The 72,089-nt window shown below is 31.9% G+C and overlaps 4 protein-coding genes across 9 annotated transcripts; all 4 read left to right on the top strand.

Moving 5' to 3' along the window:
- The first annotated feature begins 637 nt into the window (after positions 1-637).
- Positions 638-10,764, top strand: LOC134265556 (uncharacterized). 2 transcript variants are annotated; one of them, XM_062747777.1, is made up of 6 exons: positions 638-708; positions 835-1,346; positions 2,458-2,598; positions 4,045-4,156; positions 5,941-6,147; positions 9,845-10,764. In XM_062747777.1, the coding sequence occupies exons 2-6, from the start codon at positions 907-909 to the stop codon at positions 10,100-10,102; spliced, it is 1,158 nt and encodes a 385-aa protein (XP_062603761.1). In that variant the 5' UTR covers positions 638-708; positions 835-906; the 3' UTR covers positions 10,103-10,764. The 2 variants fall into 2 exon arrangements, with proteins under 2 accessions (XP_062603761.1, XP_062603760.1); XM_062747776.1 differs by having other exon boundaries at positions 5,932-6,147.
- An 11,215-nt stretch (positions 10,765-21,979) lies between these two features.
- LOC134265544 (uncharacterized) lies at positions 21,980-27,552 on the top strand. Its single transcript, XM_062747764.1, has 5 exons — positions 21,980-22,117; positions 25,446-25,598; positions 25,732-25,847; positions 26,141-26,291; positions 27,392-27,552. Exons 1-5 carry the CDS (start codon positions 22,057-22,059, stop codon positions 27,550-27,552), a joined length of 642 nt encoding a protein of 213 aa, XP_062603748.1. The 5' UTR covers positions 21,980-22,056.
- Positions 27,553-28,026: 474 nt separating this feature from the next.
- LOC134265547 (uncharacterized) lies at positions 28,027-38,081 on the top strand. Its single transcript, XM_062747766.1, has 7 exons — positions 28,027-28,116; positions 28,214-28,364; positions 34,409-34,594; positions 35,781-35,896; positions 36,483-36,552; positions 37,174-37,273; positions 37,401-38,081. Exons 1-7 carry the CDS (start codon positions 28,054-28,056, stop codon positions 37,885-37,887), a joined length of 1,173 nt encoding a protein of 390 aa, XP_062603750.1. The 5' UTR covers positions 28,027-28,053; the 3' UTR covers positions 37,888-38,081.
- Positions 38,082-39,698: 1,617 nt separating this feature from the next.
- On the top strand, positions 39,699-60,605 carry LOC134265555 (uncharacterized). Of its 5 annotated transcripts, none has more exons than XM_062747771.1 (11): positions 39,699-39,893; positions 42,554-42,624; positions 42,993-43,151; positions 43,939-44,060; positions 49,018-49,165; positions 50,410-50,535; positions 51,220-51,414; positions 57,150-57,271; positions 58,076-58,205; positions 58,637-58,727; positions 59,859-60,603. In XM_062747771.1, exons 3-11 carry the CDS (start codon positions 43,001-43,003, stop codon positions 60,382-60,384), a joined length of 1,611 nt encoding a protein of 536 aa, XP_062603755.1. In that variant the 5' UTR covers positions 39,699-39,893; positions 42,554-42,624; positions 42,993-43,000; the 3' UTR covers positions 60,385-60,603. The 5 variants fall into 5 exon arrangements, with proteins under 5 accessions (XP_062603755.1, XP_062603759.1, XP_062603757.1 ...); XM_062747773.1 differs by lacking the exon at positions 39,699-39,893 and adding an exon at positions 40,713-41,078 and having other exon boundaries at positions 50,410-50,532; positions 59,859-60,604; XM_062747774.1 differs by lacking the exon at positions 39,699-39,893 and adding an exon at positions 40,714-41,078 and having other exon boundaries at positions 58,640-58,727; positions 59,859-60,604.
- The last annotated feature ends 11,484 nt before the right edge of the window (positions 60,606-72,089 follow it).

Below are 72,089 nucleotides of genomic sequence, written 5' to 3'. Positions count from 1 at the left end.
ATCTCGTGGCATGAACATGTCAAAATTCTATGTACAAAACCAATCGACAACCATGTATTTACCTTGATTATCAAAAGTATTCTAACAGGAAAATATTTTTTCTAAAAATTAAAATCCAATTAACCCTTCAAATGCATTTTTCAAATAAAAGAATTTAATTGTATTATTTTAAATCCTAATACATTTTTTTCATTCTGCATACTGCAAATTGTTTTGTTGTAATTGTTTTAAAAATAATTTAAACATATTTCTGTGGTTGTTTTACTTTTTTCCCGAGCTGCATGAATTGTTTTATGTTTCAACATCATAAAAATCGTGTTCCGAAACGTTCCATGAAAATTACACGACCGTGAAGTCACATGACCCGGAAATGGAGAAAATGATTCGTAACTAGGGAAGTTTAAGGCCTTGCTGAAATACCCCTGTAAATATTGTTCCCGTGTAGCTACTTTGAAAACGAAAAGGTGTTTGGATGACTGTCTATTTGTTCTTTCAATACATATATTGCATAAAATATAAATTGAACAGATTTACAAAATATCAACGAAACACCCTGACGTGACCCGGAATTGGCGACTTCACTGTATCTCACTGGTAAAAATGTAATAAACAGTGATACAATGGAACCCGCGATATAATGAGAATCGAGTATTTAATGAAAAAAAATTAGCAGTGATTTTAGAGAAACTCAATCTTAAAAAAAGAAAAGTAAGTGATTAGAAATAAGGCCTACCATGATTAGACATTATGCCTTAGCATTAGTTAAAAGTTTAATTTTTTAAGATTTACATGGCCCTGCATTGAAAAAAAATGTTTATTATAGACTTTGTTTAGTTTTTACATAGATTGACTGGGTAAGAATTAGTCAGGAACCAAATTCACCGGTTGCCTCATCCTCTTTGCAAGATGGAAGGCAGGAAAAGGACACACTCCGATGCGGGTGAAAGTGTGAATAGTCCAACGCCACACGACAGTGACACTGAAAAGTCAACAACTACATTAGAGAGTTCAACAACTACATCATCATCTGAACCTTCGAGCAAAAATGATTCATTTTTTCCAAATAGCACTTCCAAATGGAGGCGATCTGATGTAGACAAATTGGGAATAAAACTCTTGTACAGGGCTTGTGCGATGGACGTTGTATATGAATGGGGGCTATATAAAATGTTTAGAAAGGATGTAGTTTCAGAAGAATTGAATACTGTGGAGGAAATTTTATATGTGTGTAATTCAATTGAAGCGGATTTCACATCGTTTGAAGAATTACAGAGAAAGTTTATTGAAAATCCCGCGATATGTAATGAATTCCTTCCAACAGAAAAGATGCCCAATGGTATTGGATTGTGAGTATTGCCCTTATACAAGATTGTCATTCATATACAAAATATGATGAGAAATGAAAATTTTGTGTGAACTGGGCATATCTATGCTGATTTTTTACTAGGTTTGGGTCACTCACCCAAGTTGGATAAACAGGTTATGACCAATCTCCCAAACAGGATATACTGTAAATGTTTTACTTTTGGCGATGTATTCTATTTAGCGCCTTTGGTGGAACGCAGAGTCCGCTAAATTAAGTACATCGCTAAATGCCATCCATAATTCTAGAAAAAGATGTAAAAAAAAAATAATGTAGCGATTACTAGTATTTGTGAAATGAATACCCAAGTATGAATATGTTTAACTCTTTATTAATAAAATATTGCATAAAAATTAACAAAAAATAAATTACGTAAAAGATATGAAAATAAACATTTTTTTTTCACTTCGATCATGCTGACAGGTATACGAATCGTGCAACAGTTATGACACAATGTCCAATATTCCAGCTTTTCTGCAGCCTGTTTTAATCATGTCTGTTGTTATTTTCTGATAAGCAGACACAAGCCATCCTGCATGTAAAGGTATTAATTTTGATAAGCTCAGGTCTACGTCAAGTTCCTCAATTGTTTTACCCTCTGTCAAGTTCTTGTCAATTTCGTCAGCATACCAGCTAGGTCTGAAATGCGGTTTTAACAGATTTTTGAACGTGTCATTACGCATGAGATCTAAAGGCTGTAATTCCCCAGTGCATGAGGCTGGTACGAATCTAACTTTTATGTCATTCTGGGACAGTTTATTCAAAAACGATTCACATTGATGTGCTTTGAACACATCGAATATGCATGGAGCATGAGCATTACATCTATTTAACGGCAGGTCTTCACAAATTCACTCTATATAAGGAACTAAGATTTTGTCAACATATTCTAGAATGGTAGTTTCATTAGACCAGTGGTTTTCTGTGTGTGTTATGTGCCACTTCTCTGGATACTTATTTAATAAAATTAGGGTACCTTTTTTTTTGGATAAATAACATTGACACCAAAAATTTCATTAACGAATTCTTAAGCTTGCCCATATTAGTTCAAATGTTAAGTGCAAATGTTTAATATTTTTGTTTGATAATAACAGATGTTCATCCCGCTTTGAGGAGTTTCAACAAAAATTGGAACTTGTTTTAAGAGAGGAAATTGAAGTGAACGATTCTGTCTCAGAATCCAACTTTCAAACTTTATTTGAGGACTTTCTCAAAATATGTGGCATAATCACCAGGTAAATATGCATTTTTTTACTATATTTAGTTCACTTAAGTCAAGGTTTTGAAATATGAAGTTGAAAAATTTTTATTGAATTTGTTCAAATTCCCAGGTAGTGCACATGTATATAAGTTTGCTCAAATCATGACGGTAGTGTAGGACCAATTACTAAAAGATTTTAAAATGTTAAGGAGGATGTAGGTGAAAAAATAAACATTCTCCAAAAAAAATGAATTACATGAAATGCTTGTTTTGTGTTAACATGGAAACAGATGGCAGAATGATGAAATTCCAGAAATTCCCGATTTTTTTCCTTCAAAATAAAAAAAAAAATGTAGAGTCAAGTGCAAAAATAGGATTGGTTGGGTAGCAGGAAACATGACTATTATTTTTTTTTTGCCAAGTATATGATGCTTTGTGGCAACGCTTTTTGAAAAAATTTTTCAAAGTGCATAAATTTTTTTTTTTAAGTGCGTTAAATTGTTCATTTTGGACACACTCAACGCACTTTGAAAAATTTTTTCAAAGTGCGTTAAGAATGCACATAAACATTTTTTACCATGGAGGCATTTAACGCACTTTGAATAAAAAGATATGTATGAAAATAAAAATTCTAGACTTAGATTTTAGTAATAGAGGAAATCAAATTGTAATAATTATATCTTAAAAAACTTTTTAAAATTTACATGAACTCATTTAATTTCATTGAGAACAAGGAGAAGACGATTACATGAAATGGTCTCTCATCCCAACTCTTTTTTTTCTTAAACATTGTACATAGCTGTCGGTAGCAAATTGAAAGTTGACCCCACAGGAAACACCAATTTTTAATGCATACATGTACATATTACACATATCTTTGCAAAATATTTATATGCCTACATGTAACCACCCTTTCCGGTACTGATGCCTATGCTACACCCAAATATATGTGTTTACATAACTGGTATGACGTCAAAAACTTTCAATAGATTTAAGTTTACATAAAATGCATGCAAACTTGAAAAAAATAAGTACAGTAAAGCATTTAAGCGAGAAAGAATTTTCAAAGTATGGAAAAATCAAAATCTCTCACTTTCACATCCTGAAGTGACTTCTGTGTTTTTATCAAACAGGTTCAATTATTTATCATACCTAAGATTTGCAGGAATATTGACAAATCCATACACAGTTTTTCAAAGTGCGTTAATATGGTCCATAAAACTTTGAAAAAAATTTTATTTTTTCAAAGTGTGTTGACTTGGTCCAAAATTTAACGCACTTTGAAAAATTTTTTTGCGTAATTTTTCAAAGTGTGTTGTAACAATGCTTCATGAATGACACATTTTGTTTTTCTGAGACATCTGGTATAGACTTTAATTTTTTTGTGTAGAATTTCATTTATAGATACAAAGAGATCAGCCCTAATGAAGAAGTGTATTTTATTTATTCATGTTTACATGGCTCTTCCACTTATTTTTAGGCACCAACCTGATATTGCTATAAAAAAGATGAAGGTCAAGGGTGAAATTGTTTCTTCAGCACCAGATATATTATGCTATGGTTTGGAGGGGAGAGTTTTATGTGTTGTAGAGGTAAAAACATTTTATCTTGTGACTATTTCTGTCTTAAAGATTCAAGTGATCTGTATATTGCTTTCCTTTTCCAGTCCTGTTACTTGTTTAACAAAGTGTTTCTCTCAACAGCAAAATTGGCCAAACTATTCATCTATAGGTGTATTATAGGTGTATCATGGTTGGGCAAAAATGCACTCTCAGAGTCTCCAATATTACAGTTAAGTTTAGCCAATTGAGACATTGCAGTTGGAGAAAGAGTATCATGCATCCAAGATTTTATTCACTTTTCCATTCAGAAAAAGTTCTTTAAGTTTGTATCATTGCTTTCTTGTTGTATGACAGAACAACCATAATTTGTTTGCACATGTTTATTTATGGTCAACTAAATGTTTGTAAAGGTCTCGTATATTAATAAGCACTTATTTGACTAAGATGCATTCTAAAATTTAAAACCCACCAGTTCAGCTGAGAAAAATCTGGAGTAATATGTTGGAAGAAAGACATTTTTATTTTCAGGATTTGTAAAATTTAGGGTCGGTTGAATTCTATCCAAAAGAAAAACACTTTGGTCTTAGATTTATTTACATTTTGAATGAAGCTAGAAAGCAGGTGACACATGGATTCCTTGGAACATTCTAGTTAGAATGCAAAATTCTGACCAAGACAGATCAGTATTAGGTAATGGCACATCATTCTTGTTATGTGCCCTATTGTTAAGACAAGTTGTATCATATGATGTATTATCTGTTTAAGTGTTATAAATTAAAATATACACTGTATAGTTACACGACAGGAGGTGTATGTACATGAAACATTATAAGAAATGGAAAACTTATTGAAGTCTTTGTATGAAGATTGACAGGATTTTCTTGCACTCTTAACTGTTTTTGTTAATTGAACAATATTTGACGGACATATCAAGCTGTGGCAGGACACTTTGTTTACACTAGTTCTACAGTAGGGCCATGGTTACCCAGATGAGCCTTATAAACATGATAAAGGCAGACATAATTTTTAGATTTTCAAAAATATATTAGATAAGTTATCCACATGATCCAGATAAGAAAACATATAATTTAATCAAACATTTGTTTTTGTCTTGGTACACCTTTGGCGCACAGGGTGTGAAGTTAGGGAGAAATGACAAAAAAATAACTTAAACAAGTTATCGTTATGTTGAAACTCTTTTAGAGATATAACGTGTTTGAGTTATTAATGCTAGGAAAAGTAGGTCAGAAGCAAAGAGAGGTAACTCATTGTGACAAAAAATAACTTACTTGAGTTATTTTTGACAATAACTTGTTTGCATTATGTCCCTGACTGATAGTCTAAGAGCAGTTTAACTGTACATCATGTACATTGTAAATTTTCATACTTTAGAATTTAATATCATTAAATATGAAGGAATAAACTTGATACAATGAGTTGTTGGATGATGGATGGGATAACTCAACACATAATTTACTACATGTATAAAGAAACAATAACTGAACTAAAGAGATGAGTTCAGTGTACAAAAGATATTAGAAATTTCCGTCTTTCATCATAATTTAAAAATTTAATATATTTCAGACAAAAAAAAAAGAGATGGTGCATTTGTTGTAATCTGAATGTGCCAATGGGCCTGGCAATCATAACCTATGGATATATTTCTTGCTAGGATTTGTAAAGAGGCATGATGTAACAAAACCTTGACATAGTGAAGTTGGGGATGAAAATGTGCTCAGTCAGCTTGTATTATTCTCTCTGCTTTGTTGTTTTTATTTTCCACTGTATTTTTTTTATATTTTCAGGTTAAAAAGAACATAAAAGGTGAAGATACATATGGTAGTCCTGTAATCAAGAAAACATGCCATGCATCTTCTGAAGTAGATCCCGGCCTACCAGATGCCCTTCTTGCTCAACATATAGGAGAACTGTTGGCCTATCTTGACAAATCAGTGACACATATGGATCTTTGTGGAAGTGTTGGTAGAGATATTCTTGGATTTACGGTTGAAAAAACACAAGTATGTTAATTTGAATAATACTCTATATTAAGATAATATTTTTTACAACCTAATTTTCTCTATAACTTTAAAAATAGTTGAAACCAGGAAAAATAAAAGAAGGTGATAAATTTTCAGATCCACAAAGATGACCTTAGTGGATTTTTTGAAGGAAGAATTCCCACTTTTAGAAGTTTTACCTTTCAGCATATGTAATATTTGCAGTAAAATACATTAAAACTCAATGAGTACAAACACAGATGTATAGCAAATTTACAGATATAGCAAATTTGAATATGGCCAGGGCATATAGTGTTTATTATGTCTAGCTTCCATCCATCTTCCCTAACATCCTTCTTTTGTCCTATCACTCTTTTTGTTTGGCGAAATTTCAATGAAACTATTCAAGGTATTTTCATCAAGCTTCGTATGCTGATATATATTGATGAGGGCTTTTCAATTGCTTCAACATTTTTGATCTTGACCTCACTTTTCTTAAATAAGTAAATATCTCAATTTAAAATAAATCAAAGAATATATTTTTTATCAAACCTTTAATATGAAGTCATTTGACTTATTATTATATGATTAGATAAGCTTGAGTTAATGGTACATACAAATATGCACCATGCTTGGCTGCAAGTTAAATTTTGAAAAATAGGGCATCATAAATCCAGAGTGGCGAGTTGTTTTCTGCTGATTTTGTGTAAAATTGTACATTAACACATTAAAAGCTATCATAGTAAGCTTGAAAATTTTATCGAGTTATGCATCATAAAAATTGTATTGAAAACATGTAATATTTTATGAGGTCACCTGAGTCACTCAGGTGACCTATTGCTATCTGTTTTTGTCCTTGGTCATGTGGGTGTTTGTAAACATTTCATACTTTCTACTTCTTCTCAAGAACTACTAGGCCAATTTCCACCAAACTTTCCACAAAGTATCTTTGGACGAAGATGATTTAAACTTATTCAAATGAAGGGCTAATGTCTTCTTCCAAGGGGAGATGATACAGAATTAGTGAAAAATCACTGAGAATTATATGGGCAAGTAGGGCTGTCACGGTTCCAAAATTTTTCGGGTCGGGTCGGTTCTGATTTTTTTAGGTTCGGTTTCGGGTATTTCGGTTCGGGTAATTAATGGAATAAAAGCTATTGATTTGTATTATTTTCAAAAAGAAAAAGAATATTTTCATTTAATCTTCGAAATAGCAACATTTTAACTAGTTTTAAGTAGCTTCCTGACTAGACAACAATTGTACCATATTATTTAAATCACCTTATAATTGCAATGTATTAAGAAATCTCTCGTTTTTGATGCCATTTTTATAGTAAAACCTACACTACTATACAAATCCGAACCGAACCGAATTCCGGAAAAACAGAACCGTACCCGAACCGAATGAATTGTTCCGCGGTTCCGGGTCATTTCGGGTACCCGTGACAGCCCTATGGGCAAGATATTTAAAAATCTTCTTCTCAAGAATAGTAAAGCCATGATGAGTCATATTTGTATTGAAGCATCTTCAGGTAGTGTAGGTACAGGTTTGTTCAAATCATGACCCCTGGGGTAGGGCCACAATGGATGATCAAAGTTTTATAATACATAAAACTTTAGAAAAATCTTCTCCAGAACCACTGGGCTAAGAAGGATGAAATGTTTAAACATCTTCAGGTAGTGTAGATTCAAGTTAAGTAAAATCATCATCCCCAGGGGTTGGATGGTTCACGATGGATAATGAAAGATTTACATAAGCTTATTTTATCACTTTATTTTACTCGCATTTTCTATGGATCTTCTATGGATTGTTATTTTATTCTCAGGTGACCATTAAGGCCCTTGGGCCTCTTGTTAAGAGCCATTCTCTGTAATGATTTGAAATTTTGTATAGGAGCTGTGGCACTCATAGTCTCAGAATTTCTCCAAACTCTCTATGGTAAAAGTCATTGATACCTTAAACTGAAATCAGGCAAAAATTGGTTGCTATGTTTGATAGTTACCATGGCAACATGTCTTAAAGTTCGAAAAATGGCATTTTTTAACATGTTATGAGCCCCATAGTTAACATTTGCGGCAAAGCAACAATTGGCAATGACTGTTTCCAAAAGTTGAAGGTCAGATGTCTCAAATGCATGATAAAAAGTTGAAGGTCAGATGTCTCAAATGCATGATAAACATGTTTGGTAAATCAACTATTACATACTTACTATGGTAACAAAGTATTCAAAAGTAAAAAAAAAAAATGTTCATTGAATTTTATAAAGTCATACACGTAAAAATAAAAAGCAATTATAGGATGAAATGTGACCAAATAATAGAAAAAAGAGCCTTGAAACATTTACCAAGAACAAAATATGATATTTCATTTTGGTTGGCAATGGTTGCAAAGGTTTTTATACCACAGAGAGCCTTCAAAGTAACACTCTGTATGTTTAAATCTTATCCTATCTTTTAAAAAAGCACATTTCCTCATAACTAATGATCAATTTTTAAAGATGTTGGTATGCTCCTAGTTTTTCCATTTGAAAAAATTCAGATTAGATTAAAAAATTCAGATTAGATTCTTTAAATAGAGCGTTGCTATGGAAATAAGCAGAAAATATATGCTTAAAAACCTGAAAAATATTTTCGTTTCTTGGATATGTACCCTTAAATGTAGATTCCCAAAACTTTTATGATTGATATTTATTAACAGTTATCCGGACTTTTAATTTTGACAATCATCCAATCTCTAAGTGGATGGAAGAAGTTGGCACACAGGGTTTAATTTTGATATAAAGTTCACAAAATAGAACATTTTACTTTCTTGGTAACCATAGCAACAGTGTTGTTTTCTTTATCAAATTTTATCAATATATGATATTCAACTTCAGTTCTAACAGATAAGTACTACAGTGTATTCAAGCTGAGTCCTTTAATTTGTTTCTTGATTATATGGCAATTTAATTCTTAATGCAGCAAAAAATAATTCACTTTTAAGCACTGGTACTTTTTTCCTATGGTAACACTGTAAAGTAGCAATTATACCCAATTTTCTTATGATTTTGGTGTTGCAAGGACCTAAGGATGCATATTTGCCAGTCTTGAATTTTCATGTTTTTCCTCAAGACAGTAGCATTATCCCAATCTTAGTTACTAGTTTTACATGGTTACACTGTGTTACCATGGCAACCATAAAAGTTATTTATAGAATAATATTGCTTATACTTATATACTAAAGGTCACATTTTCATTGTTTTTCTTAAGTCGTTGATTGAGTTTAAGCATGTAACACCTACCATTAGTGAATACGGAGTGTTTTTCAGCATATTTCAGTATTTTAAATGTATTCCAAATGCACCCTTGGTTACCGCTTACTTAGAGATATATTCTAAACAGTTTCTTTACAGGATAAGCGACATCAAGGTGTCATGTTTTTGTGACAGTGGTTTGTTTGCTTTTTCTAGTTTTATTAAGCCACAGTCAGGATTTAAAGTGGCTGAAAATCTCGATTTTTCAAACTTTTCCGGCTGTTGCCATAGCAACCGAGACACTTAGTAATGAAATTTTGTTTGATATTTGTTTCTGGTGTCAAGTACTAAGAATGGGTGAAGTTTCATCAAAATCGGTGACCATGCGTGGCACCGAAGTTTAAGTGGTTACAGAGAATTGCTATCAATTACACCTCTTATAATTATCACTCTCGTTGAAAAAAAAAATTCAATTTTCTTTGTAGGTGACTGTTACACATCTAGAGTTAACTGAACTCAGCTGGGAAAAAATTCAAAATACCACCAGAAAGGGATCACTTAAGCATGTGGAGAAACCGGTTCTTCACTACAGTCGACAATATGACTTTTTGAAAAAATCGGATAGACAAGAATTGTTTAAGGTTATTCTCCATATAAAATTAATGCATTTTGTTCATGAAAAAGTAGCAGGGCAGAGAAAAACTAAGGGGACAACTAACATCCTGTCTAAAAAAAGATTTTGACAAATCACCATCATTAATGCTGTATTGAAATAGACAAGAGGTATTTTTTGGAGTATTTCAACCAAAGAGTAGGTCTGGGTGACCTATGTTTGAAATTTTTTGGTTGTATTTAGATATTTCAGATACCACCTGTATCTGAAGTAATTTGTATTAATTTCCTGACCCGAATTGTTAGAACTTTTATATGATATGTTTCTTATATAATATAAGATTGTAAATTGTTCAAATCATAGTCCTCGGGTGTAGGCTTGGATCACAAAATAGGGCTGATTTTAAGGGGGGAAATGTCTCTGACTAAAAATTCCACAGAAAGGGATAATAAAAAAATGAAATCTGATGAAAAACTACAACAGAACCATTGATTTGCAACAACCCATTTTCATCTCAAGAACCACCGAGCCAATTTCAACCAAAGTTGCACAAAGTATCCCTGGGTAAAGGGTATTCAATTTTATACAAATGAAGGGCCATGCCCTTCTTCCAAGGAAAGATAATTATGAATAAGTGAAAAATTAATGGCATCATTTAAGAACCTTCTTCTCAAAAACAACTGTGCTAGAAAATATGAAACTTACGTGGAATCATCCTCAGGCAGTGTGGATTCAAGTTTGTTCAATTCATGACCCCCTGGGGTTGGATGGGGCCACAATGGGTGATCAAAGTTTTACATAGGAATACATAAGGAAAATTCTTTAAAAATCTTCAAGAACAGCAAAGCCATGATTTGTCATATTTATTTGGAAGCATCCTCAGGTAACGTAGATTCAATTTTGTACAAATCATGACCCCTGGCGGTTTGGGGGGGGGGGGGGGGGCACAGTGGGCAAGCAATGTTTAATACAGGAATACAAAGGGAAAATCTTTAAAAATCTTCTCAAGAAAAGCAAAGCTATGATTGGTCATATTGATATGGAAGCATTCTCAAGTAGTGTAAATTCAAGTTTCTTCAAATCATGACACCCAGGGGTAGGGTAGGGCCACAATGGGCAGTCAAAGCTTTACATACATAGAATACATAGAAAAATCTTTAAAAATCTTCTTCTCAAGAACAGCAAAGACATTTATTTTTATATTTAAACTTTTCAATACTGAATTGATATCTGCTTTTTCGTAGCCAAAGTGCTGAAGAGAACAATGTGGCCCATGTGCCTCTTATTTGACTTTTTGTAGAAATATAAATATTTAATAAAGTTGTGTTGTTTTGACCAGAAAATCAAATTTTTAAAGCATTGAAAAATTACATGTTTGTTAGGATAACTTAAGTGATACATCCATAAAAGTTATATGCATTGTATAAAGAAATTATGAAATTAAGAATATACTTTCTGAATGTTTTGAGTATTACATAAATATTGATAATTTATTGTCTACCTTTTATATTTTTGTCACATTAATTGCATTGTACAGATAATGTTGTATATTATCAGGTTCACCATTCTTTAAATTTATATAATTATGTAAATGTTTATGACATGAATAATTTCAATTGTTAACACAATGTGAATAATAACAAGGCAGCTTCCATAGCCAATGAATTAATATATGTTTAATTGGTGTAATACATGTCATCTTAAAAGTAAAATGTGTTTTTTTTATAACCATTTGTCATCTCTAATAAATCCAAAGGAGATGGATGAACTTAGCGTGCAGAAAGCCCAATAGCTTCAGATATATGAATCATATTCAAATTGTGAATTAGTATTTAGAGTAAAGTTCTCATCGTTGATTTTTATGAAATCATGAAAGTTTTGAGGGAAAATTTTCGGTAAAATTTATTCTTTTAAAAAAATATATAATTTGGTATCCATTAGGTTCGAACAATGGCAATAAAAATCCTGAGTTGCATTCTCTAAATTAGGACTAAGTTATATCTTAGGAAAGAACTTTTTCCTAAGTTCATTACTTATCCGTTTCACTCACCTCGTCTTATCTTAGGATATTCCTAAGTTATGTCGTAACTTTAGTACAGGTAAATCGATGACTTAGGAAGAAACTAAACATTGCGGCTGCATATCCAAGATTTCTTATGGAGAAAGAGAATGTGTTTGGGTAGAGAAATCCAATGGACTACTCGTATATGGATGATTGTGTTCTCTCCAGTTTAAAACTGCTTTACTTTGCATGGAATTACTAGGATTTAATTAATAATTTTTAATGTGTCAAAATTAGTCCAAGATATATAAAAATGTCCGTTCATTTTGGGGCACTAGAGCTGGCGAATTAAATGGCACACATGCTGGAGTAATTCCCCATCATTTGAAGAGCACGCCTTTGTAAACAAAAAAAGAACATGCATGATTTGATCCATTATTATACATGCATGCATACATTACGTTTATATCTACAGGTACATGTATATTTATTAAAGTATATAGTAATCGGTATGTACGTTCGTCCGTCCGTCCGTCAGTTACGCTTTGGGGTACCCATCTCTTAACCGCAACTCCTCTCATACAACTGAATGAAATTTTTTAATCGATATTAAACAAGAATTTGAAAAAACGAAATTTTACATTAATGAAAACAGTTGTTCACTTTCGAGAAGTACGTGATTCTTGATGAACCCCAACCAAGCTCCGGATATATATCAGTACATGTACATGTTTCTCCCAACAATTGTTGGATCTAATCTCCTTTAGGACGTTATTATAATATATATATATATATTTTTATATTAATAAACGTTCACGTATAAATGTGTAAATGTGTTCAAATAAAGACTGCTATACTTAGCAAAATGTGATTATTGACAGCCAGATAGTTCAGAATTAATATTATTTAAACCATATCGCAAATTAAATTTGCAACTTTATATCAATTTTAAAGTTAGGTACGACTGATAATTATCAACTTGACTTCAATGGCATTAAAACTACAGCCATTTTTAATTCCTATATTGCTAATAAATTTAGAAATAAAGGGGAAACTTATCATTTCGTTATAACGAGATAACTAACTCGTTATAACGAGATAATTAACTCGTTATAACGAATTAACTAACTCGTTATAACGAATTATTTATCTCGTTATAACGAGTTAATTAACTCGTTATTAATTAACTCGTTATTACGAGAAAACTAACATAACCTATCAATACAGTGTCAACTAGATCTATTTGATAAAATTGTGCAACCTATTTTGTTATATGGATGTGAAGTTTGGGGATTTTCAAGTAATGCAATAATAGAAAGGGTTCACCTAAAATTTTGTAAACTTCTACTCCATTTAAAATATTCAACCCCCGATTTCATGATATATGGCGTACTTGGCCGACACCCCATGGAAATCCAAATAAAAACGCGCATGATAACTTATTGGTCAAAATTAATCACTGGAAAGGAAATTAAAATTGCAAATTTATGTTATAAATTAGGCTTCATTATAAATCAAGAAATAGGAGGGAAAATTGTTTGGCTTGAAAATATTAAAAATATCTTAAATAACTGTGGACTCTCAAATGTATGGCTTGAACAAAACCCAATTAATATTAAATGGTTAAAGGCGAAAGTTAAACTCGCATTAATAGATCAATTCAAACAAAGTTGGCAATCAATCCTTCAAACCTCACCAAAGCTTTAAATTATAGAATATACAAAGACGAACTAAAATTTGAAAACTATTTTAATATTTTATCAAAAAAGGACTTAATAACATTCTGTAGATTCCGAACGTGTAACCATCATTTACCAATTGAAAGTGGACGTTGGTTTAATATACCAAAACAAGATAGAATTTGTCCCCATTGTAATTTAAAAGAACTCGGAGACGAGTTTCATTACATATTAAAGTGCAACTCGCTACAAACAGAAAGAAAACTATGCTTAACAGAAAAACACATAAAATTCCAGAATATAATTAGTTTCAAAAACATTATGAATAACAATAAACACTGCTTTCTAAGAAAATTGTGCTCCTTTGTAAAGAAAATAAATAAAATATGCTCCCCGGCCTAAATTCCCATACTTCACATTTATAGTAAGCTACATTTTTTTTTCTTTGTTTTTGTTTAGTTTCTTATTCACGCATGCCTTTCACGACCTATTGTTGTATATAACATCATCTATGTGTTTTTTGTAGTCTCTGTACGCTATTGTAAAATGGTGAAGAAATTCAAAATAAATGATTGATTGATCGTTATAACGAGATACTAACTCGTTATATAACGAGATATTAACTCGTTATAACGAGATAAGTAATTCGTAATAACGAGATAAAACTAAGCCATTAATTATACTAACGAGATAATTAACTCGTTATAACGAGATACTAACTCGTTATAACGAAATACTAACTCGTTATTATGAGATAATTAACTCGTTATGTCGAGCTAATTTTTTTTTTCAGAAATGAGCCTATCCGGCTTTCGTATGTACACTATGCGAATCAATCATTTTTGAATTAATTTCATTTACTTATTGACAAGTAGAAAAGCATAGTAAAAAACAATACCTGAGATCGATACCTTATAAAGATCAAATTTTAAAAAGTAAACGTATAACACGTAGAACAATTTTTGAAAAAAATAAAAATATGTGCCCGGAAGGGAAGAGGGCTTGAAAGGGTTAGTATGTGAATGCTTAGTTCTAGGATCAAACTTTGCTAAGTTAAAACTTCTGTCCAAGTCCTTTGAAAGTACGCAATTCCCAATCCTCCCGCCCCTCCCTTTTTGAAGCAAAAAATATAAAACACTGAGAGTTGAAGATAGGGCGGCGAAATTATTTCATTAGTCAATATAGAGGCACAACTTAGGAAATGACTTAGGAAAATTTTAAGATAAGATTGTTTTGTGAAACAGCTGTGACAAATCATAAGAACTTCCTAAGTTTTAACTTAGGCATATCTTAAGTTATGTCTTACGACATATCTTAGGAAACGTTTGTGAAACAGGCCCCAGCACGCTAATCAATACGCTACACAAGTCCTGATGAAGTGTAGCATTTTAATGATGTTTGTGATATGACCATTGACTTGAGGGTCATAAAATTATATTTTTAAGGTATAGTGGGTCTTTGCTCCATAATTTTTTTAAGCGAAAATATGTATGTTTGTATGCAAACTTTGAGGATTACCTTTCAAAAAAATGGAGAGAAGACCCACTCATAACGATTAATAGTGTTATACTGTGAAAAAATGACTCGTTTTGTCCTTTTTTGTGTGTGTATAATACTTCATAGGCAAATAACTTCAATCTTTATGAGATTGGTGCAAGTTGTAGAGATTTTACATAAAGTATACTTTAATGTTAGATGGAATATTGAGGAAAATTTTGATATAATTGAGATTTAATTTTTCACATTCATGTTTCTCGCGTTATGGGCTTATCTCTCGTCATATTCACCCATCTCCTTTTAACCATACCATTATATTTGCATACTTTCTGTTTTTTCCAACCATGAACCTGCACTCAAAAGTTCCATTCATAATACAGAAATAAATTAATTTTAGTTTTTGAAAGTTCATCAGGACATGAACTATGACGCTTCATGCTGCCATATTTTATGAAGAGCGTATGCTCTTTGTTAAAACGCACTTAAAAAAAATTACACACTGTGAAAAGATTTTTCAAAGTGTTTTGATTTGGTCCCAAATTTAACGCACTTTGCAAAATTTCTTTTCAAAGTGCGTTAATTAATGTCAATCATATGAACGCACTTTGAAAAAATGTGTGTGGCTTGTTCAATATTGTTATAAATCTTGGGATGTCAAATAATTGAACCTGTTTGATACATGTAACTCTTCGGTGATGAGGTCACTTCAGGATGTCAAAGTTAGTGATTTTGATTTTTCCATATTTTGATTTTTTTCCCTCTTAAATGTTTCACTGTCCTTCTTTTTTTCAGTTTGCATGCATTCTATGTAAACTAAAATTTATTGAAAGTTTTTAACGTCATACCAGTTATGCAAATACATATATTTGGATGTAGCATAGGCATCTGTACCTGGGGATGGGGGTAGTCACACAAATGTTTTGCAAAGATATACATAATATAGGCATTGAAAATTGGGGGGATCAGCTTTCAATTTGCTACCGACGGCTATGTACAATGTATATAAGAAAAAAAAGAGTTGAAGTGAGAGACCTTCTGCTCGTCTTCTCCTTGTTTTCAGTGAGGTTAGATGAGTACATGTAAATTAAAAAGGTTTTTGAAAGATATAATCATTACAAGTTGATTCTCTCAATAACTAAAATCTATAAGTCTAGAATTTTTTTGTTTTATGCATATTTTTTTTTCAAAGTGCGTTAAATGTCCCCATGGTAAAAAATGTTATGTGCACTCTGAACGCACTTTGCATTTTTTGTTCAAAGTGCGTTTTTTTTTTCAAAGTGCGTTGCCACACGCTTCATGATAAATATGCTGGCGAGAAGAGTAGTAGTTCACGTATATCAGGAATTTTCAAAAACTAAATTCATATCTGTCAGTGATATTAATATGATTTTCTGGTGAGTTGCAACAAATTATGCCATTTAACTGTCATTTTTAAAGCAAAATCCTTTGCACTATAGTTTTGACGTGAAGCATGTTTATTATGACGTAACAATGGAGACCAGCTTATTTATGGTAGCTCATGAGAAAATGAATGGTTCGGTGTTCATAAAGAATCATAGTTAATTATCAATTTAATCTGAAGCACAGAGATAACATTTCTTTATCCAAAAAGTACGAAACTGATTTTATAAAAGCTCCTACCAAAATATAGATAGCATTTTGTTCAATAAAAGAGGTCAAATATAACTAAAAGCACTTTATTACAGATACAGACCCGTTCAGTACAATGGGAAGAAAATGGATAAAGATATGCATGTTGCATACACGTTCCAATATTTGTGGATATAGCGTATATCGCAGTTCGGTTATTAAGAACATTTTTAAAAGATCCTCTTGAAGATTAGGAAAAAATTAAAATAACTCATTATTGATTCTTTAGCCAGACTTTAAGCATTAAATTGAGACAAAAACGTACGTAATCTTTCATGCAAAGGTTGAACTTTTTTTTTTAAATTCCGTTAATGAGTTTTTGAGACAATGTATTTCAAATATTGTGCCACAAAACTTTAACGTTTTAAATATCCTTACCTGAAAGACCGTTACTACGGTTGTATTATTGCGGGGTAAATTTGAACTCATAAAAAGCAACACAATTTTACATCCATAGATGTTTAATTATTCTAAAATTAAATCATAAGGAATTATTCTAATTCTTTGCTTTGCGGATTATTACGTGTGAACTGACCCAAACCAGATTATACTTGATAATGTGGCCATGGATAAGTGTCATTCCTTAAATAGATAACTATAAAATATTCAAATTTTATGTTTGACTTCAAAGTTGCAAGTATCATTATTTAAAAGTTAACAATACGTGACTCATCTAAATATGAAATAAAAGTTTAAAGTGGAAGCCTCTATTGATTTTATTAATCACAGATAAAAGCAATTATGATCAATATTTTACGCATGTTTTTGTTCTACGGGCTGTTTCTCGGAGATGGCTTGGACAATCTTCATGAAACTTTCCTCAAAGACGATCACTGGCTGTAATTGTATTGTGTGGTCATTCAGTTTCAAAATGGCTACCATTGCCATGGAAACCTGCAAAAAAGCGACGAATTTTGTCCAAGAGTGTTGATCTCTCTGGTCCCTTGGACATTCGTCATGAAAGTTTATTGATTTAATAATTAGTATCTGTAATTGTGCGTGTTGCATTAAAAAATTGCAAATTGTCAATAGTTGCCATGGAAACAGGGGAAAAGAGAAAATTCTTTAACTTTAATTTTTAAATCAAAGCATCATAGGGACTGATACGAGTTGATGGTTGTCCAAGCTTAGCTAATGGGTATTGTTTTAGTGATGAAAAAATGAAAGTCTTATCCAGTTCGGGCGACATACAACCGTTCACGGTAGCTCAGTCGGTAGCGCGCTCGCTTCGTGAACGGGAGGTCGTGAGTTCGCATCTCGACCGCGACTGACCTAAGTCGATAAAAAATGGGTAGAAACTGTTCCTTCGCCATGCGCTCGGCACTTTGAAGTGAAAGTTGCGGGTCCTTCGGATGAGACCTTAAAAACCGAGGCCCCGTGTCAGCAGCAGGTGTTGGCACGATAAAGATCCCTCACTGCTCAATGGCCCCGAGTGCCGAGTAAAGGTCAAAATTTGAAGCCCTTCACCGGCATACGGTGACGTCTCCATATGAGTGAAAAATTCTCAAGAGGAACGTTAAACAATATACAATCAATCAATCAATCGGGCGACATACATGTACGCTATTGCTTGCAATAGCAGACGTTCTAGTTTTTTTTAATTACAGTTGTAATATTACCACATACATGTATATAACAGGAAGTTTAAAATACAACGCAAATGTTAACTACGATTTCTTCCGGGATAAAGAATTTAATTTTTTTTCAGATGAGGATTATCAGCATTGCATTTTTTATCAAAATTTATCAACGGGTAAGACTAAAATATGAATGTATTTAACATAATGAATGCTTGATGTAATTTGTGGTTGTGGTCGTCTTAAAATATGTAACATTTATTTGAAGAATAGATTATAAAATATGTATTTAAAAAAAAAATTAAAATTGTAGTTTCAACAATTAAATGTCAAAATTAAAAAAAAGAAAACAATCCATTTAAAACTGCTTTAACACAACCTAAATTCTTAAACAGCACTGTGATTGGGCGAATTTAAAACGGGGCAATATTGTTAGCAAGTGTAAAAGGGCGAAAAAAACATTGAGCTAAAATAACCTTGCATACAGTATTTTCATAAAAACTAGGGATGGCACTTTGTAACCGGTTAAATCGGTTGGAAAACGGTAATTGGTTAGGTAATCTGTAATCGATTAGTCATGAAAATATAATATTTAGTGGTATTTATGGCTCCCGATATTGAGATTGGGGGTAATTGTTCAGTTTGTGTAGTGTTACGTTTATTTAGACTAGACAAAGCTCAATCAGCTCAAACAAAAAAGCCTATGCCCTTGCACTTTTGGTGTAAATCACGAATACGCTTATCGTGCTAGCGATATTTTCCACATTCCTTGTCCCTGTGCAGCTTCAATGCTACTAGATAAATTCATATTCTATACAAATTGTATTTAATAAATTATTTTGTTTTAGTTTTAATGATTATTAAAAAATTAGCGACGATATTATATTTATTTAAGCACTTTTGTTATTTTAAACCAGTGAATCTCGTCCTCTTGATCACCTGTACTGCGTTATTTCAAGGCTGATGACGTCATATTTGACGAGTGGCTTTCTTCTATTACTCAAATGTATTGCTATCAAATATTGCAATTTTACAAGATTTTTATAAATAATTGATAAAATGAACAAATCTAAGATGTTATTTACGCATCACAATATCATTAAAGTCATATACGCTGTATGAACCCCGAATTTTGTGTGAAACAAAATGATTAATGATTTAAAACACATGAAGTGTAATGAAAAATAATTCTTTCCACAAACTTGTACTATAGATGTCGTTGTAATAACAAAACAATTAAACATATCTAGGAATTAAGAATTCAGTCTTTTCATGAATATTGATGAAGGAAGTGCGTAAACAGTAGGCCTATATATAGAAACACATGTCCACGGGATATCACAGACAACGAGGTATGTTGCATTTTGACAACAATTATTAATATAAGGTCAATATGCGTCATAACAGAGAAGATGGTTGATACTGAATACATTAAAAGATAAGTACCATTAAGAGAAAGACGCTTGCCATCCACGTCAAAAGTGAGTAGTATCTCAAACGGCCTACCTTGTTTTCTTTGTACGCCACGTGTATTTATCAATCTAAAAGTAGCGACGGCGTCACGTGATGGATTTATTTAAAAATAGCTATTTTTTTTCCTTGCAGGATAATAAATAATTATAATTTGATAACTTCGTAACGCGTTTAATTTTAATGGTGTAATTTACAGTATTTTCGTAACTTTTATTGATAAACAAATGATATCAATTTCCAATCGTATTTTAACTGGCGCAAGTTATAGCGTGTATACTTTTAATTAAATCTGTGGCTTGTTAAATTATCCGTGACGTCACAATTAACTTTCTATACAGTATACGAATTTGAACTCTGACCTTCCTTAACATAGCTGAGTTACTTTTATGTTCATCGGTCTTGGTTATTTCTTTAAAAGTGGATCAGGTGCATTCATTACGAAAATAAATGACTAAGGGCTGTTTATGACAAAGAAATCAGAAGTATACTGTTTCAAAGACTGGAAGATTGTCAACTTTCAGTATACAGAGTGCTTTAGTATAAGAGCTACATTATTCATATGCGGGAATGTCATTTTCAGTTTGTGAGTATATTATGTCGTAATTCGTTTTTTGATAAAACTTTTATAATATTGCTGTGTTTATATAGCGAGGAAAAACTTTTTTCTCAAATTCAAAAATTTAAGATTAACAGTACTCACTCTAGACGGATCTATTCTCTTTTCTGAAATGTGAAATAAGAAAACTTTAACGTTTATGTAGAAATGAAGTACTATAATTTTACATTGCCATTCAGTGGTCATGGATAAAAACAGTAAATTATCATTAACAATAATTTTTGAATTTAATCAAAGATGCTGCCATGGTAACTGAAATTGAAATTTCTGTACAATTATTTAAGATGCTATTCCGACAGTTGTTGTCTTGTTGCAGTTTACCCACAAAAAGAGACAATCAAGGATCCTTATTATATTTATATTTTCTTGCAAGTTTCAAGTTCAACTGCTACTTTTCATTGCCTTCGTTACAAGTTCAAACCAGTAGAGCTACACTCTCGACAGAGACTTCTGGTTTCTTGTTCATTGAAATTGAAATCTTAAAAGTTTTATATGTACGTGTAGTTTTCTGATCAAGACTGAAGGCAAATAAAATGTTGTTGTTTTTCTTTTTTATTTCTGTTGTTTTTAAAAACATTTTATCTATACGGAAAAAAACTTCTTGAAATTTAGAATTATAAGATTAGTCTGGACGCATTGCTGATAACCGATAAGCAATTATATATTTTATTGCCATGTGCTTTAGAAATACTTATCACTGTGCATTTGTTTTTACTTTTACTAAGTACCTAGTTTGTAAGGATAAAGTGACAGTGCATATGTCAATCAAACGCATACCAAAATAAGTAGTTTTAATAATGCACATTAAAAATTCTAAACACTCTTCTATTATATTTAGAAGTGAAATGCTCTAACAGTCGCATCAGTCAATATATTAAAGTGAAATCATTGGAAAATATTAACTTCAAATCTCGGTTCCAGACCCACCAATAAATATTGACAATTTACCTCGTTATGAATATTTGTTTGCATACCTTGTTTTGCTTACGTTGTTGCACTTTTAAGACTATATCTGTAAAAACAAAACAAGAAAACTTTAATGAAGCTTACGAAACAAGAATAATACGGGATGACATCAAATAAATCCTTTAAATCAACAAATCACAAATAAATTTATTGTATTTCCAACTAAGTTTTTATTCAAATTAAAGTTCCTTTTATATGTAACAATCTTGAGACTTACAATATGTAACCACTATAGTTTACATAAATTTTATAGGATTATATTTTAAATGAGTTTAGAATGAAGATATTCAAGATGCTTTTAAATATAATACTTGCGGTACATAACATTTTACTTGTTATTCACTGTTTTTCAACATTAGGGTTTGTATATTTAAGAGGCAATTTGAAATATACAGTCAATCCGGATGTGTTGTGGATGAAGAGTTGTTAAGTTTCTGAATATAAACAAGAAGAAGGTACTGATTGTTTGCATAAAACAAGGATGAAATTATATATGCTTAGTGGTTACATTTCGACGACTTTCTCATAATTGCCGAGTACAAACAATTTGTTCCTTAACACAATGACTTACTCTTTATTATTTTTACATTTTTTTTAAATTTAGATTAGGAAGGATGTGTCAAAATGAAAAAGTGTAAATCATCGCTGCATTGCCTGTTCTGTTTATCACTTCTGGTATTGAATGGTAAGTATACTTTTAACAATGTGAAGTAAAGTAGCATTTTGTACATTTGAGGATATTTATATAAAAGAAAAGATGCGTTATCCGAAAAAGCTCTACTTTTCATAAGAGGATTATCTAATACGAAAGGCATTTTAACGAGATAATTTTGTATCCCTTTGTAACAAACGAATTATCTTATCATGAGATATATAGCCGCCTCATGCTATATGCTATGGCATATCAACATTGATTTAACGTTGAATCAACGTTGCCCTTAAACCTTGAATTTACGTTAAAATTTGATTACATATAAAAATTGAAGCAATTAATGTTGAAACTTTAGCGTTGTTTCAACGTCAAATATTTGGCATAATACTGATGTCATGATAATGTCAAAAATATGGATATCGAAGTTTTATTACATTTTCATGGATACACGCTTGTTTTATTTATTATGACACACTGTCAAGTGTGTGCAAAATATTTATGTTTAGACCATAATGGATTTAATTTTAAAACTCAAACATTTACAATAGTAAACGAGCGTTATCTCGTAAAGTTCATCTTCAACGTTGTTTCCACAAATATCAATGTTGAACAAACGTTGAGCATTGATTAACCATCAATTGTTTCTGGGAAATATAAAGTAAACAATGGAAATGAGTTTTTCATCAAACCGCTTCGCTATGTGTAAAAAAAACATTTCTTTTTAAAAGATGGAGAATTGAAATATTTTGAAAACTTATAAATGAAAATCGAAATGTCAATTGCATACCAATAGTTCTTTATGATTTTAAGAGTTTTTGTAGGCTATATAACAAATAAAATTAAAATTTTGACACATGTTGACACATATAAAAAAAAATGTGATTTTACTTTAAGAATATAAAACACATAAGTTCTGTGCAGTAAATATTTTTTTTGTGAAATATCACCCGTCGTCAAAATTTGACTGAATTGCTACGCTGGAGGTTCTGTTTTTTTTTTCTAGTAAAAGTTATAAAGTTTTATATATCAAAAATTTTCTTCCGACCTATTTGATTCAATGAATTTACAAGAAAGTAAAATATATTATGAAATAATGACTGAGCATGCAGGCTAAAAATCTAATTAAGAGAAAATATCAACAAAATGAGAACAAATTGTGACAGTAACCTTCTCCCATGGAAAGTGATAAATAAAAATAAAATTGAAAATCTAAAATACTGAGGACGAGGGAATTTATTCGGAAACGTATAGGTACATGTATTTACACTTGTGTGAATTAAACCTGTACCTTGTCTTAGTTGATGTTCTTACTAGGGATGTCAACAAATATTCAAATTTTAGGTGCATATCGACTAAAATTTCTATTGTCGCTTATTCGTTAAAAATATATTTCATTAAAGTGACTTTATGAATTTAAGGCAAACTGGGGTCAGTTATTTTAAGAGCATTTATGACAGTAATTAAATAACGTGTTTTCATTTTGTGATAATAATTTCATACAATCATTGATTGTGATTACAAATTTTCATATTTTAACATTTATCCCAAGCTCTCGCTCTCTCTTTGTGAAATACACTCTTTAAATGTTTACTGTATTGTCAAAAATCACTGAGGGCATGGTTTTATTACATTGGCTTCAATTATGGGGTACATGTCCAATGTTATGTAAAGAAAGGGCAAATACGAGCGTTTGATATTAATTTGCATGAAAGTAATATATAATTTTGAAATTAAATACACTCGACATGATGTACAGTTTTATTGTAGACGACTGAAATTCTATGTATAATGTGAACAAATTGTGAGAGTTAAATATAATTTTAAACTAGTTTGCAAAAGTCAAACAGAAAATCTAAAATATTATTAAAATTTAACGTATATGTACATGTATTTACACTTGTGTGAACTATACGACTTAGCTTTCCAAGTAAAATTGACATCCCTACATGTAATAATATGTTATTTCATTATATATTTTTACACATATTTTGAATTGTATCATTTAATGTTTTTTGCAAAATTCACAGTACCGTCTTTAATTTGATTGATTTTTTTGCTTTAAACTATTTACAATTAAAAAGATATAGATAAAAGATATTCATTTAATTTATTATTACACAGCAAGAGATTTAATCATTTCAGCCTCATGAGGTCAAATTTACATGTACGGTTTCTCTGTCCCGAAAAGTGACATTCAAAATTGTGAGGTAAAGGGTTTAAACTTATGATAGTTTGGGCCTGATTAAATAATTATTACCGTTTATTTTTTGTATTTTTTTGTTTTGGTTCAGTTGTAATCTCGGCTTACGGGTACCCTGCATTACAGTGGCTGGAATGGAAAAATTTTATAAAACTCTAAGTGAAATAAAAATGTATTGAACTGATACCAAAGTATAGAACTTGGTATTTTGTCCATAGGGATATGGGTTATAAGCTAATTGTTTATACACGTAATAAGCAAATAACTACAATCATGACATTGCATGGCTATGCTGTTCCAGGGTGCAACTTTCTAAAATTGGAATATTTGGGCCACGGGTGACAAGTACTGGTTGGGGTACGGGCTGTGTTTGATTAAACAGTCAAATTGCAATAATTCTTTAAAAACCAAAAAAAAAAAAAAAAACTGTGCACATGTATGTGTGAATAAAGATAAAGTATAGTTATGTTGAGCAAGGTGGTCAAATTTATGATTGTATATGGCTTCTGGAACTGATGTTCAAGGGTATGGGGCGGATATCTTTGAACATATCGTAAATATGCATTTAATTATTTGAAAATGTCTTCTTTTGTACTAAATATTCTAGCAGATACAGATGAAATAAGAAATTTTGATAGCTACATGAAGTATAAAATGTATTTTTTACAGCTTTAATGGTCGAGTGGATTTGTAATTTAATGCGAGGGGAATAAATATTCAATAAAATATTAAATGTCATTTTTAGACCGACAAAAGGTCAATAAGTGAAAAGGATTGTACTGAATGTACCTTGGAAACACTGTATTTTATGCATAAGCATTATTGTAATATTTGATGATAGTGATGGAGTGTAGTTAGCACTAAACATACCTGTCAGGTCAGTCTCTGAGTTGTTGATGTTTACTCATCTTGATATTGTGTTGAACCCTGATCATCCGGATTCCCTTTCCTTTTGTATATTTTATATATTAACCATTCCATGGTTTAAAGGTCCATATTAGAAACTGGTCAATATATGTACCAATTATCAACAGGAGAGAGAGAATGAATACACTGTCTTAATAGTTTCTAAAGAACCCTCAGAGTATGACATTTTATTAAATTAAAAAAGATGACATAATTTTTCATTTCAAGATAAAAAATGTTTATTTTTATTTTTAGTTGATATCATAAGTATGTATTGGAATTGGTTTGAGGCCCAGCAATATTGCAGTAAAAACAATGACACATTAGAATATAACGTTTCTTCAAATTCAACAGTGGATTTTTGGTCTGGTGTATACAAACGGCATTCATTGTGGATAAAAATGCTGGGTAAGCTGTATTTGAGAGATAAAGAAAGAGAGGAGGTTTTATTAATATCTGCAAATGTCAAAATCAAAATGCTAAATGCATTTACCAATTCTTTTTATATGGAAAGATTTCAGGTAAGGTTCATTTTATTTAGGCTGTTATGATTCAAACGCAATACAAGACTACGAAGAATTTCATATGCACTATTTGTCAGCTGGATTTTGTCAAGAAATGTGTACAACTGTAAATTCAACCATTTTTGGAATTAAGGTATAAGTAGGATTTACAGAGAATATAATCCCAATTTTTCTATGAGGTCATTTTGAAATATGTTTGCTTGCTCTTTCCCGACAACTCAGGTTGGTATGTAAGTGGCAAAATATTTTTTTATCAAAAAAATTACCATATATGTTGACCAAATGGGAAAATTTCAAAGAAGCATATAAACTCCCAGTTTTGAATTCTGGAGATATTATCCCATTAATTTAGGTAAATGAAGAAGTGGTTAAAGATACGTCTGAGAACTGAGATACAAACTGAGAAAATTTTATGTTTTATTGCAGAAAAATAAATGTGTGTGCTTTAAAAGTCCAGTTTTGGCTGGATCGATTCCATCCAACTTCTGTAATGAATCATGCAATCAAGATCAAGACGCAAGTGTCGTTCAATTCTCAGAATGCGGTGGATCTAACGCCTACACTTTGTACATTGCAGGTAAATAACAATACTGAAGAATGGTGATTAACTTGATCTATGTAGCAAACTTTGCACAATATGTTTGTTTTGCACTTATGCCGTAGCGAATTTTGTGCAACAATCAGGAATATCATAAATCTCCGTAACATGTTCAACACAGTCATGTGACATTACAAAAATGATTTAAAATAAAACCTGATTAAACTATTATTTCAAGTTGACTGCATTTTCAAACAAGGATTACATATTAAAATAAAAATCTAGCTTAAAATATAATGTATATTTTGAAGACATTTTAAGCTTTCGCACAGCCTTATAATAACTGCAAAATATCGCATGCACGTATTGTAATATTTTTGTAATGTATAAAAATTAACCTTTTACTATATATTTATTTCTTCAGCCAGTTGATAGCAACTTGATTGTGTGGCTTACCGCATTTTTCTTTGTACATAATTAACACTGAATAATTACCTTTTTTAAACAAAACATTTTTTTAGTTAGAGCTTAATGCTTAAAACTTGTTTATACTGATGAATGGGTCTTTTTTAATATTCATATATTTTTGGATAATACTTATCTTTGTCTTACACCATGCTTATTCAATATAGATAAATTGCTTTTATTACCAGTATAAAAGACCCTTTGTCGATATATTTGCAAATAATATTAAGTGTAATTTGTGTAATAATTACTTCATTAGGGTAGAGTGTGTTCTTTTTAATCAAGATTGTGGTTCCTTCGAGAATGTTGTCGCAAAATTATTGAATAATATAAGCACTTCGTAAAGTATTGCCCCACAGTTACATGTAAATTTAAAATGATGGAGAACCCTGGGTCAATTAACAGAAAAGCATATGTTGTTCTATAAAGTTTATATTTATTGCCTTGTTAAAGTAATATGTTTGTATAATAATTTCAGATTTGATTAAAATATTTTAAATACTTAAATTTGTAAGTTCCTTTTTTCTTTCTTTCAAGTCATTATTTTCCTTAAAATCTTTGCACTCAATGTGGAGAGATCTGTCTGAAAGTATATATTCATACAGATTAGATTTAGTTGTTGGGGTAAATCGAGGAGGTTGTAAATAGTCAATGGTCATTTCTTGTTCATATAGATACACCAGAGTCAACAAATTTTACATCAGCTGAATCTGATAGAAAATCAGCCTGTCTTGCAATCAACTGTGGTACTAACAAGACGTTTTCCATATCTTCTGGTTGTTCTGAGTCATATTCCGGAGTCTGTGAAGATAAAGGTAACCTTTTTTTCACATGAAGAAATTCTATGCACTTTTTTGTTTCCGATGTTTTTTGAAAATTGAAAATTTGAGAGAGCTGAAAAATTTGACATATACTCAGCACTCAGAGACATTCAGTAGTGAGGGATACTTTTCGTTTCAGCATCTACAGCGACACAGTACCTTGTTGTATAAAGTCCGGTCTCTACGTCTCACAGTAGGATTCGAACCCGCAATGTTAGGATTACCTACTTACTTCGCGAATCTGGAACAGAAGCTCTTTCACTGAGACACACAGGCGATTAAGCTCTTTAAATTCGTGAAAGCTGTTTCGTAGAAGCCCACTAAAAATATTAATCGTCTTTTTTATCCATTAACTATTTTTAGTCGTAATAGCTTTTAAATTATATTTTCAATCTAAAACAGTCTTCATATTTCATTTCCAATATTTTGTTTCTGTCTCTTTTGAAGGATATCTCGGCTGTTTTGAAGACCAGCCGTCAAGAATTTTGACGGATGCGCTTACACGTTCGAATGAAATGAATGTAACAGAGTGTAAAAGAATATGCTCAGAAAAGAAAACAAGATACTATGGTGTTGAGGTTACTAAATCTAATACATACATAATCTAATACATTCAAAGTTAAGGTAGGCAAAAGACATCAGAAGAAATACATGCAATTTTATTCTACTTTATAGAATTCAGATGAATGCTTTTGTGGAAACGCACTTAGAACAAGAGAAGAAAAGCCTGACGGCGAATGCAACAAGAAATGCAGTGGAGATAATAGTCAAATTTGTGGTGGACGGTGGAGAATCAATATCTACAGAAATCCATACTACAAAATAGGTTGCTGTACAAATATTTTACTGCATATAGGCCCATAGACCGCAAGGAAATGGGGGTTATCTTTCAGTAGATGGTGGTTCCCCTCATTTTTTGATTGTTTAGGACTTAGGGATGGGGCAGGGGCTTTCATATTTTTATTTAGATAAAACTGTTGAAACAGGCCTGTCGACGGCATACTGAAACTTCTTTAATTATGCATCTTTAGTTTGAATTAAACGGTAGCAGCTAGGTTGTGGGTGCCCATAGGAAATATGTCTTAAAATATTCCGAGAAAATCAATATAATTTTGATATCTTTTTTATTAGCATGAGTTTATATTTAATGGGAATTGCACTAATGCATATGTATGTATAGGTTCTCAACCGAGTTCGACCAAAGTGACTTTACGTACAGCAGCTGTATGTCACGTGACATGGTTAAAATTAGAAAAAAAGATATGTACGGATACAAAGATCGTAAAAGTTCAACAATATACAGATAATTTTTCACCAAGAAATTGATTGTGTTTTCTTTAAGACAAATTTCTTAACCTGAAAAGTGCTGGGAGCAACTTTCCCTTGCACGATAATTATATAAAATGAAGCCGTCTCTTTAAAAACCTCGTGCATTTACTCTATACGCATTAAAATAATGTAAAAAAAATTATAGACCAAATCAACAGCGCACAACTTGCTCCAAGCCCTTTTCAAAATATTAGAGACAATAGGTACATGTGTACAAATTATTATAATTTATAGGTAAGCGGATATCGTTGAACTTTTGAGATTTTCGAGGGGTGTGTGCATGTAATTGTAAAACGTTTGTGTATAAAAGTGAATGACTGCGGCTCTATAAGAGACCTATTCGTTATCAATTCAATAAGACTTTAAAATATTAATTAATGCATTCAAAAATATGACTCAATTTTAGTTAGATTACGCTTATTTAGTTTTAAATTTCACATTTACAAGTTGCAATTATAGCTTGATATGACGCATCAAGTGCAGAGAAACTGCGTGCCAAACTAGTCTGTCAGTATCTATCTGTACAGCGAGATCAAGTTGGCTTTAATTCTACATTGTAATGTCAAGATAATTTGCACATGAATTTATGTTTACAATAATTAGGAGAAATCACTGTAGGTAAAAGTGTATGAAAGGGAAAATAATTATTTATTCGCCGATATTGATTTGTGCAGTTTCATCAAGACGTCAAAATCGATCTCCCGAAGCTTTGCATAGACTGATCTACCTTTTGCGGTCCTTAAAAGCTGCAGTTTTAAGATAATCTCTATAGTAAATCATTTTTCTCATATATTTCAAGTATATTCTCTGTTAAAACAATTAAATACATGTTTGCAGCGATATACTTTCAGGTTGCTCTTGATAACATTTTTTTTTATGATTCGGCTAAAGGTATTTAATTGAATCTTTCAGGATCAAATTTTTCATTCCCATTCTTCTCATACATATAGAAATTTTTTTGCTGAAAATTCATATTGATGTTGTTTTTTTTTTCAATTTTCAATGATTTTCTTCCCTGCGTATTTTTTAAATTAAACTCATGACAACATTGTATTTTCAAATCAAAATTTAGTTTCCCTTTGCATTATATGACCTGGTAAATTCTAACGTCCGTTTTACACCGTCCCAATTGAAGATGTCTGCATGTATTGCAATCAGTGAGTATTTAAATCAACCTCCTCTGTATGTTTATCTTGTTAATACATCTTTCAATTAAAAAAAAAAGATTTTTCAAAAAAAATAAATGACCATTGCCAAATAAATGAAAGAGTCTTGAGTACAAATGTAATGCAAATAAATCGTTTAGTGAACCAAGCTTTATTCAAGTTTCGAATTCCCTGATCTCTTTTTCTGCATAATATTAAAATAGTACCGTAATTCTGTATTTATAACGATATAAGACTACAAACTATTACCTGCGTTACGGAATATGACGTCATCTTTATAACGTTTCATTTCTTTAAATACTTATAACGGTTTTTGTACTAATAGTAATGTAGTTTTTAAAAGAAGAAATATTACCTTTAAATTATAAGTTTTATTGCAATTACAACTAAACTGATTATAATTTTTCCGACGTTATTATTGTACACCAAATGAAATTTATTGCAGCGAATAAGTCGTAACAGATTTTTTTCTAGATTTACTTTTCAGTGGCCAGAAAAGCTTATGCTGTAGTAAGGTTACGTCATCCGGCAATCTGCACAGGATGAAATTAAACCATTCAGTCGACGGAATGGTAACTGAATGTCCACTGAATGATCACTGAAAGGTCACTGAAAAGTACCTTACCCGTGCCTTTTCTGTGATCATTCACATGATTCAGCTACGATTCAGTCGACTGAATGGCACATACAGTGACCTTTCAGTTATCAATCAGTCGCATCCTTTTATTGGATATTCAGCTTCGCAGCACTGTTATGGCCTACTATGAGAAATCAACGGAAAAAAGCATGCAAAAAATGGGGACCTTTTTAAAACTGAATTTATTTTAATTAAGCTGTTTTATTATCACAGAACACAGATACTACTTGAAATAGCATAGTATAACCCACTTTGTGCTGTATGAGGTTTGGTCCCATCGATGGACAGTCACGTGATGAAATTTCTATATTGCAAGGGCATACTTTAGTTGAAATAAAAAATTCAAGTAATTATTTATTTCTGCATACTTTGTAGTTTCTGAAAAGTGCTGCTGCTTTGAATAGAATTTGCGTTTTAATAGTTAAATTTTCAGGTAAATAAGCCAGTGTCGAAAAATGTTTAACTTTCACCAAATATTTTGTGTACTTATAAAATCACGCTAAGAAAGCAGCAGCACTTTTCAAGTTAAGAAAAATATCCTTAATCTATATTCAAAAAATGGTTAAGATTTATTAAGTGTATGCTCTTGCAAAGTGCGATTTTATGAGGCATCTTGATGTAAAATATGGTTACGTAACCTGTACATAAAAACACGACATAATTAATAAAATACATTCTCCTGATAGTTAATTAATAATCGCACTAAACAAAGGATATGCATTGGTATTAATCGGCTATTTAAAACCCGTAAATGATATGCCGTTTAATAATAAAACGCATTTTTCATTGTTAAAAAAATCCTCAATCTGCCTCTCACAGCACATGAAATACGTCATTTTTACCAAAATGACGTCATGTTTACAAGTTCATCGCGATCAGTGCTTTGTCTATATCCAGCTCCATGGGATTTAACTAACAAGTTTTTTTAAATGCATTGATAAGATTTTTTTGTTGTTAATTATGCTAATTCAGTTAAAAAATGCAAACTATTTCATTTTCAGGTATAACGAGAAATACATAAAAGTCATATTTTTGTGTGACGTCACAGCAAACTTTTCCCGTATAAATTAGGCCCCGCCCCCTTATTCAAGCCTTATCAATGCTGCGTATTTTTTTTTTTTACATAAACATCCTGGTATGACACAATAATTATTACATTTATCTAATTTCGAATAAAAAATAGGATAAAAAATTAATCCAAGAAAAAAAATTGCCAACGCCCAGATTCGAATCCTGGTCTCTAGCATGAGAGTCTGTGACCTTATTAATTATGCTACGACTTCTCTTTGATTATTAGAGACTTAAAATCGATCAATGTGTAAAAAATTTTACAACACCGGTTCACCTGAAAAATCGAGGATTGCAATGTGTATATATCTTGTATATAGTTTGAATATTCTATGTTAATTGCGCACATCACTTATCTGGATGATGACACTTATCAGCTGTGACGGGCAACTGTTCCTGTGTCTAAGATTTGAGATCGTTGTAAATTATCTAATCTAGAAAATTAGTAAAATGATTTTAAAACAATTTCATTCAAAAGGTTTAAATCTATATACATGTAATTAAGTTTCTTCCACGAGGGGCTTTTATAAATCAAGTTAATTTATTTAAAAACAATGTCTTTCAAACGCTAAAATATGCTGAGGTTTTGACAAAAGAACTATATGCGGTATATTGCATATATTTGCCCCCACAAAAGTCAAATTTTGAAAACTTACTGAAATGTGCTGAATTCAATAAAATGTATGAGAAATATAAGATAAAAGAAAATAATATTATAGTTTCAAAGCAGTGTATTTACAATTTTTGTTCTTATGACGTCACAAACTAGTCCGATTTTATATCCTTTTTCAGAAAGAAGACAAAAATGGACAAAATTTCAACAGTATTAGCTTTAAAATTTATAGAGCGCATGTGTGTTCAGGAACAATATTGACATATTTCATTGATATTATCATTCTACACATTATATCAATATATCAATCCTGAACACACATGCGCTCGGTGACTTTTAGTTAAATTATCGACGAAAAATGTACATTTTTCTGTAAAATTCATAAAAAACTGAAATTTACGTCAAGTTTGTGACGTCATTACGTACATATGACGTCATTACTTATGAAAATATTCAGTGCTTTGAAGTCAGCATATACTCTCCTGTTTAAGAACTTAATTAAATATATCTCCATCAAAGTTTGATTTGGGGGGCAAATATTGGTTATTACCGAATAAAGTTCTTTATAATATTAAGGTTATTCCAGAAAAGGTGTAAATAATATTATTGTCTCTTTGTTAAATAATTGAAATTCCTTAAAAAAAGTATCAGTAGTATAGGGTGTGTTGGTGTGTTAGATTGACATAAGAATAATGAAATCTATATTTGAGCTACATGTATAAAGATAAAATGACATTTTTTCTTATTTATATGAAAGAGTTTTTTTTTTACTAAAAACTTCGATTTTTTCTCAGATTAACTGATTGCTTAATATGCATTTAATAGCTTGTTAAATTGAATATATATCAGCGAATTAGATATTTACAGAAAGAAAAAAAAATTAACTTATACAACATTTAATTAATTTTTGATTCGACTATCGGATCAATATCTTTTAATCACTTGAAGAATTATTTTTTTCTAAAACAAATAAGAAAATAAAAAAAATCATTTTGAATTAGTCTCTTTAAAAAAAAATGGTATTAATTATTTAAACATATTTTGTATCTATAATCACAGTTTAAGAATTTAGTAAACACTTTTTAAAGACAAGTAAACCTCAAACCGTGCTTACCAGTTTAAGGTACCTGGATTTTATCACGACAAGAAAAAAAAACCAAATTAATGAATCAATTCAAAATATTGTGACGGAAAAATATCTTATCATTAACTAGTAAGCCAGTGAATAAAAATCGCATAATTGACTAAAATATATCACTGAAAGGTGACAGAAAGGTAACTGAAAGACGACGGAAAGGTCAATGAAAGTTGACAGTAAGCTCACTAAAAGTTGACGGAAATATGTGCACTGGATGGTGACTGAAAGGTACCTGTAATGTAACTGGAAGGTTACTGAAATGTATGTGCCATTCAGTGGCTGAATGGCCACTGAAAAGTTACTGAAAGCCGCCTTTCAGTTTTAACTGAAAGGTCTTATTTCTTCCTGTGTTGTTTGTCAGTCCGTGTATGCCCGTAAACCATTTTTCCAAACGTTATTCCTCATACCATTTTGACTTCATATCCAAACCCATTGTTTAATAAAAAGGTGTTGGTACAGACGTACACTTCATGGATAAGAAAATACATATTTCGGTGTATAGGTTTTCGATTTTGACCAGCGGCGTTGCAAGTTCACTAATGTAGAATTTTCAGTAAATTTCTTTCAAAAGGCCATTCTTACAATGCACTAGAGCTTCAGTATCGTCAAGGACCTTTTTCATTAATAAAGAGGAAATATTTTGTGCACAATCAAAACATTAGATATAAAGTAATGTAGAACTGAGCCAGTTAGTTTTGCAAGCTCAACTGAATTCAATAAAAATCCACCTGACGTAGAATGGAACATTATTTCTATTCAAGATAAAAGGCTGAATTTTCCCCCCTAAATTTTACATTATTTTTTTTAAAACAAAGAGTCCAATGAACAAAGTCTTCAAAGTCCAGTTACAGCGATATTAGAAAAGGTCTAATGTTATTTAATGAAAATTGATGGTTACATGTACATTTTGTTTTTACAGATAAAGATGCAAAACAAAACTGGAAAAAATCGATGGATTGGTGCAAAACATGGTCCCTGCCTACTTACTTATACGGAAATATATCATTGATCAACGCCTCCCTTGCATGCCGAGCATTGTTTAGAACAAGGAACGGCTCATCATGGCTTGGCATTGCAAAGGAAGTTTATATTGGATATGATAGAGGTAAACGGTTTATTTTTTTAAAACTACAACGCGGGGTAAATTATCAATTTAACGTGAAGCAGAGAGATAGCATTTCTTTATCCAAAAAGGACGAAGCTGACTTTATAAAAGCTCCTTCCAATATATAGGTAGTGTTTTGTCCATAAAAGAGGTCAAATATAACCGATAGCACTTTAAATCTTTCTTGTCAAAATGCTGAACGGGTCTGTATCTGTATATATATTACAGATACAGACCCGTTCAGCATTTTGGCAAGAAAGAAGTTAAAGATAAATGCATGTCGCATATATACGTTCCAATATTTGTGGATACAGTGTATATGGCAGTCTTTGATTAATAAAAGCATTTTTAAAACATAGACTTGAAGATCAGAAAAAATAAACATAAGTCATTATTGATTTTTCAGTCAGTTTTTAAGAATTGAATTGAGACAAAAACGTGGGAAATATTTTATGTATAGGTTGAACTTTATTTTTAATTCCGTCAATGAATTAGAGATAATGTATTTCAAATATTGTGCCTGAAAACGTTTTATGGTAAATTATCTTTTCCTGAAAGATTTCTTTCTAAGGTCATACTTTTCCACAATGTATATTAAGGAAATAACTGTCTAGTTGAATAACTTTGTTTTTTTTCATGATGTGATCAATCGAGTGGCTTGCGTGATAATTTGAATAAACGCCTTCATTAAATTATCACACAAGCCAATAGACTGATCATGGTCATGACATAAAAAAAAACTGACGGTTATTCTGTATACATACATGCTCTTGATTCTGCCAAACCACGTGCTACAAGCCCCGCTTATGTCTCTATTTGTACTGCCCCGCACATGATTTTTTTAATTGCGACTGTCTATAAACCAATACATAGTATATGTAGAAATATAGTATATTAACTTTTTGTTGTTTTATCACGGACAAAGACATGCATATGGGAAATATAAATATATTTGAAATAGAGAACTCAATTACACTTAACATCATAGAAAGTAGTTTTCACAGACCCCACTTTAATACGCTTTCTGACCTAATGTTTTTAAAACTAATGAGCAGTTTATTTTATTTTATTTGATATAATAAATTTGGAAATTCAGTTACCACTTCACTGTTCTTCAGGCTAAAGATATACAGTTAATAGATGAACTCCTAATTAATAGTTAATTTTTCTAAGAATAATTGTACAGGTGTTGCTCTTGACGCCGAACACAGACGAACCTTCCTGTATTGTCAGAAATGTAACCACACTGGTTGTGAATTTGTCGATTGTTTCAACAAACTGAGTTATGTTCTCTGCCAAAAGGTAAGTGTTTATTGTTCATATGTTTGGCACTGTAAAATCATATATTTTCATAGCTAGGGTCAATTTTCATCCTTCGGGGAAAAGTATTTGTTCATAAAAATACCATTTAAGATTATCCTTTTAATGTGTACATTGAGTTTGTCCGATTGCTAGATATCATTGCACACTGTTCGTTATCTCCATATCCATTATCTAAAAAAAGGGGAAGCATAAATCTAATAAGCGCCAAAAAATAATTTTAATCTTTCTTTCACACTAAAAAGGCACAATTCAGTTGCAATTTATATACACCGTTTTGTTGGTAATTGTGTGGTTTTGTAAAGAGACACGTATCCCAATGTAAATGTACCAGAATAGTACATGATTTTAAGTGCCTCTAGCCGAAATTTTGATTTTACATGACAATAGCAATAAAGGACACCCTGGCTTACTTAAGGGTGGGTCTTAATGAATGCCATATGCTGCAAGTCTGAATATACAATGTCTTTAAACGTATATTTTTGGATCAGATTTCCTGACATGTATATTCTGGAGTAGACTTCTTGACACTTATATGAGTACATTCTGATCTTTCTGCTTCTTACAGACCTTGTTAGTTGAAACCATTACTGTTGTTTATGCTACAAATGGAATTTCTGATCTCACCATTCCTGAAGGTAAACATATTTGCACTTCATACCATCAGTATGATATAAAATCAAGATATACAAAACATGTCTATGTCAAACGTTCATCTAATCTTAATTCTTAAAAAATCACTCTGTAATAAAACAAACTTTTACTAAAGAAAGTTCCCACAGTTTTTTTTTTCAAAAAAATGTTTAAGAAAATATCTGATCAAGAAGCTTTTGGAATAAGGCAAAATAACTGAGGGTTCTTTCTCTGATATTATTCTGATCAATGGCGTAATTAACGGAAGCCCTTTTTAGCCTCTCAGAGAGTAACGTGCATGTATCTGTCTATGTAGAAATATCATACCGACCTACAAGGCATTTTATCCGCGTGACATCATTTAATACAAATATATTCTTTGCATAGTTTAAAAGATAAAAATATTTCTTGTACTCATTTTTAAAGAATTATCTATCCTATGAATATAAATTTTCGTCAGGACATGGACTAAAGCAATGTCAAATGGATTTGAAGAGTGAATTTATATCTAGTAAATAACTTTACTTTTGTTTACTTTGAAATAAAGAAACATCATAAAAATGTTGTTATAAACAAAAACGCTCAGTTTGGGATGTTTTTTTTATGAATGCTTTTTTTTATTTCAGATCCAGGAAACCTGATTACTATAATTGCTATAATTGTGTCCTTATTGGTATTCTTTATTTTTGCGGGCTGTTTGGTAATGGTCATCACCATTTTTATCCGGTAGGTACCCGGTATATCACGTTATTTGCTTTAAAATTCGTTTTATCCTCTGCTTTAAGAAGCTTTTTTTTTTTTTAAATAAAATAATTCTTACTTCAATTATTTTTCTGTTTTATTTATTTTACAGCAAGAAGAAAACAGGAAATGAAGATAGAAATGAAGATAGAGAGAAAAATATTCAAAAGCTAAACATCAATGAAAATTGTTATGTTAATGTGAATGGCGCTCAAGGAATGATGGAAAATTATTCTGAACAGAGACTTTCATCAAACGATTTTGGCAAACAGGAAAACACTGTGCAAAATTTAGATGAACCATATCGGGAAACATTTGATGGCGTCTATGATCATCTTGGGGATAAGGAAACTAAACAAAACAAGAACGATAATGTTTATGATCACGCCCATTTTGCTGCCGAATCAGAGGACGGGGTGTATAATATTAGTACTAATGGTATATCACAAAAAAAATCTCAAGATGAGGCACTTATGATCATGCTGGGTCTTACTCAGATTATGGACAGTATGGTGGACAAGTCGAGAAGGTGGAGGATACTTACTCCAGACTCCAGAGCGGACACTAAGAGGATACGAATAAGTGTTTTTTTCAGTTAAGAAGGGACCTGCGTCATTTGACCTCAGGACATTTTCTTTTGACTAGGCATCACATATACTTTTCTTAGATATTTGCATTTGACTTTACACTTTTGTGCAATACATGCAATTTTGATATAAGCTAATTAAAATTTACATATGAGCATTTGGACACATGTCATGTATCACAAATTGGAAATTTTTATACAATTTAAAAAAGAATAATCCTCCTCCATATTTGCTTTATAAATAGTAATAATTTTCTCTCGTTGATTGATAACCTAAAAGATCAATAGCAATCTCATAATATTATATGGGAATTTTTTCTCAAAAAAATAAAGCAGGCATCTTTTAAGGGGTCTTAAAGTTAGGCATTATTTGAATGTCAATTATAAATTACAATTCCGGATCTACGTTTATCAGGGTGCTTTCAGACTATTATACGTTTGGTTTTACTAATTCAGAGTAATTAAAATTTATTTAGTAATTAAAGCTTGTTTCATTCTTTATAGAAAGAATGTGCATTGCCATAGATCCTGTCCATAGAGATGTATGATTTTGGTGATTACCTATCGTCGACCTTGTGGTTGCAACTGAAGCAGATTTCCAGTTAATATAAACATTAATAAAGAGCTATTGACTATTTTACATCACCTAGCGGCCAGCTATAGATATTCTGTGTCCATAGAAAATCTATCGAACGTCTGGCTTTCCAAATTTTAAGTAATAATCTTGAAATTGTCGTGTGGTGCTTGTCATCGATATCTGCATTCGTTTTTTATTGCAGAATTCTGAAGCTGTTGAAACCCCAGAATGGAAGTTATAAAATTCTAAATATTTCGTATTAATCAATTTCTGCCAAAAATAAAGATCATTTTCTCAATTGCAAATGCAAAATCTGAAACTGAGAGATGAATTCAAAGATGAAATATTTATATCTATATCAGTTTTATATCTATCGAGGTGAGTTTGAAATAAAAAAAAATACCACAGGGTCTTAAACAAATTTTTCATATTTATATATTTTACTTAAATAAAGACGTTCATAGTAATCTAACAACCAAGCTTTATGACAAACAGTAACTTTCAATTATCAACCTCCCTAATGTACGTACGCAGCGATATACCTTCGTCACCTGCATACGGGTTTTATATCTCTCTGATGATTCGACACACAAGAGCAGGTTCTACGTATGAACAATTTTTAAATCGAGGTCAGTAACTAATTGACAAACAAGTTGCTGGAAGAAGAATATCGACAGTCTCGTTTATAGTCATCATTATCAGCTCTAGCTCGATCCAAAGACCTTGTCAGCAAATACAAATTTCTATTAAGGTCAAGATCGACTAACTGAAAGCTGCTAACAGATATATCAAATTTAAGAAATCAATTCCTTTATTGAGGCTTTGTAATTTTAGCTTGTTCAAATAAGATGTTTCGGGACATAATTTGAAGGTGAAGAAGATGAATAAGAATCATATTTCAGTCTATCATTTCCAATAAAAACTTAAGAAAAGTAGTCATAAATATAGAACTTATTTCCATATCAGGTAAAGAAAATGTTTACAAATTGCCTTACATCTTTCAGAAAACGGTAGCTTGTATGTTCTTGGCCTCTTCTTTTAAATTATGTCAGATTTAATATGATTTCGTGACTACTTTTTATGATTTATAATTGAATTCTATCAAAATACCTTAATTTCTGAATAATTCTAGACCCAAAAAGTTTGGGAAAGAAAGAAAATTGAAATGGCTTATGAGGTCATAATGGATCTAGCACCAAAAAGTTAGTTTAACGTCATTTAATAGATATTGGCCTTACTTCAAATGCTGACTGACGTTTTACATACACATTGTAAGGCAATTATTTACGTACTAAAATGTCTACTAATAATTCCATTTCTTCCAATCACGACAAGGAGCACATGGTGGGTGTGCCCTTTAGCAGGGGATGCTCAATCCTCCATGGCACCTAATCACACATCTAATGTTTTGAAGGTCTGTGTTTGCTCTGCTCCTGTATTAGGTATTGTTAGATACTTAAGCTTGAATACTGTTCGTTATCTCTATATATTGTAATGATCATCAATGCATTTGGAACTATTTATTTAAATGGTTTTGTAATAATACATGCGTTTTATTCCTATTTATGCTTAATAACATATGAGCACATAAGAGAATGCATATTTAATCATTCTTTGTATATAAGAGAATGGTAGTAGCTTACCTTACTAAAATATAAATAATTGATAATATTTTTCAGGTAATTTTCACCTTTCTAGACATTGAATCAGAATTATGAAAACGCGAGGGAGTAAAAAGAACCAGGGTTTGATTTTATTTCAAAATATAACAAAAGAAAACCATATTTCATTACACAAGGTACGAATCATTCCAATTTCCTAGGTTGATTTATTCTTACAAACAATCTTTCAAATATGGACAAAACAATATTGTTCAAATATTATATTTTTCGTATTACTGAAAGTGTAATAGGAATAAGTATTGAAAACAGCCACCATAAAAGAAGAAAAATGCCTCATAAAATAAATTATGTGGATTCTGGTGATAAAAATTGACAGACCATTACATACCTCCCACATTAAATGTCATTAAGAAGAAAACACACATTTTCTTATACAATTCTGCTCTGAATTTCTTTTCAAAAATCAAAAACGCGTTACCAATCGTTATACAGTTTTGGGTTTGACTTGAGGAAATTTGCAATTTTTTTTTTATTCCCTGAGAGAGGAAACTATTTCCAGAGGCAGTGAAGATTATGTCCTTTTAAAAATGACTGTGAAAATTATTCAACTATGATGGTACCGATACGACAAATTCATGGCCTAGCTCATAGACTGTGAGGGGATGATTGTATTACTGCATTAACAAAGCTGGAATTTGATTTATTCAACTTAATCTAGTTACTTTTGAGTACGCACTCCTAACAAACAAAACGAAACTAATAAATAATCGTGTAAAAGCACAGTAATGTGTTAAATAATGATATCTTTAAACATGCAGTAAGTTATTCGTTCTTGAGTATCTCTATAATTTACGTAAAGCACTTCCGGCTCACAAATTCATTCCTCCGTGAAACCCATGCCTCAACATGGACAACAACAAGGAAGTTATTTTCTTCTTCTTTTAAAGGAAAGATATGATTATACACAAATAAAAACTCGTATCTTTGTAAGAGAAAGGGAAAACTGTAAGTAAATTTACCTCCTTATAACAAGAGAATTAAAAGGATAGCAATTGATGGATTGATTCAGCTTTCTTTTGTCATATTTCTTCGACTAAATACAGATCTATTGCATAATATGAATGGTTTTTTCTTAAATGAGCATGTTTGTACGTACATTGCCCAATGTTGATTTGTAAGACTATCCCAAAATTACCGTTCATATAATCATACAATGTAGTGCATCACTTTCAAACGTTGCATACATTGAAATTGAAATCAATCTATCTATACAGATTTCTGTGTTAATAGTTTCAAGAAACTCAAAGCTTGAATGATACACTTAAGCAAATCTATTTTAGGGATGTAATAATAATTTCATGAATAAACAAATTATATGGACAAAGAGTCAAAAAGGTTAGCCATGAGTTCAAAAGTTTAGCCTTGTTCTAAATTCAGTCATAGTTTGTTATAGTTCTTGGTGGTTACTGTAATTGGGATTGTAACCGTAAGGAAATTTTTTAAAATATTTTTTGAAGATGTGAAAGTTTAAACTGAGCATGTATTATCTCCTTTGTTATAAACTTCGTTATTCCACTGTCAATCATGTTATGGCATCTGCGTTCTCCCTACTGTCTAATCTTTTTCAATCGACATGCATACTTGATGTTCTTTTAAATACCTACAATTATACCTGTAAGACAAGTGACAAAAGCATTAACAGAAAATTTTATAAATGTGTTTATATGTTTGCATTAGAGACATGGATAGAATTTTTATATATAATATGGGTTATAAAGGAAGCAATTTCTTCTAGGCTTGCTCACTAACTAAGACATCGAACCATATTTTTATGCAGTTATTCATAAATTTTAAAAAAAACAAACCATTGTAATGCCCAATGCGTGATTTATGTTTTGATTTATTAACCAAGGGTCACAGGATTGAAGTCTGTTCATGTTTTAAATCGAGATATTAACATTTGCAAATGTTTTCATTTATATAACACCACTGAAATCAATGCGTATCTATAACTGTATAAATACAGCTACGGGGTCAAGGGGTCATAAATGTGCGTATGGATAAACGTTTGACGTAATTTCTCTGTGACTTCATAAAAGGTCGACGCGCGATTTGTGGATTATTTACATGCCGTTGGGTTTAAAAAATAACACATTTCACACGTTAAAAGTCACAATCAGGCAAATATAAAGTATGAATAAGTCACAAATGTAAATATAAGTAATAAGTTATCCTTTTAAAACATCTATCGGGCTATAAATACGGGTTTGTACGAGATTAAATTTATCATAAAGCCCTTCGGGCTTTATACAATTTAATCTTGTGACCAAGCCGTATTTATTCATGTATCCCGATAGATGTTTAAAAATGATACCTTAATTCTAAATTAAATACATGAAATAGTTAAAACATTTTCTTACAAATCAGGCTTCAGTCAAATGGTAAATTTTTAATTATGTTGTTTGAATTATCTGTTTCAGGTTACCGATTTGCAGATACCATGCGTGATTTATTCGTTTTTTCGCATGGATTGCTTTTCTGTACAAAAGAGGTGACATTTAATATATTAATTTATTCATATTTTTCACATCTGATCGCTTTTTTTTCGAACATAAACGGAGTCAAATTACATGCATGTACTTAAACGTTTTGATTATCAAATTTTAGTTACATTACACTTTTCTACAAAATATATTTATTCAATTGTTTAGAGATTTGGATGAGTTGTCATTTGAAGTTAAAAAATAATTTCAATCAACAAGGAATCTATGTTGATAGTGTTTCATCATTAAACATACAAGATTTGTGATGATTTCAGCAAAAAAAAAAAAAATTAAAAAAATTAAAAAATAAAGTAACAAAGCTGTTTACAATATTTAGTATGCTTTTTATTCATTAATCGAAATATTGTTCATGCAGAAAATGTGATGTGTGAAGCCAAAGGGTACACATGGTTTGATGCGCAGGAAATATGTAGCAGGAACAACAGTGTACTTACTAGAAAAGCTGTGCATAATTCATCAGATTATTTCTGGATTGGAAATTATCGACGGAAGTCGACCTGGATAAAAATATCAGGTATGCTTTAAAAAAGATATGTTTTTTGTATGTACTGTACCTGTATATACACACACACACACACACACACAGAGAGAGAGAGAGAGAGAGAGAGAGAGAGAGAGAGACTTTTGCCTTTCCAACAAAACTTTTATTCTAGCAAGCTATCATAAGTGCTTATTTTACCAGTGAAGAATAAGCCGTCGAGTTCCCGATACCTTAGTGGTTTCAATGCAATTTGAACCCAAATTAAAAATATCTATTCAAGACGTTAGCCAGGGAGTAGTTGAAATAATTGCTTTTCAGTAAGTTAGTGGTATTTCCAAAGGATAAAAAGAAATTAGAGATGATTATAATAGCAAAATCCATTTTTGCTCTTTGAGACAGGAAATAAGTGTCAGATCAAACAGTAAAATAAGAGGGTTTACAATGGCATTATGTAATAGAGAATCTGTGAAAGTATCATTAATTTTTATTCACTGGTACATGAATTGGAGGAGCTGCAGACAAGAAATGAGCTCCCCTCAGTATTATGTTTACACTTTTGAATTTATTACTTATCAGCCCAAATATTGATATTTATTCGGAACTAATCGAAATTCGGAACTTGCCAAACGACAGTATGATAGGATATGGTTAAAATCAATGATTAACTATTGACGCAGGATTTACGATAGGATAGGTTTTGACGCAGGATTTACGATAGGATAGGTTTTTACTTCATTTAGGAATGCAACACTGTACTAAATGCAATAAAAGTTGTCAGGTTGTATAGATTTGAGGAAATATTTTTTTTATTTAATTTAAGGATGTTATCCAGGAAGGGTACTTCAGACATTTTCAATGAGTTATGATATGAAACAACTACCCTTCGCAGGATTTTGTCAAGAAATATGCTTGTCTTTCAAAAAGACCGTTTTTGCAATAAAGGTAACTTTGTTTCGAAGCATTACAAATGTTTGATAATGCTTTGTTTTTCATTATCATACATTTGGTTAGTACATGTATGTATCATTTGGTTAACAATTTTCTTGTTGATATATATTTGAAAATAATGACCCGTGTTGTTCAATTTTTTAAAACAGCTATAATTTCTTCTTCCCTTTTACTTTTTTCTTTATCTTAACCATGCTGCAGGGCTATAAATTTCAGTTCTTAGCTATTTATATCTACCTAGAAAGCAGTACTCGATTAATATTTTATATGACTATTTATATCGAAGGATATGACTCCGGGGCCATAAAACTGAGACGAGCTCTATTTTGATCTAAGTCTCACTTTTTCAAAAGAGTTTTATAATTGATCAAAAGTTTTATAGCCCCAGAGCCTGGATTAAACTTTCTTCCAATGATGTAAAGATCCAAATTTTCAAATACAAGGGTTACGTTATTTATAGATGTAGATCACTACTAAGTCAGAAACGTACTGACATTCCCATTTTTTACTGACAAACTTAGAAAATTACTGACAATGTGCTGTCGTTACTGTAAAACTTAGACAATTACTGACCTTTTTACTGCCGGTACTGATAAACTTGGAAAAGTGCTGACAAATTTAGTCGGTGCTGAAAAACTTAGACAATTACTGACCCGTTTACTGTCCTTGCTGAAAAACTTAGACAAGTGCTGACATTTACTGATAATTACTGTCCCTATTGTTCTCGCTCTCGGGGAGGCTGCAGTGGTGTGAAAATGACCGTGTCTTATACATTGCATTTAAAAACAGTCTAATTTTAATTTTTGATGAAAAAAAAATTCCAGTAATGTATTATTTTTTTTAATCTAAATATTATTGATATCTGTAAAATAATTCAGAATATGATTTGAAATTAACTATGTGTAAATCAAGTTTAAATTTATGTGTTGAATATATCTATTCCTGTTCAATTAAAGAATTAAAATTAATTAATCATCAAATTAGTTTTCATCTATTTATTTCTTTGCAGACAGAATGATATCTGACTTTAATGTAGAGTCCCCCCCCCCCCTGTTTTCACGATCGGAAAGTTGTATTAATTTTCTTTTCACAAACAGGACAGATGTCTCTTGTTAAAAAAGGAATTCTTCTAAATATTGAATAATTACTGATAGGTAATTCAGTTTCTTAATGTTCTGGGACATCTGTACAAGTCATAAAATTATATACCCCTGTTTAGGATTTCCGGTTTCATTTGCTCATACGGGAGTTGCCCTATTGAACAGTACAGTGTTTCATATATAAACTTGTACTGTGCCTTGTTAATTTTGTCACTTAAAACATTATATCTAAATGAATGGTTGGTTGGTTGCTTACGCAGGGTTTATAAGTACCCAATGTCTGTAAGTCCGAGACTAATAAATATTTATCAGACTAGTAATAAAAATTCATGTGCTAGCACGATTTCCCCCAATATTTTTCTTCTCTCTCTCTCTCTCCCTCTCTCTCTCAAAGATACAAACAGTTTACTTGACAAGTGCTCCGTTTATTCACATTGCCGGGGGGGGGGGTTAGATCGGTGTGTTCCCATTTCGCCTGAACTGTGAAATTCAGGTAAGAAAAAGTTTAAAAGTACTAAGGCAAAATGGGAATTTTAGTATTTGTAAAAATTATCACTGGGTTGATATAAAAATTTAAATGATATTTTTTTTAGATTGAATTTAACAGTTAACAGATTAATGGGAATTGATGAATACAGTTAATGAAATAATACATGGAATTCCAAAAAACTTTATGCTAAATATATTAAATCTCCATCACTTTAATTCACCTGTTCACCTGAGAGCTTATTAAGGCGAAATGGGAATGCTGAGTTTTACAGTTAAGGCGAGATGGGAACAAACCACTAGATCACGATTTAGTTTTTAAACTTAATCTTTAAGTATTTTTTAATCGTAATTCAGTTTAAACAAAAAATATTACATGTTTCATACCTTCCATTTTCCCCCTGTAGCTTTCGGTGAATTGGAATTAATTTAATTTTATGTGCCGAAATTAAATTTCATCTCATTAAAGTAGGTACAGGCGTAGGGGGTGTTATGATTTTAACATAATAATAAGGCAGAAGGCGGACTTGTCTAATAAAATATTTTACGAAGTAGTGAAAATTGGAAGTCATTAGTCCGTCGAACCAGTGCTCACAAATATTTATTTCGAACCCTCTAGCATACATGTATACCCCCCCCCCCTACACACACGTTACATGGAAAAAAATATCTAGTATACTTGAAAAGGATTTATAAAAATGTGTAAGTATTTTGAATGATGCAAATTTATTTGTCAGTTTGATCAATTTATACCCGTAATCATTATTTATTTGATTCAGGTTTCATTAAGATCTTTTTCATAAGATTAAGATTATTCGCTAACTGTAGGTGCCCACTATCTTCCCTGTCGAGTTGCCGTTCATCTCTCCCCCCCCCCCTCTCTCTCTCTCTCTCCAAAAAATCAATATCGACCCAGGCAAAGTTTAAAATATAGTTAAACTCCGGCTTATTTTTTTTACTGTCATGATCTTGCTGCATATAAATTGTTTTTGATTTTTTAATTATTCTTAATTACTGATAAAAAGTTAAGAAAATATACTATGAACTATTTTTTATTTGATCTGATAATCAAACAAATTCCTCACTTCACTGTCCCACACCCACACTAGCACGACTTAACAAAAAATATTAGGAACCAGTAATTTTTACAAAACTTTGGATGTAATGTACCCCTTCTCATATATTTATTTTTGCTTAAATCTTTAAAAAGTTTGTGCCTTTTCCCGGTTGGTTTTCACATCATTCTTCTTTTTCATTAATCTTTGATTTTATCTTACGTCGGTACATTTAAAAAAATAATTTATTTAATCTAAGAAGAGGTTGAAGGATTGTAGATGGCATATAATTTATATTACGTATGTGTTGGGGTTGAATTTCTCAAATTTAAGCTGTGTTGAAGAAGAGTCTACCTGTCGTCGTAATGTTGCGTAACTTACTTCCAGTGAAATCTGGCGAGTGCTCTTCTGTATATAATGCTGCAGTGACACCTATTGTCTTCTTTACCCGCTACCGTACACACTCGGATCGCCTCAGGCGATTTCTTCTACACACAGGTGCATCACAGAGTTTCCGATTGTATGACGAAAGATTATGTAATTCGGCTAGATACTAGCTAAACGACTTGAATAATTTTGGACGAATAAAAAGTAAAGTGTTACTGTAAAATCATGATACTGGTTTCCATTCCGAACCAAGCTATGAAACATCGATTTATTAAGTTAATTAAATTTATTAATTTAAAATCCCCATTTAAATTCGAAAAGAAACTAGATCCATGTGAACTGTATTTGAAAAGAACATTGATATTAATTTCTAACAAAGTTTTGTTTCAGGAGTGTGCATAGACAAATGATGATAATATAAAATCTCATAGTTTTACATGTATTTGAATTAAAATGAAACTTTCAGGTAGGGATCCAGAAAATCCAGATTCGAAAATCTGCTAAAAGATGTTCATTGTTTCAAAGGAATAATGCGGACAGTAAGAAAACCAATGAATGTCAAAAGATCAATGATCAATGCAGGCCCGTAACCCCCCACCCCCCCCCCCCCCCCCGCCCGATAAATAAAATAAAAAGTCATTTTTTTTAAATTTAAATCTCCCGTCTGTCTTTTAACATGTTTAATTCTTGTTTCTTTTTGCAAATGCTTGGATTCGGGTATGTTTGACTGCACAAAAACAAATTTGGGCGGCCTCCACAAAATTTAAAAAAATTACATAATTTGAAAACTTTAACAAACACCTTTCCTCAAAAGGGGGCACCCACGGCCTCACAGCGCGCTTTGAGTTTATTAAAATTATTCAAACTAATTTGAATAAATTAAATTAAAATTGAATAAAACACATGTAACCTAACAGTTTAATTCTTTAGATTAATATTAAACAAAGTCAGGGAGTTAATGTTAATTAAGAAAATATTATAAAATGCACGTCATATAATAACAATGTTTTATTATAAAAAGGATAAGACCTCTGTAAAATTTTACATTTCGCTACTAAACAAAGATTTTTATTTTTTATTTTAATTGCTTTTCTTTTTGAAAGTTTTGAAATTTTATCCCTTCTCTTGAAAATACTTTTTTACTAATAAATTTATTATCTATAAATCGATCAAAGAAGCTTTTTTTTCAAAGATATCAACTTGACATAGTTAAAAATTATATGAAAAAACAAATAAATGAAATAATAATCTATGTTAAAAAAATCAATTTCACACCCCTGAAGCCTCCCCGAGAGCGAGAACAATAGGGACAGTAATTATCAGTAAATGTCAGCACTTGTCTAAGTTTTTCAGCAGGGGCAGTAAACGGGTCAGTAATTGTCTAAGTTTTTCAGCACCGACTAAGATTGTCAGCACTTTTCTAAGTTTATCAGTACCGGCAGTAAAAAGGTCAGTAATTGTCTAAGTTTTACAGTAACGACAGCACATTGTCAGTAATTTTCTAAGTTTGTCAGTAAAAAATTGGAATGTCAGTACGTTTTTGACTTAGTAGTGGATGTAAGTGGAATTTATTTCAATACATACAAGCTTGTCCCCTTTTGGTTTTGTTGAAATGTTATGAAAGCCAGGCTCCCTAATGGGGAGCTTTAAGAGGTTGGATGCATGTTCAAACTTAAAGAAAAGATTAAGCAGTGATGATTGCTGATCGATATTTGCAGCGAAAGTCGAATACACGCTGATAAAGTTGTTTTTTTTACCATTTTATATTAACATGTAGAGGTACATTTTTGAACATATACCTTTTACTCATATCTTAAATAATTTTCTACTATATTTTTTAGAGGTTCATCAAATTTTAAACATAATCAAAACGAATTTAATTATTGTTATTTTTACCTTCATGCAATTGGAATATTTATCTAGGGATCAGAATGCAAATGTTTACAAAATCCTTTTAACTTGAATGAAGAACTGCCATCAGATACTTGTAATGTTTCGTGTAATATCGGAGCTGATGCCCATTATTTTGACGAATGTGGTGGACAAAGGGCTTATTCAGTATTTCAGTCAGGTAACAGAAATCTTTTAATGCATGCATATTACACATTATTTATTTTTAATAAGTTTAAGTTATAAATTTTCTATGATAAATAAACTTTCAGATTTTTTGACAGTATAAAAACTGCTTCTTTTATCAAACAACTTGTAAATTGGCTACCTTTGTCATTGATCATTTAAAAATTATTTTTTTTTTTACAAAATATTCAAAGGCTTCACAGTGACATCGAAGTTGATATTTACATGAAGAATGTTCTTAAGTTACTGATTGACAATATTTATGTATTTTTGAAGATCAAGTCTTCCAAAAATATATCGGAATTTTCATGTGAATCTTTTGCATTTTTAACAGCGATTATATTTGTGCTTTCATACATGTATGAAGCTTTGTTCATAAACCTAAAACTTTTAAATGAAAAAGAAAAAGCACCTGCATTAGTCTTCAACTCGACATTCAGATATGTCCATACTTGCATAAATATGTCCACTCCATATATCTTCGCAAACGTGAAATAAAGATACAACATGGTCTGTCTCCTCTGCTCCATATTTGTATTTTTAAGTACACTGAGACGTTAATGGTAATTTAACAAAAAAACTGTATGATACATGTAAACGTGACGATTTCCATTCTATTAATTAAAATATTTCCTCCATGTACCTTTATGACCTCAATATAAAATGTATTTCTCCAACTTGATTCCATTTTTTAAACGGGTAAAGATATTTACAAATAAGTTGACGAAACAAAGACATCAACATTTCAGTTTGAAGTCAACATTTTTAAAGTCCTGTGATCGATACAATGACCGTGAGAGAAAGTACAATCAGTAAGTCCAATGTTGACTACATTCTTCATACTAAATGATAGGGCATTGTTTTCAAAATGCATTGTCAGAATTTTTCCGATCATGACAAACAGCACACGTCGGTAAGGGATGCTTACTTTCTATGACTTCTGACCCCACATCTAATGCTTATCCCTATTTGCTCTGTTTCCTGTTCATATTGTTTCAGAAATGGACTATTGAGATTAAATCATTTTCCTTATCACAAAATTTCACCCTCTCCAACATTTAAGATTTTTATAATATTATTAATAAAATTATGAAGGAACATATGAATTTAATTGATGAGATCAATTGTTAAATAGTCAATTTTTTTATCAAAACGAAAGAATCATTTACAGATATATAATATGTCATTCATCACTGAACAGCTTATAGAAATCTTATATAATAAATTATTTTTTTTTAGTTATGGAAAACAATCAATATTCAAAAAGTGAATCATTTTGTATTGGTATCCACTGCACAGAATTCCCGGAATTTTACTTTGAAAAAGACTGTAATCGAAGATATCCACCATTATGCCAAAGTTGTGGTATGTTGTTTCATTTTAGCTGAATTAATTTTTGATATAATGTGAATTCTAGCAAATAGAATTTTTCATTGAAATAATATAAACACTGTCTCACATTTTATTTATTTACAAATTATTCACTATCTTTATTAAAACACTTTACAAGACTAGTTTAATATGTTTCTTTAGTTGAATTATTTTGTACATGTAAAATAAATGATTGACTGATTGTATACTGTTTAACGTCCCTCTCCAAAATATTTCACTGATATGGAGACGTCACCATTGCCGGTGAAGGGCTGCAAAATTAGGCCTATGCTCGGCACTCAGGGCCTTTGAGCAGGGAGGGATCTTTATCGTGCCACACCTGCTGCGACACGGGGCCTCGGTTTATACGGTCACATTTGAAGGACCGCCCCATTTAGTCGCCTTTTACGACAAGCAAGGGGGTACTGAGGATCTATTCTAACCCGGATCCCCACGGGGTAAAAATAAATGAAACAGATTTAAACACAATTATGCATTGTAATAATCTACCTTTTGTTTTTATCCCTTTTATGTTTTTCTAATGAATTGAATGATGAATAAGTACCTTCATCGCTTGGTATATATACACACATAAAACCCAACCTTAAATAATATAATGCTGTCTAGTATATATATAACGAAAAAAATGTCAACATGTTCACTTTAATTTTATTTAAGATATTCCAGAAAAACGTCAGTTTGAACCCTGGTCAGATGCAATGAAATACTGTAAATCTGGAAATTCGTCTTCATACTTATTTTCCAATGTATTCTTGAACGATATCAACAGAACCTGTATCTTAATCAATAGTGTATTTACTGAACCATCATGGCTTGGAGTGGCTGCTGAATTATACAGTGGGATAGATCGTGGTATGATAGTATATGTACTGTATACAAGGTTATTTTCGCCCTGTCTAATTTTCGCCCTTTCACACTTGCAAACAATTTTCCCCGTTTTAAATTCGCCCAGTCATGCATAGTTTTGATTGATTGATTGTATATTGTTTAACGTCCCTCTTGAGAATTTTTCACTCATATGGAGACGTCACCGATGCCGGTGAAGGGCTTCAAATTTACACCTATACTCGGCACTCAGGGCCATTGAGCAGTGAGGGTTCTTTATCGTGCCAACGCCTACCGTGACACGGGACCTACGTTTTTTAGGTCATATCCGAAAGACCCGTGACTTTCACTTCTAGTGCCGAGCGCTTGGCGAAGGAACAGTCACTACCTTTGTTTACGTCTTAGGTATGACGCGGCGCCGCGATCGAGAATCGAACCCGGGCCTCCAGATCACGAAGCGAACGCTCTACCACTAGGCTACCGTGACCGGTAGTCATAGTTTTCTTTAAGAAAATACGAGGGTTTTTCGATATGTATTGTGTATTGTACGATATCTCAAAAGCATTCGATTCAAATAGTCAAATTGACATTACATCTCTTCAAAGTATTCTCCATGATTTAAAATACACAATTTTAATCTCTGAATCCATTTCTGAAATGCGTCACGGTACGCTGATTTAGGTATACCTCTGAGGCACTGAATGACGGCTGAGCCTAGGGCCTGTCGGGACTTGTATCGACGACCAGATAAGAACTTTTTAAGTTTTGGAAAAAGGAAAAAGTCGCATGGTGCTTGATCCGGAGAGTATGGTGGGTGTGGCAAGACGGTAACCTTCTCAGACTTCAAAAATTGATTCACAAGCTCAGATGTATGTGATGGAGCATTATCATGAAGAAGGCGATCATGCCTAAATCCAAACACAGGACGTCGTTTCTGAAAATATTTCTTGAGCTTTTTCAGTACAACATCTCGGTAATACCGACCTGTAACACTTTTGCCCTTCGGCACCGGAATTTGTACGGCTAAACCATCACAAGAGAAGAATACGCAATAAAGGACCTTTTAGTGCTCCTTGTCCTTTGGAAACTACAGGCCTTCTACCGTGTTTGGTTAGCCATAATTTGTTTCCAACTTTTCTTACTGGTTCGAAATAGTAAACCCATGTTTCGTCACCAGTAACTTTTGCAAATTGTCTTTGATTGAAATTTGGAAACATTTTTAGCAGTCGCTTAGCGGTTTGTATTCGTACCTTTTTTGGTCATGTGTCGTATGGGGTATCTATCTGGCAGAAATTTTTCGTACTTTTAAAATACGCTTCAAAATGAAATGCACCCGCGATAGCGATATGCCAACAGCTTTGGCAATATCACGAATCGTGCACCTGCCATCACTTTCAATTATTTCCTTGACTTTTGAGACATTTGTCTTGCCTGACACAGTCACAGGTCGACCCGATTTTGCTGCATCTTTGACGGACTTTGTGCCAGTCAGAAATTTCTGTCTCCACCTACGAACTGTCTCTTAAGATACCTTATCAGACCCATAAACTTCCCCCAATTCAGTAAAAATCTGCTTTACCGAATTACCGAGTTTTGTGCAAACTTTTATAATAAGCTCTAATTTCTTCAATATTCCCAACCCTTTTCCCAACCATTTTTACAACAGTGGTCAACGACTGGCTCTATTGGAATGGCGATTATATATTTTATAGCCATGTGTAGTTGAAGTTGGTAAAGGTTAAGGTCATTCGTCATCTAAGGGTGTAATAAATCGGCTCCGAGAAAAAATCAACAAAATGTACAAACTGGACCGTATTTTCTTTTAGTGCAGGTTCCAGGAACAAATCTTTTTGATTATCATCATCATAAAAGTGAGTAACTTTGTTGACATGTAAAATTTTCGTGTTTATAACGCTGTGCAGACATTTTCCCTGTGTGACTATGACTATGAGTTGTGTTCACAAGTGGGAAACAAGAAAAATAAGTCAAAGTCGAAGAAACGCCCAAGAATTGATTTTAGTGATACTTCTTTAAGTAGAGATTCATCAGTTAATACAACAATGGCAAAAAAATCACATCAGAATCCTGATCTGCAAAGTTTAGATAAAATCCTAGATAATCTAGCAGGGGATGAAAAAGCACCTCGATTAGCTGTTGACATCATTCTAAGTAAAGAGTCGCTTCGAACATTCATATCTGAAACACTACTATCTAAAATAAATGCCCTTGAAACTTAGGTTGAAAACTTAAAATATAGAATGGACGAAATGGAACAGACGGAATTGTAATAAAATTTCGGGAATTCCAGAACCGGGGGCTGACGTGGTGGAGGACACAGACGCCACTGCACTCAAAGTTTTCAAGAATTTGGTTATAAAACCAGATAACTTTACCATCGAAATGGGTCGAGTGTGCAGAACTCACCGGGTAGGAAAACCAAAACTTGATGACAAGGGTCCCAGACGTCCACGTGACATCATTGTCAAGTTCTTGTCTTTCCATGACAAAGCCATGGTATTCTCCAGGAAAAGCAACTTGAAAACATTCAATAAAAAAGGGTCTAGCGCTCATAAAATATTTCTCAATGAAGCGCTGACGAAAAGACGCGTTGGTCTAATATACAGAACTCGACAACTCGTCAAAAACGATATTATCGAAAGTACATGGTCCCACGATGGTAGAATCGTAGTGAAGTCGAACAAGGGCAAAATTTTTGTTACCCTTCTATGAAACCGTGGACATCTACTCCAGCACCCCGTAAGTGACACCTCAGGTTGTTCTTGTTTACATTCTTAGGGAAATCCCTATAGGCTATTTATAGCACAGTTATGATTCTGCGCAAACCTGTTATATAAGTGGTTAAACTTGAAGTTAACATGTTAATGTGGATTATAGACGTTAATTTCCTAGTCAGTTGAAATGATCAATATAAATTTCAAAATCTTTTTTGTCGGTGCCGAGTGATTTATTTTATTTTTATTTTTTCTCAACTCTTCTTCTTTTGTATAGATTTATGCATTTTGTTCTTTTTGAAAATGCTTCCAGAATATGTGTTTTTGTATATATGTCTTTTCCTTGCATGCAATAGCTCGTACTTGCACGAGAGGTATGATGTGAGGAATTTTTTCCTCTGCTTATACGCTATTCATATATTTTGTTATTGTTTTTTGTGTTTCTCCAATCCGGAATCCGGAGTACACTACCAGTACCGGTTTTATAATTACATAGCTTTCATTATCTTCCGATGTTAAAGTTACATGACTGTGCAGTTTTATATAAACACTGTCATATACATATATAGATGTAATGTTTATTTGTTAGAAGTACTCCCAAACCGGTACTACTTTGTATTTTGTCTCCCCCTGTAATTTGCCCTTTTTGCTATTTTGTTCATTCTATTTTTCTCTTTTGTACAATTTTCTTAATGACTTTTTCTGTTTTTTCTATGTTACTTTGTTCATTTTTGATTGTGTTTTTTTCTATTCTTTTGTACATTCTTTTATTATTCGTTTTGTACCTTGACCTAAATGTAGGGAGAAGGCTTAAATAGGCTGCGCCTGCTACCCAATCCTATTCACAATGACACCAGTGAATAAAATATTGTTTAAAATAAAAATGTTGAAGGCTCGTGTTTATACTGTTGGCAAGGTATCGAATAGAGCTATCCAGGCGTATAAATATCTACGAAATCGTACTAGGTGTTATCGCGCTGTGGTACAATACACAATACATATCGAACAATCCTCGTATACTGTATTCTTTGAATTCGCCCCGTTTAAAATTCGCCCCAATGATAGTAGGATGAAAGGGGCGAAAATAAAAGGGGGGCGAAAATTTCCCTGTATACAGTATATCACAAAAACGTAAAAATTCACAAAACACGGTTAACCCTTCTTTTGCATAATCTTACAATAAAATCTGTATTTTTTCGAGTCCTTTTCTGGTAATGCGAAGCCTTTTCAGAAATTATTAAGGCATTAACTTTTACTCTATTTAGTCTGTAATAATTGATGGTCGTCCAGAGCTTTTGTATTTTGTTTGTATATTGTTAAACGTCATTCTAGAGAATTGTTCACTCTTATAGAGACAGTGAAGAGTTGTAAATCTTGCACTCAGCACATACGGTCATTGAGCAGCGAGGGATCTTTTTCTTTCCAGCACCTATTGAGACACGGGTCCTCGGTTTATTCTGTCTCATCCAAGGAAACATCCCTACGTATCACCGTGGGATTTGAACCCTTAAGAAAGGATCAACTCCTTACTCCGCGACTATAGAGCAGACGCTCTAAACCCTGCGCATCGCAGGCGACTGTTTACTATGGTTGAATTGTAAGAACAAAATATATAACAATAAACGAATAAACCCTCAGATACGTTTTATCGCATTGTTATTGTTTTAGCAGGACATTTGGTGTGGGCAAGGTTCTTCATAGAGCTATACAATATTTTGGGATTGCTGACTGCATCGCCTTAAAACCAGATTACTATCTTCTGTATAATTCCTTTAATTATCTCTGTATTTCGGATTGAAGCACCGGTCACGATAGCCTAGTAGCAGAGCGTTCGATTTGTGATCGGGAAGCCCGGGTTCGATTCTAGTTCGCGCCGCCGCGTCATACCTAAGACGTAAACAAAGGTAGTGACTGTTCCTTCGCCAAGCGCTCGGCACTAAAAGTGAAAGTCACGAGTTTCTCAGATATGACCTAAAAAACGTAGGTCCCGTGTCACGGTAGGCGCTGGCACGATAAAGAACCCTCACTGCTCAATGGCCCTGAGTGCCGGGTATAGGTGTAAATTTGAAGCCCTTCACCGGCATACGGTGACGTCTCCATATGAGTGAAAAATTCTCATGAAGGACGTTTAACAATATGCAATCAATCAATCATCTGATTGACGCTCTAACAAACTTGCACAAAATGAAGTAAAATTAAATCGATCAAAATATAAAAACAATTTGTATATTTTCGCTCCTACTATGAATTAATCAGGAATTTTAACGTTTACGTTGATGTTGCGTATTTTAATATCTGATTTCGTGACTCTGTCGGGTACCCTACCACTGGCCCATCAATATATCATTGATAAGAGAAAATAAAATATTTTTTTCAAATATTTATTTTATTTTTTTTTATTCTAAGTGTAAGTTAATTTAATCGTAAATTTTCACTGAAAGACGTTTGTATATATTAGATAGAAACAAGAATTAGATATACACTACGTGTCAATAATTTTGGAACAACCCTTGTACATGTTTATATTTATTTGTTATATCACTATATAAAATATCTTATCTTAAATTACTATATAAGTATGTACATAAAGGATATGGAGATAACGAACAGTATTCAATACCAAAGTTCATAAAACTAACAGAAGAGGGCAAACACGGAACTCCAAAACATTGGTGGGATCATGTGCCACGGAGGAGTGAGCATCCCCTGCCGATTGGTCACATCTGCTTGTGCTCCTTGTTATTATCGGGATATAACAAACAAATCCAAATAAATATACACTAATGAACATGTTTGAAGGGTATGGTGACGAAATGAATGCACGTACTAGATGTAATAAATGATGTAAATGAGTATATTTGAAATACTTGTTTTGTATGTTAACAATCGTCTGGCTTTGGCAACTCACGATTTCGTTTTTGAATAATCATTACAATAAACCCTTTTTTCCATAAAAAAAATAAGCAAATAATACACATTCAATGTATGCATTACATTGTACGTAATTAAAGGCAGTATATGTTGTCATAGGAAATGAAATAGAAAAAGAAGAAGAGAAATATTATCATCAGTGCATGAAATGCAAAGGTCCAAATGACTGCACTCATGAATTATGTTCTGAACAATTGACGGAAAGAGTACATTGCATGGAGGTATGTAAAACGTCCAGTTCATTATTCTGAATCAGGACACATCCTAGATACTGGAATGCAAATAGTTTTGTATTATCGATTGTATATGACAAATTGAATAGCTAATGAGAACTATTAACAAAAGATTAACTATCAACAGAAGAGAAATGTCAAAGGTCTTTTTTGGCTTAATCATATACAATACCCACCATATTTTCTCTCACCAAATTGAACATCTTGTTACATACACAGGTATAAACATTTCGAAATCCCGTCAAAGCTTCAAAACCTTAACTCCTTTATGGATAAAAAGTTAGCCAAAAAGTTATTTATAGTGGTTTGCACGTTAGGTTGAATAGACTTTCATAAAAAGTGCTCTGTTAAACTTCTTTAAATCCTGTAGCTTATTAACATACGGGGTGAAAAGATTATATGTAATTGCATTATAATCGTGAAAGGATAACATTATTTATATTATTTTTTTTAACTTTATTAAGAAATTATTTTTGAATCTTACAAAGATTGTCCAATTAACAAGATTTCAGGCATTTCGAAGAATGTTTCTTGATGTTTAATTTTGTGCTTAACCTCTTATTTGAACAAAAATGTTACTGTAAGTAAGTAGTATTTGATTGATTGATCGATTGATTGTATGTTCTTTTACGTCCCATTCGAGAATTTTTTTCACTCATGTAGAGACAGCAGTATCTGAGAATTACTGTATTTTACACTATCTCTTTTTTTTTTTGTTCTCTCTCTTTCTGTCTCGCTCTTTGAGCCTCCTAGTTACTCTTACTAACACAAATATTAAATTTACTTTTAAAGATTGATAATCCTGCAAGGCATGGCACTGAAAAGGACCTTCATTCGGCATCTCAAAATTCAGGAATTCGAAACTGTAAACCTAAAGGAGAGAACAATGCTTCTTCACCGAATGATCAAGACAAACCAAAAGGTAATTCTCTATTTGCTGCTCATTAGAAAGCTTTGTTCACTTTCAACTGATTCCATTGTTATGCCCCCGCTTGAAAAGCGGGAGGGTATGTAGTAATCGTTAATTCCGTCCGTCCGTCTGTACGTCCGCCCGTCCGTCCCTCCGTCCGTCTGTTACGCTTTGGGGTACCCATCTCTTATCCGCAACTCCTCTCATACCACTGAATGAAATTTGATGCAACTTTCACAGAATCTTTATTACATATTGCCATTGTGCACCTCCTATTTTACTTTTTGATCCGACACATATTTTGGGTTTCCCGGCTACAGGAAAACATGGACTTTTTCACCAGTTATAACCATATGGGAGGCGGGGGGTATCATTTAGTGAGCTCATCGCTCACAGTACCTCTAGTATAAAAAGATATACATATACATTTATATTTTTTTCAGAAGAGAGCAATGTTTACAAAATAGTTATCCCTGTAGTTGTCGTAGTAACGTGTCTTATTGGAGGATGTAGTGCAATTTTCCTGATATTGCGGTAAGGTTTGATAGTGGTTTTTTTGTTTATTCATACTTGTTGTCTTTGTTGGTTACAATCTAATTAAAATAAAATGTTAGATCCGCTCGCATACTCGCTTTACCAACATCTTACAACATCCCATTAAGGGTCATGTCAAAAGTCAAAATGTACCAACCAATCAAATCGTCGCCTGCAAAATCATCGTTTTATTGTTGAAGTGAATAAGTTTTAAGCTGTTCCGAATTTGACCTCTGACGTGTCTCTCTATGGGATGTTCTTAGATGTTAGTGTAGCGAGTATGCAAGCGGATCTAGCATCGAATTTTAATGAGATTGTGCTCGTCAGGGAATGTAATGTATTCAGTACCTTTATTTTTAGGAACTCTGATAAATTATATATAAATATAAGTCATTGTTTTCACCCTGTACAGTACGTTTTGCTTGTTTCTTCTTGAAAGATTTTCATTATTCGTGTTCTATAAGTTAATAAGTTAATGAAAGACTGAATATATTTTCATGAGATTTGTGAAAATGTATCTTTAAAATAAAAATGAATTACATGGAGGCTTGATAATGGAAGACAAAGTTTATTTTTCTTTTCATTTATTTTTGGGGTTGATTGTTTAAAAGATACAATTAACGTTTCAATTTTTATTATTATTTCTCTTCGTTTAGTCAGCCAGGTGTACACTTATTTAAATATTAGGTTGTTCATTTTGAAATTGTCCTTTAGTATAAACTAACAGGATTCTCATTGAACTGGGAGACAAGTTTTGCCTTAGATACACAGCTTAGGTTTATTCGAAAGAATATTTGTAATGACAATTACGAAGCCGATATTAAATGTATCATTATCATCAGTAGGTACCTATCTTCAAAAGTCTTTACCATGTTTAATTAGTATTAAATCACCATTTAATAAAAACAGTAGTTTCGAAGAATTTTTTTCAATTTTTTTTTTCTTTTAGATTTGATGAAGCTCTGGTAATTCAAATGATATTTGAGTGTGTAAAAAGAAACATCTTAAGTGTCTGCTGCATATAGGTACATGCCTATGGCCCCCTTTGTGAACCTTGCATTATAATTTTTTTTTCAGAAAATTTATGTTCTATAAAGAAATATGCCTAAATCCCATTTAATTTTGCATTAGGAAAAGAACACAGAAACAGTCAGCTAAAACAACAAAAAGCAGAAATAGTGAGGAAGGGTGTAAGAATCCAGAATCTAATAAAGATGTTACAGAAAATCACGACTACTTTACTCTTGGATCTCAGGAAAAATGCACAAAAATATCAAATGCTCGAAATATGGATTTTGAACATCAATGTAAAGACAATACTTATGATCACCTTCGAGGCAAAAATGCGGGGACTGAAGTGGCAAACAGAGAGAGCGATTATGATACAGCAAGCAAAACGGCAAAACAAGAATGTCACTCTACCAGGAATACCGAAGAAAATTATGATCATCTGAGAGAGAAGATTGTCAACAATGAAGACAATATAAACTCTGCTTATAGTCATATAGCACCTCATGCAAGTGAACAATCTGATTATGATGTAGCTTCTAGAATTAAAAATACTGAAATAAGCAGTATATACAGTCACCCGAACTCAAATCAACGACATCAAGGAGTTGGTCCACCAGCGACTCTAACTTTTAATGCTGAACACTAGCATTGGCGAAGGAACAGTTATTATTATTCTATGTTTAAGTTTTAGGTTAGACGCGGCGATGCATGTACTAAAGGGGATAATGTTTTTTCTTAGTGACAACTATGAGAATTCATTTTAGATTTTAAAGGAAACTAGCTTTTATTAATACTGGTATCTCCTAAATCTTAGTTATGTACAACATATGTAATGAATCTGACGCATTCTTTAGAAAATGAACACTAAAAGAAATTAAAATATTGTGAAAATACATTGGAATTGATAATTTCTTTCTTTGTCCTGCAAAAGGGAAAGAAAGTCACAAATGAGACGATTTTTGAGTATCAAAGTATCATCAGTAATTTTTAGTGCTTGAATGAAATTGAATTAAATGAAATTAAATTTTTGACCTCGTATCTATTATGGGGGCCGACTGGAGTTTTACTGTGTAAAAACTACAATGGAGAAACTCTTTGATTTCATATCATATGTGACCTCAATGTACATGCCAAATTAAGGAAAAATCTACCCTGTATTTTTAAGAGGTCGTCTATTTGACTATGGGATTATAAAGGAAAGTGACGTTTTTTGTTTTCTTTAAGCAAATTACACAAATACTACAGTATATGTTTGCTTGATCTATAATATATACTCAACAAAAAAATCCACTCATTGTTTTTACTCACTAAAGAAATTTTGAACAACTATCTTTTTTATCATTGGATACTGTAGACGTCTTAAATTTCACGTGTCTAAAATTTCACGGTTTGTTAGAAAGTTACCTTTCACGGTGGTTTAAATTTCACGGAGAATGGTTTGTAAATATTCAGGTACTATGACTGTGTATAGGTAGAAATGACATGAAATAATAATCACGATGGTTTAAAGTTCGCGGAAAATTCTAAAATCGTGAACATAGTGAAATTAAAAACACCGTAATGTTTTCCACTTCTACAGTACCTGTGATCTAATTGAAGTATAACATTGGCTTTTAAAACTCAAGTTTTGAATTATTTCCCTTGATTGATCATGTTTATGAAAGTGTTTTACATGATTTCTTGTAAATTGAGTGTCTATTTTTAATTATATTTTGGATTTAGAGAAGCTATAAACACTCCATTTAAATCCATATTTAAGATTTGATTGCAATATTGATGCTGCAATACAACGCCTAAACAAAGATGTACGCAACAAAGCTACAACGATGATACCAGCCGGAGCTACGCAACAGGAAGTTGCAACTGCATTTGGTGTACATCAATCAGTTTTGAAGCCGTTAGCGGTAAAACGCACGTACGTCTTCACCAGCTAGGAACACAGATGATAAAAAAGAACTGGTCGACTGTGGGTTACCACACCAGACACGACAATCAGATGCTATTTCGAAACTTGTGCAATCGATTCAGAACTACTGAAATCAGCATAAAGCATAAAGTTAACAATTTTTTTGAAAGAGACTGAGAGGAACTGGTTGACGGGTACGACCTCCGTACATTGGAAATCCACTAGTGCTGACACGTCGGGAGGGACATAAGGATTAGTTAAGATGCATGCCCCTAGAATTTGGATGCCATCCAATTATGGATTAGATTATCATATGTTAAATCTGATTTTGCGTATCTTTTTTGTTGAGTATATGATGAGTAGGCAATATTGCACATTATTTGTAAGAAACACGAAATTCCATCTTGTTTCCGGAGGGGGGGGGGGTCTCAAAATATCAGAAATAATGAAATTTTCTTGTTTTATAAATTACTTACAAATACGAAAGATGCAATACAGTTTCGTATATACCAAAAGTTGCAAAACTGAAGGAGAGAATCTCAAAATTATGATTTAAATTTTAAAAGTTTATTATTGTTTTAATGTTTTTTAATGATATATTCATGACCCCTTCTTTAAAAGCTTCAGTTTGTGATAACGTCATGTTAATAGCACCCTTTTACGGCATCGATGTACATGTATCTATCAGTGGAAAAAAAACAACGTTTTTAAATCAGTTATATAATTTTTTGTAAATAATTTTTAATTCCTTAATTTCTCAATTTTTTTTCATGTAAAAACTACTTCTTCAAAAGGATGTATACGCACTATTTAACTATGATGCGCGAAGTATTGTGCAATAGAAACACCACTCGATCACTGAATAAATTCGATGGTCACATTTAAATGTTGACACTCCAACATTTCAACAATTTTGTAAAATGACACAACAGGAAAAATTTGATTTTTTTTTTACACATTGTCAAGTTTAATAGATATTATAAAAGGAAATATTCTGAAAATAAGAAGAAGGCTGTCACATTTCCCTTTTAGTGAGGGAGCAGCAGTATATTTTCTTGATTAGAAGGTAAGATTATTCTATTTTTTTTTTCAAAACAAAAGCTTATTTGTGTCGAATGGAGGGCAGACAAACATTTTGGGTCACTTTACCCGTCGTATGTGTCTGTCTTAAGTACCGTCTGCCACTCCTTACTTGATCCTTAAACCATAACCATTAATATATTTTTCAAAATGGTAGTTAGTGCATCCTGATATACAGCAGATAATTGACATTTAAGAGGAATGATTACATGTACGTTCCTTGCACAGTATGTCCAAAGTATTACTTTAAAAAAGTTTACCTATACTGGGCACTCAGTACACTGAGCATGCAGAGAGAGATCATTATCATGTCAACGCATGCTGTGGCATGGGGCCTTGATTAAGAATGTCTCATCCGATGGACCCTCAACTTTAACCTGTAAGTACCTAGGGCATAGCAAAGGACCAATTGCTAACTATTTTTTCATCGACCTAAGTCAGTCCCACCCGCGATTTGAACTTACCACCTTCCGATAACGAATCGTATTTCCCATGGCGGTTTTGTTAGACTATCAAAACATAATAAAATGAAAATAGTTTAATCTAATAATTTCAATTTGATTTTTTTAACTCGGAGATTATTGGGGAAAAGGATTTATATTTTTGATTCTATTACAGCCCATAGTCGCCCGCATTGCGCAGTGATTAGAGAATTTGCTCTACAGTCGCGTGGTAATTAAGGAGTTGACCCTTACGTCGCGTGTTCGAATCCCACTATTGGGCGTGGAGACCGGTCCTTCAGATGAGACCGTAGAAACCGAGGTCCTGTGTCACAGAAGGCGCTGGACCGAAAAAGATCCCTGTTGCTCAATGACCTTTAGTGCCGTGTATTGGCTTATTTTTACAGCTCTCCGCCGACAAATTCTAAAATTCCTGAGAACGACGCAAACAATATACAATCAACCAATATTACAGTCCGGTGTAACGTTGAATATTGACCCCAGTTGAAAATTGACCCGGGGTTCATTTTTCAACGTTAAATATTGAACCAGGTGTGTTTTTTCAACGTTGAAAATTGAGACCAAAAGTCATTGAATTTATACCCGGGGTCATTTTTCAACAGTTTGATATTTTTTTTCTTATCCCCGATGACTTCAACGAGTGGAAAGTAGACCCTGTTGAATTTTGACCCAACCTATAAGAGTTTGAACATTTTTTGAACTTGGAAGTTGTTTTACTGGATGTATCAGTATCTCCATATTTATATTTTGGTTTCAATTTTTTTCCCTTTTTTAAAGAATAACAGAAATAAACCTATCATCCCGTCTAAATTTGTATATTTTGATACATGATTTCAGTTATCTTCAAGAATGACAACTTCATTTTTGACAATGTTTTCTAAAATCCACATCCATAAATAACTACATGTACAAAATCATGAATAGGGCATAAAACAAAAATCCTGGAAACCTTGTGTCTAGAAAGTGAGCCGTATATAATATTAAAGTGATCAGGTGGGCACAACATCCCATATAGTCAAATTCAGTTTAAAAATTAACAAAATTAAAAGCCTAAAAATTAGAATGAAACACATCGATCAAAATGAATCCAGTGATTGGTTATATTTGTGAAAAGATCAATATAGCGACCATAACATGTAAGTAATGCTGACTTTAAACAAGGTTTGTGAAATCCTTGTAACAAACTTATCTGTCATTAGCCTGCTTCGGCCTAAAAATCGATCGTTTTCGGAGCATAACTATGGCATGCCAAATTCACAAAAATGAGCTAAACCTAGTTTCACAATTGATAAACTAGGTTTATCGACTGAAACTAAAGTTTACATACCGTTAACTATTTTTAACGATTCGTTAAGTATAGTTTTCATCTGTAAAACTATATTTAACGGTTGTTAATTATAGTTAAAGAATGTTAAACTAAGATTAGCTGTCTATGGCACGCCAAATTCACAAAAATGAGTAAATCATAGTTTCACAATTGATAAACTAGGTTTATCGGTTGAAAACTATAGTTTACGAACTGTAAACTATAGATGACAACGTTAATCTATATTTTACATCTGTAAACTATAGTTAACGCAAAAATCTATGTTTCACAACCGTAAACTATACTTAACACCAAAAACTATCATTTGCAATTGCAAAACATAGATTATCTGATAAATACAGTTTCACGATTCGTAAACTATAGTTTACAAACCGTTAACTATAGTTAACGATCTGATAAATATAGTTTCACGATTTGTGAAACTATGATTAACAACTCTAAACTATAGTTTACGATTGTAAACTATAGTTTACAAACGTGAATCTATGTTTATCAACAAAATCTATTGTTAACGCTTATTACAGACAGATAAACTTAGATTATCATTCGTAAACTATAGTTAACAACCGTTAAATATAGTTTTACAGATGAAAACTATACTTAACGAATCGTTAACTATAGTTTATGATTTGTAAACTATAGTTTACAGTCGATAAACCTAGTATATCAATTGTGAAACTAGGTTTATCTCATTTTTGTGAATTTGGCGTGCCATAGCTGTCTGTAATAAAGCGTTAACAATAGATTTTGTCGATAAACATAGATTCACGTTTGTAAACTATAGTTTACAACCGTAAACTATAGTTAAGAGTTGTTTATCATAGTTTCATAAATCGTGAAACTATATTTATCAGATCGCTAGCTATAGTTAACGGTTTGTAAACTATAGTTTACAAATCGTGAAACTGTATTTTTCAGATAATCTCCCAGCAGGCACACAACATTGAATAAACTTTGAATCAACGTTGTTTTTCTATGTTGATTCAACATTGATTTTATGTTAGATTTTGAAAATTTGTATCAACGTTGAAGTCCTAACATTGAATCAACATTGATAATCTTCGTTGATTATATGTTGAAAAACAGTTGATTCAACATTTATTCAATTATTCATTTTGGAAAGGGGGTGTCATATGGTAATAATATACTGACTTAAAATTTCAACCTTTATTGCACGGTTGCAAAAATGCCTTCATAATTGTTGAAGGGATAGCGACCCTCTGATAAGACAGATAACTTCCATCATATGTTTGATCTCATCAAATTAGTAATACTACTCACATTTTTCTTATTCAGTTTCCTGAGACCTCTGAGTAGTCAATTTGATGGGATCCAACATATGATGGAAACATTACTTTCTATTTCTTTTGAAAATTTCTTTGTAATTGTTTTATTATATTTAACAATAATACATTTATATCCAACATCAAATGCCTTATAAACTGAATAAGTTTTATCTTTTTAAGTACCATTCTAAAAATGGTTTAATATTTCAAGTACTTAATACATTATTTTAATTAGAATGACTTTTTTTCCACATGAAGAAATATTAAGAAGAAAGATAACTCCTCATCACAGATATTTTTTTTTTCTTACAACCATATACAACATTGTGATTTTCTGACATTAGAAACATCGCTCCATAATGTTTTATAGCATGATTTAAATAGGTATAATAGTAAGTATTATTTTCATATGCACCTCATATAATATATTTAATGTGGCGGTAATAAATCGTTACTCTTTCTATTTTCTGTGTTCAATTTCTTCATTTTATGATCTACACATAAAAATCATTTCTGAGAAAATAAGCAGCGCTTTTTTTTTAGTTCAAACTGTTTTCCATGTGGTTCTAATGTTATTGTTGTTTATTAAAATCAATATTAAAATTTCTAAGGTGAAATTTATAGCAAAGGGTCGGGACCCCTTAAATGAAAACATACGGTATATCACCATATGAAAAAAAACATATATTTTGTAATCAGTAAGTGTTTAATTTTCTATCAATAGTTAACTGTGTACCCATTATTTTCACCAAAATACATTCTATGAATTAATCATGTTACAAAACCCGAACATTTACAAACGTTTTGTATTTAACACATCTGATCATGAAATAGTCCAGAACATGAAACAATTCCAAGGTAAGATGCTAATCTTATACGCTACAACTATTAATGCACCAGATATGCATTTCGACAAATTATGTCTCTTCAATGATACTATTAATACTCTTTAAACATGCCGAAATGTTTTCTTTAAATTTAAAGAGTATTTTTTTTATTAAATCTTGGTGTTGAGTCCTGAAGATTGTGCTATGCTTTTTTAAATTTTTTTTTCCGGATGTCCTTCTATGCTCTTAATTAACTACTTTTGCAAATTCATACTGAATTCATATTTATCATTGAATGTGTAAAATTCCTATATTTACCATCCTTGTTAGTTATAATAGTTAGTAATAATATACGGTAGTGCGACTTTGTTAAGTCCGACCTCGTTATGGTCTGACAGTGTAATAGTCCGACACTATTATAGTCCAAATTATCTATCAGCGAAACAAAGGATGGCCCGCTCAGCAAAGATCCGACGTTGAATCAATGTTGGCAATTCAACTCAATTTGAATTCAATGTTGATTCAACGTTAAATTTTCAACGTTGAAAAGTCAACGTTGAATCAATATTGTATCTAGATTTATCTACGTCTAAACCCAACTTCAACTAATATTCAACGTTGAAACAACGTTGTGTGCCTGATGGGCTATGTTTTGCGATCGCAAATGATAGTTTTCGGTGTTAAGTATAGTTTACGGTTGTGAAACATAGATTATCGCGTTAACTATAATTTACAGATGTAAAATATAGATTAACGTTGTTAAATATAGTTTACAGTCCGTAAACTATAGTTTACAACCGATAAACTTAGTTTATCGACTGTGAACTATGATTAGCTCATTTTCGTGAAATTGGCGTGCCATAAATAGCCTTGAGAATGAGAAATAGAGTTAGAATCTGGGATGGACAGAAACTGAACTTCCCACCATCTTTGCTATCAACAATTAAGAAAAACGCCGTCCCTGCAATTTTATTTGATCTAAACAACTATAAAAGTGCATTCCTCTTCAAAGTAACAGAGAGAGAGAGAGAGAGAGAGAGAGAGAGAGAGAGAGAGAGAGAGAATACTAAAGTTTTCTCGGAGGCGGGGGTATGGTGTCAAAATCCTCTGAAATATTGTGACAAAGAACATAAACAAAATAAATAAACGAAACGCAATACGCAAACAAGCAAATAAAAAATGGAAAGGAAAACTAGCCATCAGTGTTGAAAACCAAACCATGTATCTCTAAAGAATGGAAGGGCCGCTTCAAAATTCATCGCAAACTATCCTGTGTTTCCCCGATTCGGGGGGAGGGGGGGTTCAATGTTTTATTTTGGCTACTTTATAACAAATATTAAATAACGCTGAAAGTTAGGGTTGTGGGCATCTAAGGCACTTTTTTTTTATTAAAAGAACTACAAAAATGAAGAAAACAGTCCAGTCACAAATACAAAAACAAGATAACAATACAAAAAAAACAAACAAACAAACAAACAAAAAATAAAACAAAAACCAAAACTAATCCCAAAAAGGGGAGATTACCCACCTTTTACATCCTCTACTTAACAAAATAAATATGTATTTATTGTAGGTTCGTTCTTGAACTGTTTGACTAACTTTGCGAAAAAGATCACTAAACCTTTTGAATATTTTGAGAAAAAAATCCATTTCTCAAGTTGGAAATTATAAGTTATTAATGTTGTGCATAACTAAATAAGCACGTGCATCATGCGTTAAACTCTCGCCATTTTCCAAATACTAATATGCGAAATTTTAAAATTAAAATAAATAATGTGTTGTTAGCAAAAAAAAAATTATAAATAAACAAATTTATGAACTAAATTGTATATTGTGTGTAACTATGTTTACTAATATTCAGGATTTACATATACAAATGTATACTTCTTTTTCAATAAATATTACACGAAATATTTCAATATTAAGCTATATGTAAATTTGAAATCTAAGATATTTTTTTAAAATATTTCATTCTAAGAATATAACTGAATTACAGAATTAAGTGTGCATTGATTACGTTGGTGTCGGAAGCAAATTGAAAGCGTGGGGCGAGGGGGGGGGGGGGTGCTAATTGAAAAAGAAAGAAAAATTTAAATCTAAAAAATATTGACAAGAAAAAAAAAATTTCATTGTCCAATCTAGTAGTCCAAACCCGAAAAGCCTGTTGGGGGAGGGGGGGGGGGATTCCAATATCTTTTTTTTAATTACTACCACTTACCCGTCTTTTTTTACTACACTGTAACGCGCCTGTTGAAAGCAGGGGGAAACTAACCTAATTTCACATTGTTCGATGCCTATATTATGTCTATCTTTGCAAAAAGAGGGGGTAAGCATTCCTTACGCCCCTCCCATGTACCAACGCATATAAAATAAATCACAGTTGTGAAAACCAAGTCATAAATATGTGTTTTATGCTGTTGAATTTTGAACCGGTTTCATGATCAAAATTCCACGACCCGGTTCCGTTTTCAACGGACTAGGGTCTAAATTCAACACCTTTGGTCTAACTATTCAACGCTGAAAAATGACCCCCGGGTCAATTTTCAACCCGGGTCAAAATTCAACGTTACATAGGTCTTACTGTCCGGGTATTTGTTTTTGTTATTTTGACAAAATTTTATAGGCCCGCTTATTTTATGCTTATATAATCAGCATTTAAAGCGTGTTTAATATCGATGGTCGGCGATTTTAACAAAAAGCATTGTCATTGAAGTTTCCATTGGTATTACATGTAGGCTATACTGAAATGTAATTTCACAAATTTACCTACAGAGAATGAGAAATTTATGACAATATGTATCAAAGCACTTTAATGAAGACACCGCCAAAATAATGACGTTGGGCGGTAATGTGGAGCCCCAAATTATCAAGGAACATTATGTTGGGCGGAATTTGACTACTGTAAATAGTGAAAAGAGATACTAAGGGTGAAAAAAAAATACGTAAGGGAAAAGGATTTATCTCTAGGTAAAGGGGGTTGAGGTTGATTTGGCTGTTTAATCCAAAAGAAGAGAATATACTACTAAAATAAATACGAATTGAAAAGACAGGAGCAGAATGTTATAGGCCTATAGCAAGTGAATACCGCTATTAAACAGTTCGACCAGTTACTCCTAATAGGTTTGTGATTGGGATTGTGAAGTTGTCTATCGATAGAATTAACCCTACAATCTTTTATACTCTATTTGAGATAACTTTGTATAACTTTGTAACTTTAATGGATTATATTAGAGGCGCTGTTTCCAGAACAAATTCACAAGCACTACGGGCTACGTTTTGACGTTGTCAGTGTTGCGACCACAACTGATTTGTTAACTTCCTTTACCTGAGAGAAAAATGTCATTTACAGAGATATTTCATTGATATTTTTAGACATTGTTCAAGAACTGTTATTTAAGATGTATGCCGATTTTAGCTGTATAGTTTAAGTGAAACAAATTAAATGATATTGAAAATGTTCCTGTTTTTTGGAACAACCTTCGTACATGTACTTTTAATACTCTCCTTTATCTTATATTCATTTGCTATTTTTTTTTGTATAGTATTAGATCCTTTCACTGGTTACATGTACATATACCTTTATCCAGGTATACTTGTACCTAGTGTATCATCCGAGGCTTGCTGGAGAAATGAAAGTGTCACACCTTGTACTTGCTTGCCAAGTAAATATTCTTCTTTTTGGGAAAGGTACTTTATTTTGATACTCGTGGGATAATAATTTTTTTTCTGGAAAGACACTATAATTACAGCACGCTTGATCGTTTTAACATATATGTATTTATGTATATGTTAGAGATTTAAGAGCTTATCAATTGATGATTTCAAACTTTACTTACTGAGAAGAGAACACAAATTTTTGCTTTGATTTACCATAAAAATGTCATAATATAAACAATAAATAGGTTTTGAATGAGAGAAAACAAAGGGGGTCAAATTCAGTTAATTTTAAAACAGTGCAATTGGAATACTTTATTTTTAAAATAAATCAACATCACTTCAAGTTCAACCTGTTTGCTTCCCATCCATAAATGGGTATTTCATATCAATGTTTAACTTTTAATAATTGTATCTCAAACAGTGGAAAGCACGTTCAAGAAGAAAACAATTTAGAACATTTTAGAAATTACTATGAACTTATAATCTAAATGGCTTTAAATGAAAATAACCAGGAAGAGAAACCCACAATTTACACTAACACCATGTGTGTATAACGTGCACACCATTTTCAAAAAAGACACATTGACACATTACACCTAAACTGGACATAGGAGTTTAAATGTTAAAATACGGAAAAACTGCTTATTATCAATGCATATAAAAATAAGGAAAACCATTTTATCTTTTTTGTGTGATATCGTATTATGTGAATAAAAGCAGGACAATGTGTTTGCATAAAAATATGGATTTGATTAACCCAGGGCCCCATTTGTTATTCAATTTATTGCACATGTTGTAAACGTTCACTTTTAAAACCACCATATATTGAAAATTACACTAAAATGAAAAGAATTGAAATTTATTTCTGACCTTTATTTACGCAGTAATTTTATCAGATGTCCCGGGACTTTGGAGTTGGTTTGACGCACAAAAGATATGTATAACACAAAATAGTAGCTTACTAGCAAAATTTCACAAGCAAGTTAATTTCACAGAGAGAACTTATGTTTGGACAGGCTATTATAGACGTACCTCAGTTTGGATAAAAATATTGGTGGGTAAAATTATTGCAGGAATTCAAATACAAATTAAAAGCAATAGTTCAAATCCTTTGCAAGATAGAAAAAAAGATAATTTTCTGCATGATGTGAAATTTCACGACCATGAATGTTTAAACGAATTGTGATGAACAAAACGATCTATTTATTAAAAAGTTTTTATCTAAAATGCATTATTAACATGCACCAATCAATGATTTTAAATATTATATGTTTTTTTAAATATATTATATATATATTTTTTGTTTTGCTAATAATTTCTTTTTTTATTTCCGGCGATTGTGTGTCCTTTGTTCATCATATGTTCTTTTTTCATGGAAGTCTTACAAGTACAGACTTTTCATTACCATGCATTCTTTATCAATGTACTCAAGTGATGCTGGGCGATGTTTATAAAGAATACAAAGGGTGATCTAAAAGTTCGTGAACAACAAGTATTTCTATAATTACAGCACCACAATTCAGATAAGTTGAAATTTGGCACAATCATAGTTATACATGTAAATAATAGATGTTATCTAAATATTTCTATCTTTATAACATATCATAGTGTGAAAATAACTTCGATATGTAGATGCCTTGTGAGAAATAAAAAAAGTTGACCAAAACGTGCTAAAGCAAGGTAGGGCTGTAAAGTTGCACGCATAATTCTGAAATTACTTTGCAGTAGCATAAAAAAATTCATATAAGAATTTGTACAAAGTACGTTACAGTTAAGTGTTTTAAAAGCAAACAAACAGTCTGACACA

The sequence above is a fragment of the Saccostrea cucullata genome, unplaced genomic scaffold (assembly GCF_032062105.1).
Source record: "Saccostrea cucullata isolate Sc308-1 unplaced genomic scaffold, CSIRO_AGI_Scuc_v1 ctg2109, whole genome shotgun sequence".
NCBI lineage: Eukaryota > Metazoa > Mollusca > Bivalvia > Ostreida > Ostreidae > Saccostrea > Saccostrea cuccullata.
Note: the sequence above shows the minus strand (reverse complement) of the source record. Positions and strands in the feature narration are given on the sequence as shown.

What these genes read in the sequence shown, in the direction of transcription:
- LOC134265556 (XM_062747776.1), top strand. Translation starts at nt 907, where the DNA reads ATGGAAGGCAGGAAAAGGACACACTCCGATGCGGGTGAAAGTGTGAAT. An exon ending in ATATGTGGCATAATCACCAG is followed by an intron (nt 2,599 to 4,044) that starts GTAAATATGCAT and finishes ACTTATTTTTAG; the next exon opens with GCACCAACCTGATATTGCTA. An exon ending in GAGTTTTATGTGTTGTAGAG is followed by an intron (nt 4,157 to 5,931) that starts GTAAAAACATTT and finishes TTATATTTTCAG; the next exon opens with GTTAAAAAGAACATAAAAGG.
- LOC134265544 (XM_062747764.1), top strand. Translation starts at nt 22,057, where the DNA reads ATGAAAAAGTGTAAATCATCGCTGCATTGCCTGTTCTGTTTATCACTT. An exon ending in ATCACTTCTGGTATTGAATG is followed by an intron (nt 22,118 to 25,445) that starts GTAAGTATACTT and finishes TTTTATTTTTAG; the next exon opens with TTGATATCATAAGTATGTAT. An exon ending in CAACCATTTTTGGAATTAAG is followed by an intron (nt 25,848 to 26,140) that starts GTATAAGTAGGA and finishes GTTTTATTGCAG; the next exon opens with AAAAATAAATGTGTGTGCTT.
- LOC134265547 (XM_062747766.1), top strand. Translation starts at nt 28,054, where the DNA reads ATGAATGTAACAGAGTGTAAAAGAATATGCTCAGAAAAGAAAACAAGA. An exon ending in CAAGATACTATGGTGTTGAG is followed by an intron (nt 28,117 to 28,213) that starts GTTACTAAATCT and finishes TCTACTTTATAG; the next exon opens with AATTCAGATGAATGCTTTTG. An exon ending in TTATATTGGATATGATAGAG is followed by an intron (nt 34,595 to 35,780) that starts GTAAACGGTTTA and finishes ATAATTGTACAG; the next exon opens with GTGTTGCTCTTGACGCCGAA.
- LOC134265555 (XM_062747771.1), top strand. Translation starts at nt 43,001, where the DNA reads ATGTGTGAAGCCAAAGGGTACACATGGTTTGATGCGCAGGAAATATGT. An exon ending in ACCATTATGCCAAAGTTGTG is followed by an intron (nt 50,536 to 51,219) that starts GTATGTTGTTTC and finishes ATTTTATTTAAG; the next exon opens with ATATTCCAGAAAAACGTCAG. An exon ending in ATACAGTGGGATAGATCGTG is followed by an intron (nt 51,415 to 57,149) that starts GTATGATAGTAT and finishes ATGTTGTCATAG; the next exon opens with GAAATGAAATAGAAAAAGAA.